This window comes from Humulus lupulus, chromosome 1 (assembly GCF_963169125.1).
Source record: "Humulus lupulus chromosome 1, drHumLupu1.1, whole genome shotgun sequence".
NCBI classification, from domain to species: domain Eukaryota; kingdom Viridiplantae; phylum Streptophyta; class Magnoliopsida; order Rosales; family Cannabaceae; genus Humulus; species Humulus lupulus.
In genome coordinates, this window is record NC_084793.1 from 84,532,478 (window position 1) to 84,604,058 (window position 71,581).

The 71,581-nt window shown below is 39.8% G+C and overlaps 4 protein-coding genes and 1 non-coding gene across 8 annotated transcripts; 3 read left to right on the forward strand and 2 right to left on the reverse strand.

Moving 5' to 3' along the window:
* The first annotated feature begins 9,401 nt into the window (after nucleotides 1-9,401).
* On the forward strand, nucleotides 9,402-13,146 carry LOC133813393 (L10-interacting MYB domain-containing protein-like). The gene is made up of 3 exons (XM_062246867.1): nucleotides 9,402-9,662; nucleotides 12,043-12,339; nucleotides 12,426-13,146. The coding sequence occupies exons 2-3, from the start codon at nucleotides 12,088-12,090 to the stop codon at nucleotides 12,945-12,947; spliced, it is 774 nt and encodes a 257-aa protein (XP_062102851.1). The 5' UTR covers nucleotides 9,402-9,662; nucleotides 12,043-12,087; the 3' UTR covers nucleotides 12,948-13,146.
* A 2,129-nt stretch (nucleotides 13,147-15,275) lies between these two features.
* On the forward strand, nucleotides 15,276-15,683 carry LOC133817608 (peroxisomal and mitochondrial division factor 2-like). The gene has a single exon (XM_062250177.1). It carries the CDS (start codon nucleotides 15,276-15,278, stop codon nucleotides 15,681-15,683), a length of 408 nt encoding a protein of 135 aa, XP_062106161.1.
* A 710-nt stretch (nucleotides 15,684-16,393) lies between these two features.
* Nucleotides 16,394-21,762, forward strand: LOC133795394 (magnesium/proton exchanger). Of its 4 annotated transcripts, none has more exons than XM_062232845.1 (9): nucleotides 16,394-16,639; nucleotides 17,061-17,485; nucleotides 17,584-17,759; nucleotides 18,193-18,311; nucleotides 19,087-19,247; nucleotides 19,786-19,928; nucleotides 20,284-20,500; nucleotides 20,706-20,835; nucleotides 21,264-21,762. In XM_062232845.1, exons 2-9 carry the CDS (start codon nucleotides 17,125-17,127, stop codon nucleotides 21,559-21,561), a joined length of 1,605 nt encoding a protein of 534 aa, XP_062088829.1. In that variant the 5' UTR covers nucleotides 16,394-16,639; nucleotides 17,061-17,124; the 3' UTR covers nucleotides 21,562-21,762. The 4 variants fall into 4 exon arrangements, with proteins under 4 accessions (XP_062088829.1, XP_062088839.1, XP_062088838.1 ...); XM_062232855.1 differs by having other exon boundaries at nucleotides 19,801-19,928; XM_062232854.1 differs by having other exon boundaries at nucleotides 17,096-17,485.
* Nucleotides 21,763-21,884: 122 nt separating this feature from the next.
* On the reverse strand, nucleotides 21,885-25,068 carry LOC133795412 (blue-light photoreceptor PHR2). The gene is made up of 4 exons (XM_062232863.1): nucleotides 23,916-25,068; nucleotides 22,599-22,828; nucleotides 22,412-22,498; nucleotides 21,885-22,134 (listed from the first exon to the last, which is right to left on the reverse strand). The coding sequence occupies exons 1-4, from the start codon at nucleotides 24,903-24,905 to the stop codon at nucleotides 22,053-22,055; spliced, it is 1,389 nt and encodes a 462-aa protein (XP_062088847.1). The 5' UTR covers nucleotides 24,906-25,068; the 3' UTR covers nucleotides 21,885-22,052.
* Nucleotides 25,069-51,110: 26,042 nt separating this feature from the next.
* LOC133813552 (small nucleolar RNA R71) lies at nucleotides 51,111-51,217 on the reverse strand. Its single transcript, XR_009884562.1, has one exon. It is a non-coding gene; the product is annotated as a small nucleolar RNA R71 (small nucleolar RNA).
* Nucleotides 51,218-71,581: the final 20,364 nt, after the last annotated feature.

Below are 71,581 nucleotides of genomic sequence, written 5' to 3' on the forward strand. Positions count from 1 at the left end.
CCCTCTTATTGAAATACCGGGTAGCTCGCTGCTGGTATACATCATTTTTTAGCTGAGCCTCGTCCCTTCTTTCTTCAATCAGGTCCAGACTTACTTCAAGTTGGGATTTGTTCGAGGCTTGATCATAAGCATGGGTTTGAATGGTGGGTATTTCGACCTAGATTGGCAGCATAGCCTCGCATCCATATGCCAGAGAAAAAGGGGTATGTCCCGTTGAAGTACGGGCTGTGGTTCGATATGCCCACAAAACTTAGGGCAACTCTTTGGGCCATTTCCCTTTAGCTTCTTCCAACTTTTTCTTCAGAGAACTCTTCAGGGTTTTATTTACAGCCTCGACTTGGCCATTCGCTTGGGGATGGGCCATGGAGGAGAAGCTTTTTATTATCCCATTTTTCTCGCAAAAGTTGGTAAACAAGTCGCTATCGAATTGAGTACTGTTATCAAACACTATCTTCCTTGGCATCCCATATCAGCAGATGATGTTCTTTACCTCGAAGTCCAAGACTTTTTCGAGGTAATTGCCGCCAGAGGCTCAGCCTCGGCCCACTTTGTAAAGTAATCTACTGCGACTACTGCGTACTTGACTCCGCCTTTGCCAATTGGCAACGAGCCTATGAGATCGATTCCCCAAACTACAAATGGCCATGGGGAGGTCATCATAGTTAGCTCGGAAGGTGGATCTCGAGGGATTGTGGCAAACCATTGACACTTATTGCATTTCTTAACGTAATCAAATGAATCTGCTTTGATGGTAGGCCAGAAGTACCATTGGCGTATGATTTTCTTGGATAGGCTATGCCCCCCAGTGTGGTCTCCACAGAATCCTTCATGAATCTCTTCTATGACCTTCTTAGCCTCGGGTGGAATCACATATCGGAGTAATGGCATAGAGTATCCTCTTCTATATAGGCTTCCATCCACAATGGTGTACCTAGGAATCTGATACATCAGTTTTCGAGCCTTGGTCCGTTCTTCTGGGAGAATGTCGGTTTCAAGGTACTCAATTATCAGTGTCATTCAAGTTGGCTCAGATTTAATCATGCAAGCATCTTCCTATTCAGGCTCGCTTATACTGGGTGTTGATAGATGTTCGATTGGCACGATATTCAGCTCGTCAACCTCAGTGGATGTGGCAAGCCTGGCTAAGGCGTCTGCATTTGAATTTTGCTCTTGGGGAACCTGTTCTATCGTGTAAAATTTGAAATGCTCGAGTGCTGCGTTTGCTTTTTCTAAATATGCGGCCATTCTCGTCCCACAAGCCTGGTATTCCCCTAAGATTTGGTTAACCACCAATTGGGAGTCACTGTAGCAATGTATTGCCTTAGCCTTGAGTTCCTTGGCTATTTGAAGTCCTTCCAGTAGAGCTTCGTATTCATCCTCATTATTTGACGCTTCGAAGTCAAATCTCAAAGTGGAGTGAAACTGACTTCCTGTTGGGGTGATCAGTATTATTCCTGCCCCCGACCCATTTTCATTGGAAGACCCATCAACATAAAGTTTCCACAGCTCGCGGGCTGGGGTTATAACTTCATCGTTAGTCATTCCAGTGCATTCCACTATGAAGTCTGCTAGGGCCTGTCCTCTTATGGTTGTCCTCAGATGGTAGGTAATCTCGAATTTTCCGAGTTCAACGGCCCATTTTAGTAATCGGCTTGAGGCTTCTGGCTTGGATAAGACTTGTCTTAGTTGTTGATCAGTTAGCACATGGATGGGGTGCGCCTGGAAGTAAGGTCGGAGCTTTCGAGATGAGTGGATTAGGCTGAGAGCCAACTTCTCCATTAGGGGGTATCTCGATTCTGCCCCCAGTAACCTTTTGCTAACATAGTATACTGGTTTTTTCACCTTCTATTCTTCTCTAACGAGCACGACACTAATGGCGCTCGGTCGTAGTGAGATATATGTACAAAACTTCACCCATGATAGGTTTCGACAAGATAGGAGACTCCGTGAGGTGCTTCTCGAGCTCCTGAAAAGCTAGCTTGCATTCTTCTGTCCACTCGAATTTTTTGCCTCCCATCAAAAGGTTGAAAAATGGAAGACAGCGATCTGTAGATTTCGAGATAAACCTACTCAGTGCCGCCATCCGCCCAGTCAAACTTTGGACGTCCTTATGCTTTCGAGGTGAGGGCATATCAATTAAAGCTTGGATCTTGTCTGGATTAGCTTCTATTCCCCGGGCGTTCACAATGAAGCCTAGGAACTTTCCTGACGGCACTCCAAAAGAGCACTTCTGGGGGTTGAGCTTCATGTCGTACCTCCGTAACACGGCAAAGCACTCTTCAAGGTCGTCCACATGCTTACTGTTATGTTTAGATTTAACTAACACATCATCAACCTAAACTTCCATGTTATTACCTATTTGTTCAGAGAACATCATGTTTACAAGTCGTTGGTATGTGCTCCAGCATTTTTGAGTCCGATCGGCATGAAATTGTAGCAATATAGTCATTTGTCTGTCACAAAACTCGTATGCTCTTAGTCTGGGGCGTGCATGGAAATCTGGTTATATCCAGAATAGGCATCTATAAATGACATAAGTCCATGCCCAGTTGTGGCATCTACGAGCTGGTCGATCCGAGGTAGGGGAAGAAGTCCTTAGGACAAACTTTATTGAGGCCTAAATAATCAATATAGGTTCGCCATGTCCCGTTAGGTTTCAGAACTAGTACCGGGTTGGCGACCCAATCGGGGTAGAAGGCATCTCATCTGAATCGGTTTGCCTTTAACCGGTCGACCTCTTCCTTTAGGGCCGTCTTCCTGTCGTCGTCCAGGAGTCTTCGCTTTTGCTACTTCGGGGGGAAGCTTTTGTCAATATTTAGAGCATGGCTTACCACATTCGGATTTATTCCTACCATGTCTGAATGTGACCATGCGAAAACATCCTGGTTCTTTTTCAAAAAGCAAATTAATTGGTATTTCATTTATTCTGGAAGGTTTTTCCCTACCTTCACTATCTTCGGGGGGTCTACTTCTTTGAGCTTGACCTCTTCGAGCTCTTCTAATGGCTCGAGGTCAACTATTTCCTCTATTCTCGGATCAATTTCTTCGTCTATCTCGAAGACTGTCCCATCCTTATTCTGAATTATGACAAGTGTTTGTGCACTTGTCTGTTTCTTTCCTCTAATGGAAATGCTATAGCATTCCCTTCCTATGAACTGGTCTCCTTTCAGTGTCTCGATGCCACTAGAATTCGGGAACTTGATGCTCAAGTGCCTTACAGACGAAACTGCCCCCAGCCCTACTAGGGCGGGTCTACCGAGCAGTACGTTGTAGGCCGATGGTAGACCCACTACTACGAATTCCATCATCTTGGTTGTCGAGACCGGGTAGTCTCCCAAGGTTGCAGGGAGTTCGATGGATCCCATACAGGTAATCCCTTCTCCTGAAAAGTCGTACAATGTCGTTGCACAAGCCTTTAGGTCACGAAGCGTGAGTCCCATATTTTCTAAGGTGGCCTTATAGAGGATATTCACTGAGCTCCCGTTATCAACCAGGACTCGGTGAACCCTCTTGTTCGCGAGCTGAAGGGTGATGACCAGCGGGTCGTTGTGAGAAAACTGCACATGAGATGTGTCATCCTCAGTAAAATTTATAGGTTGAGATTCAACCCTCTGGTGTTTCGGAGCCCTGGGTTCCAGTTCGTAGGGGACCCGTCACCAGTTTTTAGCTCATTCACGTATCGTTTTTGGGCGTTCCTGCCCGATCCTGCAATATGAGGTCCCCCCGAGATGGTTACGACATCTTCTCCATCAATCGGAGGGGGCCGCTCATCCTCCCTTGTTTGGGAGTTACTGTTTTGGGCAGACGGTGCTGCAACTACCCTCTGGCTGGTAGAAGTCTGATTGGGGTTTTGGTTCCTTACATATTGCCTGAAATACCCTCACGAGATCAGGCCTTCAATCTCGTCCTTCAGTTGCCTGCATTCATCGGTTGTATGTCCGATGTCTCTATGGAATCTGCAGTATTTGCTGGAGTCTCTCTTCGCTTTCTGGTTCCTCATGGGGTCCGGACGCCTGAAAGGGACCTGGTTTTCATTAGCTAGGTAGATATTCTCCCGAGACTCATTGAGTTCGGTATACACTTTGTACACAGAGAAATATCTTTCCCCTTTCTTCTTCTTTCCCCCTTCCTCCTCGGGATTATTCCCTTCATTCTTCTTTCTTTTAGAAGGGTTATCCACAGGAGGTTTTGAGGCCGTAGGATCCACCGAGGTTGAGGCAGAGTTTACGTTTGTTGTTGTAGTTACGGGCTGAGAGGCCATATTCAATGTTGACCTCGCCTCTTCTACATTAACAAACCTCTGAGCTTGTTGATTGAACTCGGTTAAGGACCTCACGGGTTTCCTCTACATATCTTCCCAGAGAGGGCTTCCAGGCATTACTCCAGCTCAGACAACCATTAAATGGCCACTGTCATCTACGTCACGAGCTCGGGCGACTTCCAAATTGAACCTTGTAAGGTAACTTTTTAATGTTTCATTCGGCTGTTGTTGGACATTGGTTAAGGCAGACACCTCAAGCCTTATTCCAATCATGGCCCTGAATTGCTTCTTGAAATCTCTAGAAAATTGATCCCAAGAAGCAATCGAATGCCTCTTATATTTTTCAAACCAGTTTTTTGCTGGTCTTGTGAGCGAGGCTGGAAACAGCATGCATCTGAGCTCGTAGCCCACATTACTCGCTCTCATAATTGTATTGAACGTACTCAAATGACTATACGGATCGGAATTCCCATAAAATGGTGGGACATGAGGAATTCGGAATCCTTGAGGAAATAGGGTGTTGGAAATATGGGGGGCGAAGGGATCGAGTTCCTCGTCGAGCTCTTCGTCTTGATCCCGACCTCGTTCATTTTGTAAGAGCCTAAATGCTCTTTCCAGTTGTTTGATCCTTTCTTGGACTGGATCCACGAGGGGACTGACTTGAAACTGGTTATCGTTGATCACAATTCCAGCTTCGTGCCTCTGCATAGGGTTCTTGCATCCATTGAGGTGATTTCTCAGGTCTGGGTTCGAGGGGTTATCATAACCCTGATTTTGGTTCAAGCGTTCTCGTAAATCTGGGTGATCCCTTCGATTCCCAGTATTTCTGCGTCCTTGGTCATACATATTGATCGATCTCCTGTCTTCCGAGCCTTCACTGACATGGCTCAGTGCGCGATTGTTTCGAGATGGGTTCCTTTCTGGTTGCCTTGTCTCGATAGTATGAGACTGAGACATTTGGCTTCTCATGGGTTGGGTGCCTCTATGCTCCCTAGCAGTCTCCCCATTCCCATGTTTGTGCCTAGCTCTCCTTTCCCTATCACCCCGAGCCGGTTGCGTGTTTCTCCGAGTTGGTGAGGGATACCTTATCAGCGATGGTGGGTGCCTTATGGGTGATGGTGGCCGCCATCCATTACAGGGCCTAGAAGGTCCCGAATTTTCCTGAGCTGGTTCAGGAACGTTCTGCGTGTTATCAGGATTTTGGGTCCGAGCCTCCGTGGGGGCTTGGTTATTCCCTATCTCGGTCGGTACCTCTGCAGTTGAGTTGGCAGGAGCTCCAGCCCGAGTACTTCTCTGGGGCCTTGAGGGAGCATGTTGTTCCACAGGTGGCGGAGGTTGCTCTGTTCTTTGGGTGGAAGCATTTTTGCGAGGTCGCCCACGAGGCCTGCGTGGTGGAGCATGAACATCTCGTGGAGGCGGAGCTTGGGCCTCTGGCAGAGGTGGGGACTGAGCCGCCTGTGCATCGGCAGCCAATCTGACCAGCTCCTCGTTATGTTTCTTGGCCTCCGCCAACTACTTTCGCAGTTGACGATTTTCAAGCTCCACAATAGGGACATACCATTCTGGATTATAATACATGTCCTCGTCGTCCCTGGGGCTGGTGGTCCTCGAGAGTCAGAGGACCCACTCCTCTTATCAGGGTTCGAATTCATCATGGGCTGCTTTCCAGCACGTCGAGGGTAGTCAGCTTCCTCTAAGATTTCCTCCTCAGGAACATTGGGATCATTCGCGGCCATAGTTGATTCAGGGAGGCTTCTTCGACTGAATAGACTTACACACGTACTGTTTAATGCTCTCAATGAAAGCACCAAACTGTTGACGTCGTTTTTCGTCAACTTAAATCGTAGAGCAATTAAACAATGTAAACTATGAAGCGAATGAATAATGAAGAAAAACAAGAAGGTTTTTATGTGGTTCAGCAGTTAATTCTTCCTAGTCCACGAGTTTATATTATTAAGACTTAGAGTTTTCTAGAAATTCTTCAGAGATGAATTACCCAGAGCTTTCTCTCAGGCCATAAGAAATCGATCCCTTACAAGTGGTTATTCCTCCTTTATTTATAGGGAAGGTTACAAAGTTCATTCCCACATATTTCGGGAAGATATTCTGTACATCAATTCAAATAATGACATCAAATGCAATATCTTCTACATACATGGAAATGTCCCCTAAGGATCAGGAATAGATAACAGATTAAATGGTATCCCTTAAATATTGGGATTACACAACAATAAATATGTTCACACGTAACGGGCTATCCCATGTGACTCATCAGGTCTTCGAGATCAGCAATCGGCATTGTGACTGTCAAGACTTATGGAACTATTACGAACTTGCCACCCAACTTCAGAACATGCTCGGAGTAGATAGATACTATCAAAGCTATCACACTCGAGGTTGCACTTCCCAAGCTCAGACTGTTTTATCTGAAGACAAACGGTAACAGATGTATCCCAGTGTCGTGCCATTCGAACTCAGAAAATATCCCGAGGTTACACATCTTCGAGGTCGTAGTTTTACTTCATAGATTTTACAGCTGGACCAAAAGATGTTTTCATATGTTTCGAGCTCACACCTGACAAGCCCAGTTTTCGGGGCCATAACCTCTTGTCTCGGAATCTGGGTGTAACAGAAACATATATATATATTGGTTATTACAAAACAAAAATATGTATACAATTCAATTATTACAAAACAAATAAATACTTTTTTAAATAACCTTGTAACTTCGGTTATTACATAAAAGTCGAAGTCTATTCACACTTTTAACTTCGGTTTTTATGTAATAACCGAAGTTAAAGGGTTTAAATATTCACGCTGGAACCCTTTAATTTCGATTATTACATAAAAACTGAAATTAAATGTATGAATAGACTTCAGTTTTTATGTAATAATCGAAGTCTATTCTTAATTTTTAACTTCAATTATTGTAAGGCTTTTAACTTCGCATGGATAGACTTCGGTTCCTATTTCAGCGAGAATTGAAGTCTATTAGCCTAAAAAATCGAAGTTAAAGGTTATTATTGTAGTAGTGATTTTACACAAATTTATCTAAATTTTAATTAATTAATAAAAACTTAAAAAAATGTGTTTCTAACATTGAAAAATGAATTAAAATCTGTTTTAAAAATTAAAAAAAATTAAAAATTTCTAACATGAAAAATTTATTTAATTTTTAATAAAACTAAGTTTTAGAAAATTATAAAACTTAGTATTATTAAAATACAATAATTCTTTCCTGTTAAAATTTTTCAATTATATCTTACTTCAAAAACAGATTTTAAATCATTTTTTTAATATTAGAAACACATATTTTTAAGTTTTTATTAATTAATTAAAATTGAGACAAAATTTGTGTAAAATGTGACTTTTACAATAAAAAATTACTTAGCGAATTAAGTATAACATTTTAGACTACTTACTGATGTTTACCATTAAAAACTACTTAGTGACTTAAGTACAATCATTTAGACTCTTTATTAATTTTTGTCGCCAAAAAAATTACTAGTGATTTAAGTATAATTTTTTAGACTGCTTACTAAATTTCACTACAAATTTTTCTTAGTTTTATTAGTTTAACATAGTCTTTGTTATGTTATATGCTAAAGATTTTTGTTTAACTAATATTTGCAATTATTTATTATATTGAAGTGGTGTAAGTTGCGTCACCTTTTAAAACAGTGAAAATAAGCTGACTCAGGCATCTAAATTATGTCATATATTTTTTCGTAAATTGGAAAAGGTGTTAGAGGTGTTCAAAATCTATCTAATTAATCCCAATCAATTTGTATGATTCAATCTAATCTGCAAAATGCTCACAATCTTCTTAGATGGAGCTTTGAGAGTGAGTGTGCTTTGGGAACTTGGACCTACGCTTGGTCCCTCTTCTGTTTTATTTTGTAATAACATTATTACAATTAAATTATTTACATAAATAAAAAAATCTTAATCAATCTAAAATTTAATTTTACATCCAAAGTTAAAAAAAATAAAACAAATTTAGAAACAATGTTATATTTTATTTTATTGTGTAGAGTGGTTAATTGATTTTCACACCGAAATAAATTATAAATTTTACTAATTAGATTAAAAATAAAAGTTTTTTTAAAATTTGAAATTGATTAAAAATCTAAAATAATATATTATATTAGGGCGGAATGAATCTCATTTAATATATGAAACAGTAACACCGACTCCATTGAATTGAATGACCTAAAAAAAAGAGTTATATATAGTATAATACTTTTAATTATGTTTTAATGTGTATTAGTATTTTAAGATGCAAATTGATATAATAAATTAAATATTTTAAAAATTAATTAATGGTAATATTATTAATTAAAACTGTGTATTAGAATTTTTCATCGATGTTTAAAAGCAAAAATGATTATTTATTGCTTATCTAAATTTAGATGATGATGTATTTTATATATTCTTATTCAAATCAACTTTTAGTATGTACGAGAAAACATTCAACTTACTATTGGGAAAATTTTCTTTAAGATGTGTTATATTTTAGCACTGAATGTGTGAATTGAATTGATTTTGTGTTAAATTATTGATACTCAATAATTAAAACGACAACAGTGCCAGCGTTGCAGTTGAACGCGAGCAAACATAAGCACAAAAATTTAATTGTCTTTAGGGAAATTTGTGACAATAATACTTATTTAGTTAGATTTGTTGCACTTAAATGCTTATGTAAAAAAATTTGGCTGGAATAATGCATGCCGTTATGAATTTTGTGCAGATGTTGATCCCTGGCTCTTAAGTCTAACCAGAAACCTATGTGGTTATCACGTGGCCGCACTTAATTGGCCCAAATAATTTTTAATTTATTAAATATTTTTAAATGATTTAAAATATATTTTAAAAATGATAAGAATTTTTAAAACTTAAAATTAAATAAAATGTTAAACTAAAACTCAAATTTCAAATAACAAAGGGCCTGTTCGGTAACTATGAAAAAAGTAATTTTATATTTTTTTAAATAAAAAAATGGAAATATAATGCAAAACACGTTTGGTAAGTTCAATTTGGTTTCTTATTTTTTAAAACTTTAATAAAATTTTGAAAATAACTTTTTTATACTTTCATATTTTTTTTAAACAGTTTTCTTCTCCAACCTTCGCATCGGAGACTCTAGTTTTCCGGTTCTCCTCAGAGACTCCATTGTTATCTACTCTACTATCACTTGCTATTAGCTTTCATGGCTACTTCAAGTACCATTTTATCCCCATTTTATCCTCTCCATCATATGAACGACCTATTTTTTTCTCAATAAGAATCTTCTCTCTAATATTTTTGATATCTTATATTTGCATTGTAAAGGTTCTTGGATCCATATAAAAATGGCGTACTGACTAAATCAGATTCTTAGGGGTTGGATTTTTCAAGTAAGGTATGAATTTATTTATTATTTTTTAGGGATTAGGTTTTGTGCTACATATTAAGTGTTATTCTCATACTTGTATTTGCATCATATGCATGCTTTACTCACAGAACTTACAGAGTAGCGACTGTTTGCCTCATTTTTATTCCCTAAGAAACCCTGATAATGATTCTCGAATCCTCAATAGTTTTGTAATGCTTTTTGATGGATCGAGAAATGGGATTGTGCTTTTACATGACTTGTTGCTTCTAGGGCGATGATTCGTATGCGGGTCTCTGTAACTTGTTGTTTCGTGTCAATCGGTGTTGTGTCGTTTGTATATGCATTCACAATTCAAGAGTTATGGATATTTTGAAAGTGTACGATCACTAGTTTTTAATGTTTAGAAATTTTGTGGATGATATTGCAAACTGAACTCAGATGTTGAAGTAAGTGATAAACTCTACTGTTTTTAATATATTCCTACTAAACTCAGAAGTGCTTCAAGAATGGTTTATTTTTATTTCTAGATATGTTGATTATCTTATGACTAATGGTTAATACTTTCAATGTCCCACATACATTACTGATCACTCGATTATTATTATTATTATTTTCTGCTATTTTTGTTTAATTTGTTGGTTTTTCTGATATGGGTTTTGATTGTTTTGCCTCATGATCATGACTTGCCAGTCATATATATATAAATATATATATATATATATACTCATATACTCTTATACTCTGCCATTGATTCATTTCCGTGACTCAAAAACCACTACTTGAATAACTCTCTCTCTCTCATTTTCTTGTGTCTTTTGCTTTAGTTTCATCATTCATATTATTTGCCATGGTTCCTTAATGTGATGACTTTAATTAATAACCATGGCAAGAATAACTCTCTAAATTTCACTATGTTCTTAATTTTCTCATCACTCCTATTCTGATTCCATTATCCAACCCAGCAACCATGCCTGGAATAACTGTCTCAGTAATTACAAGAAGTTTGTTTGTTATATTATATATCAAACTTGTTAACCATCTTCTGTTATATCAACTTGCAGAAGTTAATTGTTGCAGTATTACTCTACTGAGTATAAATACGTGTTTTATACACTTGTCTTTCTACACTTTACATTTCAATAGTAAAGAGTCACTCATTTTCTCAATTCTTAGTTTTTGCTTCTAGCTAATAATATCTTGTAAATTTGATGATGATGATAGTGAAGGCTGCCAATTTCCAATTTTGAATGAACCATGCACAACTGGTTGTGTAGTTTTTATGCTTGGTATTATCTATTAATTAATTGGTTTCTTAGTTGTGCTAATTTTGTTGTTGCTGCTCTAAATTGCTCTATCCTAGTCGAAACTGGGATAGGTTTATCTCTTCTGGTTTGCCACTGAAAACAGGAGCAAGCTTAGGTTGAAACCATCTTTTTAATATTATTCCATTAATTCTGATTTTTCCGTGTGATTCATATGTTAAAACATTTTAGAAAATTTCTTTCTTGCTGCTTCTAATCCTGGTATGAAAATTCAGGAGTCTTTCCTTGCTAAAATCCTTATCATGATTTGGCTAATTTAGATGATCTATTTTCTTTTTGAGAACCTCTAAATAGAAATCGCATGTTCCTAAAAGAAATTAAGGTTTTTGTTATCTGGTTTATCTTAGAAAGATTAATACTTTTGAATTGGTTCAAAGGAAAAGACTTCACCTTACTCTATTTCCCTTGCGGTATGTGATGTGCAAGAAAGTAGTGAGACATTGGATAATTAGTTCTGCATTGTAAAGTGGCCAGAAATTTATGGTTTAATAAATGAAGCAGAGTTTGCTTGGTTTTTTTATTTTTATTTTTCAAATATGTGGGGTGTTAATGATTGAGAAGACTATTGTGTTTGGAAAGTCTAAGGTGACATATGTCACATGGAGCTGTGTGGTGATATCAACTTTGTTTAACTGTAATTAATATCTTTTTTGCTCGTTTAGCTGTAGTTTGTAATTCTGCTACTCTTGAGGATAACTTAATCATACTCTTTCTTGTATTTTTTCCGTTTTTTTAATTTATTACTAAAAGTTCTTTTAGTTATATATATATATATATATATATGTATGTATGTATACACACATTAAGTATGATGCTATATAGTAACTTTTTCGAGTTATTTGTACAATAAATGTCTTGAACTTTTATTTGTGTTCAGTGAAACTCTTTCCACACATGATTTGATTGTATCTAATATTTACTTGGTAATTATAACTAAATCAGCTTTTCAATTCTTGTTGTTCTTGAAATTGTTGTTTCTTTAGGAATAGTTTTGTATTTCCATTTAGAATTCTTATTAAATCCTTAGGTCTTACCTAGATGGCATGTATTGATAATGAAGTTCTTATTATTGAGAACAATGATAGGCTTCTGTTTGGACTCAAAGGCATGAAAAAATTTTCATCGAACTTATGGATGAAGAAGTTTTAAAGGGAAATAAGAATACCACAATATTTACAAAGCAATCATGGAAATATATAAAGGAGGAGTTTTGTGCACGAGCAAAAAGAAATAATAGTGATATGCAACTAAGGAACAAATACAATCAATTAAAGCAAAAGCATAAGGATTTTAAGTCTTTACTAAAAGAGACTGGTATGGGATGCAATGCAGTGACTGGAGAAGTTAGTGCGACTGATGAAGTTTGGGATAGACTTATTCGGGTAAAAATTATTTAAAATGGATTTTATGCTTATTTTATTTTAATAGGTATTGGTATATTTTATCAATATAATTTCATTTCATGTAGGTTAACAAGTCTGCTAAAAGATTTAGAAAGAAAGGTTGTAAGTTTTATGAGAAATTATGCACTATCTTTGGTGATACTACTGCAACTGGTTCCAATGCTCATCCTTCAACTCGAAGTCCTTCTAATGACAATGACGGAGATACTAATGATGATGATGCAACATCGATAAGTCCTTCTACTAGGAATGAAGAAAGTGGTTTTTATGAAGACGGTAGTAAATCAATAGCCACTTCGAATTCTCGATCAGTAAAAAGAGCAAAGTTCTTATCAGCTTTGGCAGATGCACTGGCAACATATAATGAAACTGCAAAGCAAAAGACAGAATTGATAGAGAGATCAATGGCAACATCTGTATCACATTACTTATTGGATGAGAGTGTTGAAGCTCTTAATCCAATTGATGGAATTAGTGGAGAAGTATACGCAAAAGCTATTGAGAAGTTTGAGAACGAGGTGTTCAGAACATTGTTTCTAAAGATGCCAGAGCATAGAATAATAGATTGGTTGCTGAATTTGAAGTGAAAAGTTTAGACTTTGTTTAGCTATGAACAAGATGACTTTGTTTAGCTATTAAATTTAGTAATGTTTAGCTATTAAATGGATGGGTTTGTTAAGCTATTGACTGGATGACCTTGTTAGTTATTGACTGTATGAATTTGTTTAGTTATTGACTAGATGACTTTGTTTAGCTATTGACTGGATGACTTGTTAGCTATTGACTGGATGACTTGTTAGCTATTGACTGTATGACTTTGTTTAGCTATTGACTCGATGACTTTGTTTAGCTATTGACTCGATGACTTGTTTTGCTTATTTTGTTTTATGGTTTGACTTTGACTTTGAGTGTTTATATATTTTTATATATTGAATGTAAAATTTAAAAGTTTTTTCTACTATCAGGATAAAATGTCTTTAAACATTGCTCAGTTCAACAAGGATAATTTACTAGACGAATCAGATGATGAGTTTAAAGAGATTTTGTTATATTTTGCTTGCGAGGAATATAATCAATTATATCTATCTAAGCAACTTTGTAGAAATTCAGCTCTTTCAGGCAATGAATACGTTATGGAAGTATTGCACGACCATTGGAGTAGGTGTTATGATTTGTTCAGAATGAACAAAGATGTCTTCAAACTATTTTGTGGTGTTCTAAAGGAAAAAAAATTATTGAAGAACTCACTATATATGTCTGTTGAAGAACAAGTGGATGTTCTTATTTGTGATTGGCCATAATGAACGGCATTGTGTGGTTGTTGAACGATTTCAGCACTCCACCTCAACCACATCTCATTATTTTATGAAGGTTTTGAAGGCAATATGTCGTCTATCCAAAGAACTAATTACTCCACCTTCATTTGATGTAACTCCTCTACAAATTCGATTCGATCCAAGATACTATCCATTTTTTAAGGTACAAAAATTGAATTATTTTTTTTCCTTTATTTCAATATTCAATAAAAAAAAATCTAATAATCTATTTTGTATTTTAGAATTGTGTTAGAGCTATAGATGGGACTCATATTTCTGCGCATGTTCCAATTGATTAACAAATACCATATCGAGGTCGGAAAGTAAATACAACTCAGAACGTTATGTGTGTATGTTCATTTGACATGAAGTTCACATATGTTGTCCCAGGATGGGAAGAATCAGCTAATGATGCACGAATTCTTCTAGAATGTGCCAAAAACCCAGATTATAGATTTCCAATGCCGCCCCAAGGTAAGTATTTATGAAACTTATTAGGTTGATTGATATTATTTTATATTAAATATCTATAAGTAAAAACTAACATGAATTATCGTTGGATCAAAAAAATATTATCTTGTTGATTCTGACTATACAAACATGTCTGGTTTTCTTTCGCCATATCGAGGGGAAATGTATCATTTGGGCCAGTACACAGATCTTAATCCCATATGAAAAAAAGAGATTTTCAATTATCGACACTCTTCCTTGAGAAATGGCATTGAGCGGTGTTTCGGCGTGTTGAAGGCTCGCTTTCCAATCCTAAAGCAAATGCATTCATATGATCTAAGAATACAAAAGTACATTGTCATTGCTTGCTGTGGGATTCACAGTTTTATAAGGACAAATGCAGAAGCATGTGTATATTTTGATGGAGGTGAAGGAAATTCTGAAGTACAGGCCACTACTTTACAAAGCACGGATGAAACTTTGACTGATAGTGTAGAATTCAGTATTTCTAGAACTCATTTACGTGAAATGGCTCATGTTCGTGATGAAATTACTGATCATATATGGAGAGCTAGTCGACGATAGTGAGATTGAGTAAATACATTAGTTGATTGTTATGACTCGTTTAATACTTTACTTTAAGTTTAAACAATTATTAGTTCATACGTTTTTATTTTACTATGTAGACTTTATTGATTTTGTATTATCTCATGGATAGATATTAAGTCATGGATAAATATTAAGTTTTGAAATTTAAGATTATTTGGATATTATTAATATGATCTATTTTTACTATAATTTTCTTATTTTTTATTTTAATATAATAAAATATGGTCACAAAAAATATTTTTAATTTTTAGTTTACAAAATGAAAATAAAATATAAAATTTCAAAAAAAAAATATTTACCAAATATATTTTTTATTTTTTTAAACAAAAAATTATCAAACACATTTTTATTTTTATTTTTAAAAAAACAAAAACAAAATGATTACCAAAAGTATTTTTATTTTATAAAAATCAAAAATCAAATAACATAAAACAAAAATATATTTTTATTTTTGAGTTTAAAATTTAAAACCAAAAATTTTACCCAACGCAGCCAAAATGTTAACTTAATAATCGTTTTTTTAGGATAAGGCTTTGAGGAATGGCGGAAGAGACGGCAATGAATGGCGTCGACGATCAAGTGACGGAGAATTTCTACAATTCCGATCAGACGGTGGAGCTGAGCCGAAAGGTTGAGATTCTGGAACAAGAGAAGCTGAAATTGGCTGGTGAGAATGAAGAAACGAAAGAGAAGATTAATAAATTGATGATTGAGATCGAGAAGGAGAGGAGCGATGAATCAGAGCTCAAAGAGAGGTTGAGAGAGATGGCGAAGGAGATCGAGAGTTTCGAAGAGGACAAGGAGGCATTGGGAGCGATCGCGACGGATTTGGAGACTGAAGTCTCGAGGCTCCAACACGATCTGATCACTGCCATGTCCGACGGCGGGGCGGCGTCGGCAGAGGTTGGAGCTTCAGAGGGTTTTAAGAGAGAAAGAAGTGAAGATTGAGAGCATTGAGAGTGAGGTGGAGAACTTGAAGACGACGAAAGCGGAGAGCGAGAAGAGGGTGAGGGAATTGGAGAGGAAATTTGGGGTTTTGGAGATGAAGGAAATTAAGGAGAAGAGCAAGAGAGTTAGAGCTGAGGGAACAAATGGAGGAACAAGAGAGGCAAATAGTTGAGCTGAAGAAAGTAGCTGTGGAGTGGGAATCTCTTGTTTCTGATAGTGGGGTTGAAGCCGAGAAGTGGGTGATGGAGAGAGTGACTATTGAGGTTGCGCTTAAAGAATCATAGGAGAAAGCTAAGGCTATGGAGTTTTAGGTGCATTACTTGCAAAAGAAAGTGGAAAAGGCTGAGACGGTCGTGAGAGAAGTGAAGGACAAGACTTTAAAGGTCGTTAATGGTGTTGTGGATGATCTGTATAATGGGAGAGAAGAGAAAGGGTTGATAATGATTTATTTAATACTCATTATTTGACATTTTATTTAATTTTAAGTTTTGATTATTCTTATCTTTTTTAAATTATTTTTAAAATATTTAATAAATTAAATTATTTGGGCCAATTAAATGCAGCGCATGGCAGCCACACAAGTCTCTCTCGTTAGACTTAGACCAATGTTTGCATCAAATTCACAACAGCCAAGATTATTGTCGCTAAAAAATTTACATAAGCATTTATTTAATTACGAGAAATGTAACTAGATAGTTATTATTGCGCAAATTTGCCTTGTTTTTAAATTCATAAACAAAAATATAGTTAATTTGAGGGATAAGAAAGTGTAAAAAAAGTCTATCATAGTCCTAGATACAGAACACAGCACAGAAACCATGCACGTTTTTTTCGATCGCTGAGAGTGATAATAACGTGCGTTCATCCAATCCCCAAATCTCACTCCATTCTTTCACCATAGTTGGCTGGGCAAGCGGCGGGTTACGCCGGAGCGCCGGCGGTGGATTCCCGCGCTGGTAATTTTCCAGCTATCCTTCTCCTCTTATGGCCCGTCTTTCTGATCTCTGCTTCTGGTATCGCGTCTCATTCATTGATGAAGATCGAGTTTTGTTATATTTATGGGAATTTTGGGTTTGTTTTCTTGTCGATGATTGCAATTTGGATCTGAACTCTTGTTACCATATGTTTGTATAAATTTTTACTCTTTTCATTCATTGATCGTTTGGATTTCTCTCAATTCAACATATAACAGCTTCTCCTACATCTTTGGACTTTGGGATTGTTTTATTGTTACCATTATAAATGGTGTTGCGTGTTTGTGCTAGATTCCTTTTATCTATTTCCTTATTGAACTTACTTCTATTATGCATTCAGTTGTGCATTAGTACTTAATTTAAGATAGATCAATAAACTTCTGATTAACATTTTCTTCTTCAGCTCTGTCACTGACTGCTACTGCTATACAAAAGTAGGTTAATTGCATAACTCAACTGCAGTAAGCATGGTTGGACTTGCGAGTATTCTTGGACAAGAAACGTGTGAAAGCTACTTGATTTTTCATGCTGAAACTAAACTGGGAAATGGGTTTAGGACATTCTTGTATTTTCTTGGTCTTGCTTACTGTTTCCTTGGACTATCAGCAATAACTGCTCGTTTTTTCCGGTCTATGGAAAGTGTTGTGAAGCACACACGTGAGGTGGTAGTGACTGACCCTTCTACTGGGGCAGAAACCATTAGGCATGAAAAAGTGTGGAATTTCACTATTGCAGACATTACCCTGCTGGCCTTTGGGACTAGTTTTCCTCAAATATCCCTAGCTACTATTGATGCCATAAGGAATTTGGGGAGCCTCTATGCTGGAGGTTTGTTTGTTTTGCAAAATCTTCGTTTTTTTTTTCAATAAACAAAATTTTAGAATTTAATATGGAGTTTTTTTGGGTCTACTTTGTGAGATATATAGGTTTGGGCCCTGGAACCCTTGTTGGTTCTGCTGCATTCGACCTCTTTCCTATCCATGCTGTTTGTGTTGTAGTTCCAAGAGCTGGAGAGTTGAAAAAGATATCTGACATAGGAGTTTGGCTAGTGGAGCTTTTGTGGTCTTTTTGGGCTTATATTTGGTTGTATATAATTCTAGAGGTAATTATAGAAATTTGAGTAAATCTTCATTTTTTTTATGGTACAGATATTATTCCTTGCTTGGTTGGACTTATTTTTATTTCCTCTTTTTCATCACTTAATCAACAAAATTTGCAATATCTTGTTTACGTCTTGATGTTTTGTTATATTGCTGTTTCTTCTCTTCACTGTAAACACACTTAAAAGTGTGACACTAATTAGTTGTAGTTTCAAACGTCATACCAGCATAGGCTGATTTCATATTCTGGACGCTTCTAACAAAATAATAGTTTGATAGATATTATGTCAGCAATTATTTGAGATGATCATTTTTTTACCTCGTTGACCTTTCTGCTTATATTCTTCTTGATGGTTCATTTATCAAAGGAATACATTTAATTACTGCTGACATATATGAATCTAGTAATGAAGTAGTTTTGCTCTATGCTTGCAGGTTTGGACCCCAAATGTGATTACGCTATGGGAAGCCTTATTAACAGTACTTCAGTATGGATTGCTGCTAACACATGCATATGCTCAAGACAAGCGCTGGCCTTACTTATCTCTTCCTCTGTAAGCAATTTGTTGAATTAAATTAAGAAACGAAGTGACAATTTTTTTTTTTTTTTTTGATCAAGAAGAAAATGAACTTCATTGAACAAATGAACAAAACAATTGAGAGCCAAAGACTCAAAAACAAGCAAGCTATACAGCCGGCTACAAACCAGCACAGCCACTCAACTAATTACATTGGAGGTTCCGAATGTACAATTGTTCTTGGACAGAAATCTGCCTAGTGTTAACTAAGTAAAGCCTATATTTAATTATGTACTTAACTTCCTTAACTAGGCTCAATGCAGTCAAGGAATAACCATCATAAAAACACCTGTTTCTGTTCCTCCAGATGCTGTAAATAACAGCTGCCAGAACCATATTCAAGATAGCAGCCATTACGCCATTCCGATCTCTAGCCAACCAAACAATCCAGCCATGAATTTCAATAGGCCAAGCTTTGAATCCCAGCCAGTCAAAGATGATATTAATAAACTGTCTAGAGAGGAAGCAATCAAAAAAGAGATGAGGATGGCTCTCTTGATGGCTCTCGCAGACAGGACAGACCAAAGTGGTCACTGGAACATGCATTCGGCTAAGATTATCTCTAGTTAAGAGCTGAGAATTGACCACCTGCCATAGCAAAAATCTGCAATTTTTTGTCCTGTTTTCATTTTTATAATTTCTGATTTTTTGTTTAATAATAGCTGCAATGATGAAAACCTTATTGCAACACTAGCACATTTGATGTTTATATATCTACTTTATTCTTTTTGGCGGATCTTTCATTCTCAAGGAAAAAAGGTGGAAGACCAGAGGAGTGGGTGCCAGCTGAGGCAGATTCACGCAAGCATGATACTGGTGTTGGCAATGGCTACTCTGAAATACTTCCAGTCAGTGAAAATGCAGACAGAAATGTTGTTGATATTTTCTCCATTCATTCAAGAGATGAAACAGGTACTTGTTTGAAATTCCAATTATGGTGTCTTTTAGTCTTATTTAAAGTGTAAGTTAAGTTCATTAGAGATAAATTATGTTCTAAGTATTATCAAAGAGAACCAATGCAACAATTCCCAGCCAAGTAACTAAGCCATCCAAATTGACAGAAAAGGCACCAAAAATTTCACAACAAGCATTCAATAAGAGGCATAAAACCATCAAAATCATCCACGATTGTCAACACAATGAGTTGACACGGGTCAGCACAAAATTATACAATTTGGCCCCAGGAATTATAAGAAACACTTTCAACATCAGCAACTAGATTAATGGGATCTGACTAGAATTTGAAGGAATGTGTATTATTTTGGGAACCATGAAGTGATATTAGGTCTATCATACCAGAAGATAATAGCTTGAGCTTGTTCCACGGATTTGAGTAGCTAATAATTGCATATGAAAAGAACAAGGAGATATATTAGTTTTACATTGCACTCTGCAATGCCTTATAACATCATTTGTTCACACTAAAATTTAAATTCACAATGAATGTCAGCGTTTCCGGGTCCAGGGTATCAAAAGGTGCCTGAATTCGATGATGCAGTTGAATCGTCAAACAAAATTTTGAAAGAGGAGACAACTTTAGAAGATTCTGATGTTCTTGCACTTTGGAGACAGCAATTTGCGGATGCACTCATGGTATTGCACTTTTGCTGAGTATAAGTAATTACTTTGCCACATCTTTTTTATTTAATCTTGTCCAAAATGCAAATCAATAAATTTTCAGGAATTCAACTTTGATTCTTATGCAATAACATCATCCTTTTTAATTTCTGATTTTAACAAGTTACACTTGATCTAGATTATCTGAATGTTGAGATTTTTTTTTAACTCAGTATTTTTCTGTTATGTGGTGTGTCAAGGATGTCTTTCTTAAAAATACTTCAAACTGCTAGCTTCTGTATGTGCGTGTTTGGCAAGCATAAAGAAAGTGTTGTCTTTGATTAGTATTCATATTCCTTTCCTAGTGAATAATTTCGTTCTCCCTGCACAGTTGGAAAGCGGAGAATCAAGAAAATTGAATAATGTATATCTGCGGCTTGCAAGAATTTCCTGGCAATTACTTTTGGCTCCATGGAGACTTATGTTTGCTTTTGTTCCTCCATATAATATTGCCCATGGTTGGGTTGCCTTCATATCTTCTCTCATTTTCATCAGTGGTATCGCTTACATAGTGACAGAACTTACAGATCTGATAAGCTGTGTCACAGGTAGTTTGCGTCATTTGAAACAAATTTTCCAGATCCTTCAATATTAATGACTCTAAAACCAAGTTGGTCCACCCAATATTACCCCCCTGAAACAAATTTTCCAGATCCTTCAATATTAATGACTCTAAAACCAAGTTGGTCCACCCAATATTACCCCCCCCCCCCTTTCGATATTTTAGATTCACATATCTTTAATTCTTTGCAGGAATAAATCCATATGTTATAGCATTTACTGCATTAGCAAGTGGTACTTCATGGCCAGACTTAGTTGCGAGTAAGATTGCTGCTGAACGTCAGACAACGGCTGACTCTGCTATTGCAAACATTACTTGCAGGTTTAGTCATTTGACTTCCATTTCAATTTATAGCTTCTTGTTTAATGTGAATGGAGAGAAAGAATTGTTATCACTTATCAACATGTACTTTGATTCTGAGTTTAAAATTGAACTTGTGTTGTGACCCCACAAGAGGCATGCTACCAACCTAGGCAAAATTGCAATAATATAATTAGAATTCTTTCAACAAAACTAAACTGCCTGAGAAGGAAAATAGCCGTTAGAAGTATATTTAAAAAAAAAAGGATAAAAATCTCTACATTAACACATCATAGTGCCTGATACTTGAGCTTGACTTTTGGCTGATAATTTTAGCAAACTATCGCCTCTTTTGCGAACCATTTAGCAAAGTAGGTTCGATAAGCCATTTACTAATACTGTTACTTATATAAGTAGTGTGTAAACCATTTAGTTTTGCAATGTTACAGCAATTCAGTGAATATATATGTTGGCATTGGTGTTCCATGGCTGATTGACACTGCATACAACTTCATTGCATATGGAGAGCCTCTGCGAGTTGAGAATGCCGCAGGACTGAGCTTCTCATTACTTGTATTTTTCTCTACTTCTGTGGGATGTATTGCTGTTCTGGTATTTAGGCGTCTAACGTTGGGCGCAGAACTCGGAGGGCCAAAGCTCTGGGCCTGGCTTACCTCTGCCTACTTCATGTTACTTTGGCTAATTTTTGTTGTGCTATCTTCTCTCAGAGTTTCTGGCATCATATGATACGAGTGGTTTTTCTTCTCATTTTTTTTGTTCGATATAGCATTTTTGCTTCCTTCCCCTGTTATAGTAACATATCATAATTATGTAATTGAATGTATCAATAGGTTGAAAAAAAATATTCTTTTTCTTTTATATTAACAACATTGTCATTCATTTTTGTAACCGTTTGAAAATAATTGAAGTTGTATGAAAAGTTGAATACGGATGATTCCTTTAGTGTCAATTACTAACGAATATGTAATTGACCCAGCAAACAATCCCACTCCTCTTTTAAAAAAAAAAAATCATATATAAATGTTCAATGGACTATAAAACCAGAAATCTTTAAACAAAATTTGACTACTTTATTTAGAACCCGGAACAGAATTCAACAATGAAAAATGTTACGCTCTCCTACTCCAGCTCTAATAGCTACATTATGGGGGACAGTGAACAAACGAAATCAGCAATCCAAAGTAAATTTTCTCTTCACATGGAATACGCATTCTAACTTAAGCAAAGGCACCAGTACAAGCTGTTGCTGGGGCATTGTCAAGCTGTTTCTTTGCTGAACTGTATTTCTTGGTAATGAATCTGCATTTTCAACAACAAAACATTAGTAATCAGATTTTTAAGAGAATAAAGAAGTATGTCAAATTGTCAATAATTGTCAACATTCAATGCAGCCCACTTGACTTCCTAAAATAACAGTGGTCACAATTGAAGTTCTATGAAATCAAGTAAATCATAGAAAGGGGGAGATAATAAGTGATGCAAAGTGGAAAACCCAGTGATGATATTTTCATTCATGGAAAAGAAAGTATTGATTTTCTAGCATTAGCTAAAGAAGTCCTCCAAAATATAGGTTTACCTGAAGAAATCCCTCCACAATAACTCGAACAGTAACCAGTTCATTCCACTGCCACTGTCATTCTTATTTGAGGAAGCAGAAATTGTCCTGATAACCATACAGTTTTCAATTTTAATGTCAGAACCTATGTTGAAAATCTTCCAAAAATAATATCAAGGCTGAAAAGATGGGGAAGTTTGAATTGCACCTGGAAGTTGTTTTCTTTAGTTCATCAAACATTGAGCGGGGAGAAAGGCATCCCATAGCCAGCCATGGAGAGATTTTGCAGGAAAAGTTTGCTCCATATATACTGTCATGACTGCCATCCTTGCTCCCTTTGTGAGGTTGTGCTTGGCACTCAGCTGCAAACTTTTTAAGCCTTTCTAGTGCTTCTGTTTCTCCCCCAACCAAGGAAGCATTGGCAGCCGGCTTTCCATCCTACAACACATCAGTTATTACCAATTTATTGAAGAGAGAACTGAAGAAAAGTTTGTTTATGAATTGATGATTAGTAAATGGATACAACATGAGAGATATACCAACCAATGTTAATGTCTGTAGTTAAACTTTCCAAAGTTCATGGAAACAGAAGACAATATTAGATTCGGGAAAACTGACTAGCTAAATTAGTCTTGCAAAGGAAGATAAATATTAGACTCAGTAAAACTGGCTAGCCATATCAGTCTTGAAAAGGAAGAGCACTAGTTCAGCTAATCTATACTGTACCTTAGCATAAAAAGTACTTTCCTACCCTTAATCATCTATGTAAAGCCCAGAGATAGTTACTTAGTCCTAACAGAGAGTATACAATTTCAGTGGAGAAGTACATAGATAACAGTGGTAAAATGTACTCTAACCACATCCACTAGAGTCGAGCACAACAGTCACACAACAACACTAGTATTTTAATCAAGTGCCCCTTAATTAATGTCCTCAATCAGATCAAAAGAATTTAGTTTGCAATCAAAGTGAAACAAACTTAGGCTGGTCGATTTCCTAGGAATATGACTCCAACCACCGTTCCCTTCAAGCCTACTGAACAAATATATCCCTAACAATTACTTCAGTATGTTTCATGATCAGCCATCCAGGTATTCATGCCTCAGAAAATTTAATACCCTTCTTTTGCTTGTTTTGATTTCAATTTAATAACTTTCTTTTGTTTGTTTTGATTTCTCTGCTATGAATATATTTTTCTTTAGCTACACCATAAAACATATACTTTGAATCCTTTGAAAGCATTTTGACTAGTTAAGTCGTACTCCCGAGTCCCGACTAAACTCCCAAGTTCTCTATTGCACATGGTAAACTTTAGAGCACTCCAGACTAAAAAAACACTGCTAGTAGGGAGTCCACTACAAATTCCTCGTTTTCTTGTGATACATAGAAGGGCTATAACACATTCGAAACCATATAACTAGTCATTTTCTTGAAGCAAACTATACTTGTTCATTTTGAATATTTAACAATATAACGTGATTAAGACAAACAATAACTAGAGAGGAAACATAACCAAGAAGCCTACCTGAGTCATTGTCGCAGGTTGGTTAACACCCAAATCCATCAACGAAGGAATATCTCCAGTTTCAACGTCACCACGAGAAGGCAACCCCTTCATTTGTTCAAGAGCCTCAATGGTCTGCCTCACCTCCAAACCCTGCACTTTCTCTCTAAATCCACCATAGTTGGAAGGCATGTCTTCCAGCTTAAACGGCAAATCATCAGCGTGATACAATGTACTTCCCCAAAAGTACTTCATCTCAACATTCTCATCTTTCATGGCTGCCTCAATCCGCTCCTCGGCCTTAACCTCATCATGCGAAACCTCTCTGTGCGCGTAAATTGCGTCCGCACCAATCGCCTTGGCCAACTCCACCAAAACAGTCTCAGGCTTCCCAATTCTGACCACAAGATCGGACCCTCGAGCTTGGAGGTTCTTCCTGAGGTCCGTAACGGACTCAACCAGAAACGTGGCCCGGTAAGGACCAGTTTTATCGAACCCAGAAGACGATTTGCCGTAATCTCTAGGATCGAAGCAGTAGACAGGCAAAATAGACATGGACTCGTTGTGAGCCGTGTTGAGGCACTCGTTGTCGTGGACCCTCAAATCGTTGCGGAACCAAACGATGGAAGCTCGGCGAACGGCGGCCCCATTGGAGGGATCCATGGGGCGGCGCGGGCCCAAAGAGAGAGGGTTCTGAAGAGGATTAGCTGAAATGGTGGACTTGAATGAAAGCTTCGGCGGCTGAGACACAGAGGCGGCGGAGAGAGAAAGATGAGTAAGGGAAGATGCTTGTGTGGGGACTTTAGCCTTGTTAAGCTGAGAAAACAAGGTGGAAATTTTGGATTGTTGGAAGAAATGGGTTGGGATGATTGTTGAGAGAGAAAGAGAAAGTGAAGCAGTGGCAAAGGGGGGTAGCCTGGTCTCTCCAGAAGAGGGTACAACAACGGCCATTGAACTTTGCTCCTCTGAGGATTGGATTTCTGGGTTCTCCATTTTTGAATCTGGGTCCATTTTTTTTGGGAGATTGGTTCTAAAGATTAGAGGCGAACTTTGATATGAAAAAAGAAATGAAAGAAGATAAGCTGTTCCTGGTTTTCTACCTCTGGTTTGTTCTCTCACCACCTCTGCTCAAATAAAAGAGCTTTTCTTTTTTGTCTCTAATCTATCTATTGAATTTTGTAAGTAAAATTTATGGGGCTTTTATTTAAAAGGCTTTTATATTAATTTTTCAATTTGTTCTTAATAATCCTCTGCCCTTCCATATCTGACTGCCTGGCCACACCTAACATTTCCCACTAACTTTCAAATTTCGACCTTTGATATTTTTAAGAGAAAAATACAGTACACCATTGGGGGTTGGTAGAACTATTATTCAATTTATAAGTCTTTATTATTTCACTTATTTTTCTTTTAAGAAATTATATACTTTTAATTAGAAATTAAAGAAAATTGTAGTTTGGTAAGCTAAGCGTTATTTTTTGTTTATATATTTATGGGATCAATTATTGGTTAAGTACTCACAAGTTATTTTACATTTCGGTGTGATTTTTCATCAACTATTTTTGTAATAAATCATTTTGATGTCTGGGTTAAGCTTTATATGGCCAATGACTTTTGGTAAAATGTCAACGTTAGTTGGAAAAGACTGGTGCAGTACTTGGGTTTTGCTCTTACTTTATTCATTTTGAATGTTGAAACACAAACGTGTGAAGTGTTGTTTTTATCTTTGTCATAAAAAAAGATTGTTCATTTAGAAGATTTAAACTACAATCACTTTAAACAATAAAAACAAGAGAGAGAAAAACACTAGAGTTATATTCATTCAGATTCTGTAAATATACTTTCTTTTTCTGATCTTGTATTGGCTTAAGATATCTTAACAAATAGTTATATCTTTGGCCCTTTAAGTCCCCAATCTCTATATTTTTGCAATTACATCAACAAAGTTAAATTTGATTTTTGATGCATAAAAGGGTCTTATGTCAAAATAATGTCAAGCTAAAATAACATCACATTTTTATCTTAATATTCCCTTTCACTCTCAAAATGTCATGACATAAGTTTCCCTCTTTTTTCTACTATTGTCTTCTCCATCTCTATCTCTCACATTTTCCTTTTCTATCTCTCTAAGCTCTCATACACAAAGGCAGTCAATATTATCTTAATCTATACTAATTTTCGAGCTCATTTTGGATTCTCTTTCGGATCTAGGGGCAAAAATCGTATGAGTAAGTATATATTTATTATATGTAGTGAAGAAGCTTGTTTATCTACATTGCTTGTGCTATTTCGAATAGATATGTGTATGCCTTCATGTTTTATTGTAATTTTTCACTGTTAGAATTGATTTTCATTCCAATCTGGATTTTTCATCTGCCTCGATGAAACTCGATAGGCCTCAATGGATTGCATGAATAGATCCTCGATGGACCTCAATGTGCCTCGATAGTGTTAGGATTTTAACACCTCGATGAGGCTCGGTGGTCCTCGATAAAACCCTTATACGTTTATGCCCATTGGCTACCTCGATATGCCTTGATAGTCCTCGATGGGCCTCGATGGGTTCATAAGAATTTTTTTGGGTAGTCTACCTCGATGTGTCTCGACTGTCCTCGATAGGTCATAAGAATTACATTGGATTGTCTGCCTTGATTGTACTAGATAGAAATCAATTTTTTTGTTGTTTTATGTTATAGTTTTAATTTTTTACCTTTTTTTTTTATACAGATTCGAATTGTTTCCATATTTGTTGCATTCAATGGTGTTTGAGAACTGGAAAATAGGGATTGGATTTTCAGGGATGCTTAAAATAAAGTTCTGCCTTTAGAGAAGGGTGTGACGTATGAGCAACCGCTTGACATTCTGTACGATGAGCTTGAAGTGGATAAATGTGTGTGTGACTTGAAACTTGAGGTCCCATACACATGTCTCTCACAATCCGTCAAACCTACTGTTATAAAAAATGATAGGCATGTGCGTGCATTCATTGGGTTAGCTTTGAAATCTGTAGAGAAGTTGATTCCTCTATGTGTAACATTGGTTAAGAAGGGAGGTATAATAAATGCATCGGCTCTCGGCGTTAATAAAGAAGTTCATTTCTCCCCTGTGTCATGGTTTCAAAGAAACTCAAAGTGAGGTTGGGACATTTGTTCCCAAGACAAATCCAGACGTTATAGTCCATGAAGATATCCCTGTTAGAGATACATCATATTTTCATGACACATCAGAGTACGATCCCTATGGCTATGATCCTTATGTCAAGGACGATCCTATTGCTAATGCAACAGATGTTGGTGGGCCAAATATTAGGGCAGATTTGCCAACGCAGAGTTCAAATGTTATGGTAGTTGAGGAGCGCAAAATAGAAGATCGGCAAACACCTGAGACTAGCAGTAGTCGTCTAGGTCCAAGTAGAACCGATGATAGTTTTAGATAAAGTTCTCCATTGGACTTAGGTGAAGATCGGAGAACATGGAATGCTCCCATGTTCACCAAAGAGGATATATAGGCCTCACATCAACATCATTCCTCAACCAGCAAAGTTTCAGGAGAATTTCACCTTGGCAAGTTCTTTCAGAACAGGCTTGAATTGAAAACCAAAGCAGGCATATTTGCGATGAAGAATAATTTTGAGTTTATGGTTAAGAAATCAGGTACTGATGTGTGGTACATTACCTGCGAGGATCCTGATTGTGGTTGGAGATTGAGGGGAAAGAAAAAAAATGTGTTCTGAAATGTTCGAGATTACTGTATACAACGAAGTACACACTTGCTCACAAGAAATTCGAGATAAGGACCACCGTCAAGCATCATCGTTGGTTGTTGGCCACCTAATCAAGAGGAAATTTTCTACCGATGGTACTCGGTACATGGAAAACAACATAAGGGAGGACATGAAGCACCATTTTGGGGTCGAAATAAGCTATGAGAAGGCATGGAGATGCAGAGAAAAGGCTCTTATGTATGTTAGAAGCACACCTGAGGAATCATACTCCAAGTTACATGGATAACTGTGTCAGTTGGACCATAAGAACCTAGGTACAATTACTGATTTTGTAGCAATAGATGGTCGTTTCTTGTATTGCTTCTTTTCCCTCGGTGTTTCTAAGCGTGGATTCCAGTACTGTCGTCCTGTCATTTGTGTGGACGACACATTCTTGAAGAACAAGTATGGTGGCCACATGCTCTGTGTTGTCATGTTGGATGCAAACAACCAATTATTTCCAATTGCGTTTGCATTGGTGGACAGTGAGAACCATAACTCTTGGACTTATTTCATGAGAAAATTGAAGGAAACCATAGGGGACGTTGACAACCTAGCTTTTGTATCGGACAGGCATAAAAGCATTACTCATGCTTTGGAGCTTGTGTCCCCAGATGCCTATCATGGTGCTTGTTACCACCACATCTGTATGAATGTGGTGGCAAAATTCAAAACTGACCACTGTTAAGACATCATGGGGTGTGCAGCGTACGCGTTTCGAATAACAGAATTTCACAAGTTCTTTGACAAGATTAAGATAATTGATCCGCCCATTGCTCAATGTCTTGAGGGAATTGGTTTAGAAAGGTGGAGTAGCACTTATTTTCCTAAAAACCAATATAATATCATGATGAGTAACTACGCAGAAAGCTTCAACAATAAAACCAAGGAGGCATTGAGCTTTTTAGTTGCCACTTTCCTTGAATTCATAAGATTCACTCTTCAATCTTGGTTTGCCGATAGACGTGAAAGAGTTGTAAAAGCAACAACTGTGTTATCACCTGAGATGGAAAAAGATGTGAAGCAATTTTCCTAGATGTCCAAGTCCTTGGTCATCATGAATTTCTTGTGGTTGATGGTAATGGTGATAGTGAGGTGAACTTGGCCACAAAATGATGCTCTTGTTGGATGTTCCAAACCATTAGGATACCGTGTGTCCATGCTTTTGCTGCAGCCAGAAAAAGAAGCATAAGCATTTACTCATTGTGTTCCCCTTACTATAGAATCGAGGCATTGAGGGACACTTATAAGGAAATTATTTACCCTGTTGAGAACGAGGATGAATGGGTAATCCCTAATCACATCAGAGATATGGTTGTCGGCGTCCCCGTTGAGAAAACCCCTGTAGAAAGGCCCAAGAAGCAGAAAGTGGGTAGGCAAAAGACAAACCGCTATGCTTCACGCGGGGAAAATATCTTCAAGCCACGTAAGTGTAGCAGATGTGGTGGTAGTGGGCACAATAGGAAGTCATGTAAGGATAGGCTTTAAAAAAATTTGTTTTCTGTAATAATTCAATTGATTTTGCTGCGTTTAATTCATTCAGGTACCTCTCTTATTATTTTATTGGTTTTGATCTAAAGAAATAACACTTTACAAATTTTTTCTTGTCTGCCTCGATAGGCCTCGATATACCTCGACACTGAATTTTGTCAATCATGCCCATCGAGGCCAGTCGAGGCCTATCGAGCCAGACTTTGTAATGTATTTATTTGGCCTCGATACCTATTGAGGCCTATCGAGGTAGGCTTGGTAATGTATTTATTTAACCCTGTCAAGGTCAATTCGAGGCCTATCGAGACCTATCGAGGCAGGCTTGGTAATGTATTTATTTAAACATACCGAGGCCAATCGAGGCAGAAACATTTTAATCGTTTATTTGATGGTGTAGTCAAGGTTCAACGAGGCAGTTGGTTTGACCCACTGAGTTTTGTCGAGGCAGACAAATTTTGTGAATTTAGTAGTTTTTTTTAATAACTTTTGAAATATTTAGACGGTCCTAATCAAATTCTACCGAGGCATATCAATGTCGAAAATGAAAGACATGTTTGGTCAAGTAGCATTGAAGTTCGTAAAAAGAAAATAATGTCTGTAACTAAACCATATAAAAAACTAACTATATATTAGTCTATACAATAGGTGTATCAAGAAAATGTAAACAGCATCACGGTGACAAATTCTGATATAATAGGTCAACACACCACTTGGTCATGAAATGTTGCATGTTCTCATCGATAACGGTAACGAGTGGTAGCCTAGAAATCAAATGCTCGATATGTTTGATGGCAAACATACCACAATCTCCACTGCACATAATCGATTTTGTGTCAATTCAAGATAAAAATAACTTCAATATTCAGATTTCAAAAACACTAATTAAATAGGGGAATACCTTGTCTTAGTCTGAGGACACTCCTCAAGAGAAATACAACAATACGAAAAAAATTGCTTTCTGCTCAAGAGACGACTAGAGGTCCTCATGGTCGTCAACCATGTCAGAATACCACAAAAATGAAGGCAACAATAAGCACCAATGCTTAATCACTTCCGCCAACAGATTCGGACTAAGAACGCTATGGTTGGAATCATAAATTTTGATGCACCACAATGGAATGGACACTTCAATGGCGATCCAATGCTTAGCTTGATCGACATGCAAGGAAAAATATACTTCACTCACATTTTTCCAGGATACGAGGAATTGATTTTCGTCGCCCTTCAGCAATTTCAGCACGTCGTTGTCCCATGTATACTTAGTGTCTATCTCCTTGAAATGATTCCAATGACCTAGGCACACTTGGGGGAAGGTGATGTTCATGATAGTAGCATCCTGCCGAAATGCGGCGTGATAAAAGTGGCATCGATGACGTAGCATGTGTAGAGCGGCATCAATATGCTGCAAAAACATAAAAATTCGTTACCATCAATATATTTTATGATTGAATTGAAAACATAATTTTAATTTACATACCGAATCCCAAAGCCAAGTCTGAATGGTGTGCACCTGCAAGAACCATGCCACACTGTGCATCCCAGTAAATGTTTCGATCCCTGTTATTGTCAATCTTCCTGATCATCCACTTGTGGAAGCTCTTCTCTTGCTGCGGGTCACACTTCCTCAAAGGTTCAGTAACTAGCCCATGTTTATATACTCTTAACCTCTTCGTAGGGTCGGTGAAGTCATCAAAACACTTGCCCTGCGTTTCTTCCTGATAACTTCAAGGCCAGCTGCCTCCTCAGCCTATAGTACTCGTACACTGGGACTGTTGGCATCACTAGCAACAACAGATGTTTGGGCCTATGGAGTGGAAGGTGGATCACCAGGCTCATAGTCATGAGGCAAGATATTAGACTTTGTATCTGTTAGGAGTGTGTCCTAAAAGCAAGTAAAGACATTTGTTTTTTCTGTGAATAAATAAATACAATGGTTTATTATTATTGTCATATTTAGATTGTTAAGTTATTGTTTGAATAATTGTGTAAATATCATAAAAATTCCATATTCATTATTAAGGGTGTGATCTTGTATTAGTACGAGAGAATTAAGATCACATGAATGAATAAAAATAGTCAACAACAACAAATTAAAGTTATGAAATTCTTTAATTGGAGTTGTAAGTACGGTTTACTGAGTATCATAATGATACAAATAATCTAGATTCAGATTATTGATGTGGAAAGACATCTCGGTAAAGGTGCTTTATATAATATGATTATATATGACATGGACCGATATGAATTAAAGTCTTTATCCAAAAACCATTTAACAATAAAGACTTGTAATTCATATCATAACTGATGATCATTTATAGATCAACCTAAATCCTGAGTGTTCATGAACTCCTGTTCATATTTATTAAATCTTTTGATTCACTCGTTAAGGTCTCTTCAAAGAATGAGGCTAATGGCTTTTGTTTTGGAGATTTAATATCATGGATGGCTGGGAACATGTATCAACAATACGGAATCTAATATTCCCTAACGGATCGTATATTAGTTCCCTTAAGGGTTAATTCTGGAACTGAATGATTTTGAGCTCAAATCTATAATTAGATTATAGATTAATTATTCACTAGTGAATTAATGGTACTTAAGGAATAAGAAGTAAATTAGAAAGGTTAAACGGTAATTCTTCCATTCTAATTTATGAACTAATTAATTAGAGGGTTGAACTATTGTAAGATGGTTATATCAATGGACGACTTAAGAAAAAGATTTCTGTAAAAGTATATCTATAACATAAAGAGTGCAGTTCTGAATTTATAGTGGAGTAATATCAGAATTAATAAATTAACTATTATAATTAAAGAGTTTAATTATTTAGTTTCAATTTATTGGAGCTTAATGTTATAGGTCCATGGTCCCCAAAATGGCTCAAACAATCACAGTCAAAGGCAAATACAAAAATTGGGCAAAAAGGACTTATGTGATAAGTAAAATATTTTTCTATGTATCAAACATAATTATTGTTTAATTATGTGTAATTAATTAATTATTTGATTTAACAAAAAAAATATAATTAATTTTGAATTAATTTATTTTTGGGATTTTTGGTATTTAAATAATAATAAAATTTGGAAAAATCACATGTCTGCACATGTATGTGGTACACGTGTGGCACAGTGCACAGGCACTGTGCTACACGCATAAGAGATAGACTTGGTCTCTTGATTCCACAATTTTAGTTATTTAAATATTAAATAAATAATGAGATATTTTAATATGATTAAAATATTATTATTTAAACAAAAATCTGATAACTGATCAGTTATTTTGAATTTGTTTAAAATAACAAATATTTTAATATATTGGATATTATTAAATGTGGGATATCAGTTTTCACAGAACGTAAGTTTTCAGGGATAGAAAAATATCTACGATTCTCTCAGAGAAAGAGAACAGTGACAAAAACAAAGGTCGTTGTTCTTCACAAAACCTAGGTCCAAACTTTATCAGATCTCATGTGTTGAGAACGTCTGATAAATAGTTATTGCCTGTTATTTGTATAGCGAGCCCACACTCGTTCTTTGTGTGACTGAGAACATTTTAGAAGATCTTGGTGTGAGATCTCAAGGATTCAGCCATACGAAAAGATAGCAGCAAGGAAGGACCTGAGGTAATTTTTTCTATTCTTGTCATTGATTCAATATATATATGAGTGTGAAGAAGTAGATCTAGAAATCTTATGGGATTATTCTGACAATTTGATTGTTGTTCCGCTGCGCATAATCTCTGATTTGATCAATAAAAACCAACATTTGATTGTAAGTGGGTGGGTTGGCTCTGTTCTGTGGAGACCACTGAAATCAGCTGCGCCAACTGAGCCATGATCGTAGTCTGATTCTGAAGTAAGGTCACCTGGCCCTCCTCAATCCTCTTGAGCCTTTGCATCAACTGCTCATAATCAAGCTAGACAACCTGACTAGAAGAAGGTGCACAGACCTGTGAAGTGCCCTCCTCAACCCTCGGGACATCCTCGTAAAAAATAGAAGCTTCCTTTGCAATCTCTGCCAGCTTCTCTGCCTCCTTCTAGGGCTCTACTTCCTCCACTGCAGTCCCAACCTCCACTACAATTGATTCCAACTCAGGGAATAACCTGGTGTTGATGTCTGGGAGGCTATTGTAGTAGACTACCTCACCAGGACGTAGCTTCAACATAGAAAATACTACCAACTGCATGGTCAAATAACATATGTCAGAAAAACTTTAATAAAATAAACCGTTAATAAATTAATTTGTCACATTTAACTCGATAAAGTAGAACTTACTTGACGCTTGCCAAAAATAGGAACCAACTCAGTTGTTGAAAGAGTGATATCGGTCTTCTTAGCCTAACTAAGCATCCTGGAAATTTGGTTCCCACTATTCTCACCGAACTTACTCCCAATAGTTGGCATGGCCTCAAAAGCCCAATACAGAAGTGTGGAGGCATAGCCATAGAAAATGTACTTTGACTCCTTCTGTTTTTTGCTTGAACCCTCTTTCTTCTTCTCCTCGTAATGTATCAATTGCTTCTACATGTCCTTCTGAACTCCACTAATAACCTTCCTAAAGGACAACTTCCCCCACGAATACTTAAAAAAGTAATCAAGATCCTCAACCATCTTCAGTGAATCTGTAGAGTCCAAGAACTTTACTTAGCTAGTTAGATAGTAGTAGCAATAGTAATAGTTGTAGTATTTTTGTGACTGTGGATTTTGGTTCAGACCGGGATTTAGTTGGACACTCGTAGTAACACTTGTAGATTTTCTAAGTTTAACCTATAGTTTAAGAATATTAATTTTAACCTAAGGTTTGATTAATATGACTGATATTGATGGTGATATTTATTATATTATAAGGTTTAGATAGACCCAATAAGATAGTAACACTTGTCTTGTGTATGTTTAATGATAATTAAGTATTTTTGAGGAATAAACTTATTAAGAGTAATATTTGAATATCCTAGGGTCTGTCAGCAGCTTTGAAATCGTTAGAGGATTTAGTCAAGGATGTTTACTCAATTCAAATTAGGCTGAAAAAGTGTAATTACGTGTTTAATATTTCAACGTATGCCGATATATCGCAGCTATAGGGGGCGATATATCGCCATACGGGGATACGAAAAACACGTAACTTCGCACGACCACCTCGATGAGCCTCGGGCATATTAGCCCAGGCGATATATCGCCTACTAGGGGTGATATATCGGCTCATTTGAAGGATTTTTGAATGTTTTTAAAACCGAGCTCATTTTAATCTTTAACCTCTTGATAAGTCCAACATCTTTCTGACCGAGTCTTCAGCCTCTGCTGAACGATAATTCAAATATTTTTCAATTAAAAAGATATTATTTTATTCAAGTTAAATGAAGATCTTTTCATTCTTGAACTCTATAAATAGGACCTAGTACCCAGCCATTTATTCATTCATCATGCTAAGTTCAGAGTCTGCAAGCTGCTAGGGTATTTTTGAGTGCTTAAACACTTGGGTTGGGAGTATAAGCTTTAACTTTATAAGCTTAATAAACACTCGGGAAGTAAGGTTCATAGTATTTTTCTATTCGAGGTGTAGTTCGGTTATAGAAGCATTCGAGGTATTCATTATTCTAGTTCAATTCTGTGTTATTCTTATAGTTTTCTACTCAAAATCCTAACTCTATTCTCTATTCTTGGTTAGGAAATCTAAGATCTTGAACGTAAGATTTTTTGTAAGTATCTTTTCGATGGTATAGTTCTTTCATTCTTTTCATCCCTTTTTCTTTAGTATACTCACCTTTTTTTGATGATTTTTAGGAGTGTTCCAAAGTCCCAATCCTGTTCTCATATCCCGGTATTTTTGGTAAGGAAAATAGGATAGGATTTTATATGTTATGTTATATGTTATCTTATGATTTTATGTGTTATGTTATATGTTATATTATGTATGTTTGTAGACTTGGGCATATGACTTGTATAACTAACAAGCCCCAATAAATTTATGGGCATATGACTTGCTTAGCTAGCAAGCCTCACAAATCTAATGGGCATATGAATTATTTAGTTTACGAGCCCCAAGTAGTAATGGCCATTATAGTATATGTGACATATGTTTATGATATGTTTTAGTATATGTTGCGATATGAATTTTATGTATATGATTTATGTGTTAGATTTTCCTTGCTGGGCATTAGGCTCATTCCTTTATGTTTATATGTGCAGGAAATTAGCTATGGCGACGGAAAGGTTCTTGGCAGCTTGGGGGTTGTGTATTGAGGCAGGATGGAATCGGTGGATTGAGCGTTCGATTCGAGGATGAAGTCGCTTCCTAGTCTTTTAAAAATTATGCTTTATACGTATTTTCCGCACTTTATTTTGTAATCCATTTATTTAAAGTTATGTTATGTTTTTATTTTAAAAACAATGGGATCCCATATCCTACTTTAAATTTTATGTAGTTTAACATTTGTTTTACAAGTTTTAATGAAGTTATGATTATTTCACTTGTGAGTTTTATTAAAGATTAGTGTCTATGTATAGTAGTCATTAATGGTCCAAAGTCTAGAGTAGTTGGGTCATTATAGAATCACCCCATATGCATGTTGTCTTCTCTGGGGCATTCAATACCCCCTCTATGAAATAGCATAAAACCAACTTAAATGCATCTTCTAGGTTTGTTGAGGCCTTCAAAGCATCTTCCAACTGACCAAAACTAACCTTCGAATCACCATTAAAATATTCATGGATGATCCGATCACTTGAAAGATGCTTTCTCAACTCATATGGAGACAGTGTGTTCCCAAAATTCAACCCGGTAACTAGGGAAAACTCTATAATCCCAAATCTACAAACAATGTTGCCCACGTAGAGCAGGCTCTCTTTAGGCTTCTTGCTTTCCACCTTACGCAACATCAGCTGAAGCAGTAGAACCCTAGAAAAACTAAAGGGCTTCGCCTTAAATAACTATCCCAACGAGCATACCTCTGCCCGTTCAATAAGCCCATGCCTATTAAATTGCTCTATAAGGGTATCCAAGTAAGCACTACCCCTATGAGTGACTTTCCAGGAAAGTGCTTCTCCAACGGTACAATAAGGCCAGACATCTGAAAAAAAGAAAAACAAAAAAAAACTGTTAGTAATATATTTTTAAGAAATCTTGCTAAACTGTTAAAAATACAATTTTAAACAATCTGGTAAACATTGAGGACCATCGAGGCATGTCGAGGCCCATCGAGGTAAAAAAAAATCAAAAGGCAAATAAACTATCGAGACCTATCGAGGTCTGATAACTCTACAAAATAGAGTTATTTTACCACATTTTTTATGCTAATTGTTGCTTAGTCTTTGAGTTTTTAAGTAACTTATTAAGTTTTTTTAAGTAATTTTGAATTTATTAGTCTTATTGTAATTTTTTTAGATTTTTATATGTTTTTATAGATATTTTATTATAATATGTTGTAGTTTAATTATTTGAAATTAATGTTTTTAGATTAAAAGTTACAAATGTGATTTTATTGAGTTTAAAAATGTCAAAGTAAATTAAGTTTTAATTAGTATGTTCATGAAACTTATGTTGAATATTTTATTATTGGAAATATTTAGTTTAATTTAAATTGTATTTATTTTGTAGGAAATGTGATGCATTTTTGGGTTGACAAATAAGAGAAAAAAGAATGTAATCTGAAGAAAAAAAATGGCATTATTAAAAAGGCTTGGAAAAGCCCCAGCTGCCCAACCGCCCCAGGCTCATTCCTCCCAAGCTCCCCCAGGCCCGCGCCAGCTGCCTCCCTCCAGCCCAATCCCGCCCGCATCAACCAGCCTCCCAACCACCGTGGGCCTGCCACTCTAGCCTTTAGCCAGCCACGAACCAGCTGCCCCATTCGGCCCACCAGCTGCTCCACACCCAGGCCTGCCTGTCACCAGTAGCCTCCAACCACTTTCCCATTCTCTTGAGCCCAAAAAATTGTCCCTTTGTCCAAAAATGTCACATTTTTACCAAACTTTTCTACATATTTCACCAGAAAATCATCATTACACCCTACAATTTACCCCTACTTGTCATTTTATTATTAAATTGATTAATCTAATCAATTTAATTAATTTAAATTGATTATTTTAATAATATCATTTTGGCTATAAATATGTAATTTCAAGACCATTTTAGGGGGCTTAATTTTTAGCTACCATCTTCTTTTCTACCATTCTCAATTCCATTTTAGTATTTTTCAATAGCATTTTTCAAGTATGTCTTCTCTTTATTTTGTAATTTTTATTCTAGTTATGAGTTTCTAATATTTTTAAGATTATTAAGATGATGATGAAACAATATGTAACTAAATAGTATTTATTTTGTATGTTGATTTCCCATTTGTGCAAATATCTTCTTTCATCTTAAATATCATGTATTTTTTATTGTTAGCACATATTTACACTTTGTTCTTCATTAGTGCAAAATATAATATTATTTGATTAAGGTGTGTCATTAAATTGCGCACATCAAATGCTTAGAGCAAAAATATTATGTTTTGCCTTATAAATGATATTCATTGATTTATTTGTTGTTTCTTTGAATTGATTCACACTAAATATTTTGAAATTATATCTTAAAAAGTGAAGATAAATCTTGTTTACCCAAAAAAGATTTACCTGATGATGTGGCAGAATTAACAAGCACATAGGATACACGTGACCGTTTAAGTGAGTACGATCTATACGACCATCGACCAGAAGAGAGTTCACTCAGCAAACAGCATATTTCATGGGCGACCAGTCTGGTCGTAGTATTTCAGATATGTAATTTCGCATTTATGTAATAAATGTGATTTCCATTATTATTTAGATACGCCTATATTAAATGTAATTAAGGCCCATCGGCCCCAAAGGGCTCAAGAGATGGGACTTTTTCTTTTGGAGAATTTTAAGAGAGAATTATAGTGTGTTTATCTGCCAAATTTGTATTCATCTCTAAGCTTGTGAAACTCGTGAACCCTAGTTCATTGATCACAGTTTTTGGGATTCTACATCAATAAGAACACTAAGTGGACTAGGTTATTACCATCACTTGGGCCGAACCACTATAAATCTTTGGTGTCATTTATCTTTTGATCTTGAATTCATCTTGTTTTTTGTCGTTCAACGTTTTGGTGCTTTCATTAAGAGACTGAACTCAAGACCTCCAAGAATATCAAATGGCGAAAACAGCTAGAAAGACTGAACAAACCTCTAGTACTGCACCAACCCAGACTCCTCCGCAAAATGTGGTTGAAGATGAGCCACAAGTGGGTTTGGAGGAGGAGGAGGAAATGGATTCTGAGACCTTGAGGATGACTATGATTGTGTTGCATGAGGAATTAGCTAGTCTGAGGGCTAATCAAGAAAATGTGGTTGAAACGATGGCGTTGCAGCAGAGAGAGATTGATAGGCAACGCCAAGAATTGAATGAACGACAAGTCGATATGGACTGCTGGTAGAGGGACACCACTACCGCTCTAGGGGCAGCCATTCAGTTGGCCCAAGGACAGCCTGCACAGGCTTCCTGACCAGATCATCCACCTAGTACACCACCACATCAAGGTCCACATTCAGATCATCCTCAACATCACCACACTTCGCTTCAATCGAAAAACCCTTAGAGACCGGAGCAACCCCTTGTTGCTCAACAGGATAGGCCATTTTAGGATCCTGAGCAACAACCACCTTCTCTCCTTGGTCAAGATAATCCCCAGCAGCGAAGGCAGAATAGGGTTGGGCAGCCTCTCCGAAGTCCTAGACGCCAAATTGCTGAGGATCCAAACCAACTGAGCAGAGGACAGCGTCCTTCTGCAAGCAGAAGGCATGTTTATTCAAGCTCTGTGGTCAGGGGTCCCCCATGACATAATAATGCCCAGATACCTATCGACCAACGCAGGCCTCCACCCGTCGGTCGGGACATGCCATCAAGAGAAGGAGGAAACAGTGCGATCAGCAGGTCGCACCATAACCGGTCACACTTTAAGGATGGCCATGACTATAATGAGGCAGATTTTGGCAGAGGAAACGCTGGTCGGCGGCAAGGAGAGAGGGGTGGAGAACAGTACCCTCCACCAAGAGATAACCGGTCGACGAGCCAGAATGCTGGGGGGCAGCCGAGACAGCCCAACGTCTTTGATCGACTTGGCGCGAACGAATAAAGGCATAGGGATAAGGACTTGAGGGATGTTCTTAATGATAGAAGAGAGAGACACAACGAGTATGCACATCCAGCACTAGTCGCTCCAATAGTACCAGACTCTTTACAAGCCCAGCTTGATGCTTTGAACCAGGCCATCCAACAATTAGTGGGGAGCCGGACATCCCACATCGAATTTGATCGGAGAAGAGGCACTCCGTTTGTGCAAAGAATAGCAATGGCCGAGACCCTGAGCAAATTTAAGATGTCGGTTTTACCCAACTTCACTGGATTGGAAGACACTGTATCTCACGTGAATAAATTCGAGATACAAATGGATATCCAAAAGGTGTCAGATGATGCTCGGTGTAGGATCTTTCCAGCTACCCTGTCCGAGACTGCTCAGGAGTGGTTTTTCAAATTCCCTCCAGCGAGCATAATGTCTTGGGAAATGTTCGTGAAAGAATTTTACGGACAATTTTATGCTGGTCGAGTTTATCCGACTGAGGCCAATCAGCTGGTCGAGATACGGCAGAAGGAGGGAGAAACCCTGAAGGGGCGTGTTCAACATTTCATGCGAGCAGCAGTCGGGGCTAAGACAGTTGGCGATGAAGGAAAGATGATGGATCTTACTGCTGGAGTACGACGCCATTCATCCCTTTGGAACAGTTTGAGGAAGAATAGGGTCAAGAGCACCCAAGAATTTTTGGACCGAGCAGACAGGTACATCAAGCTCGAGGACGCCATTGCCAACGAAGGGAAGTCGCTTGCAGACGACCAGGGTCCCAAAGAAGACCCCACCAAAGTCGCCACTGGGTCTGAGAAACCCAATGGCAACGACAAAAATAATGGGAAACATGGAGGTAAAAGGGCGAACCACGAATCATCAACATCTGAGAACAAGCACCCTAAAAGTAACATATATGAGTTGAGGTTCACCAATTATACGATCCTAGTCGATAGCAGAGCAGAAGTCTATCATACAACTCACACAACTGTTCCCTTCAGGCGACCAGCCCCTATCAGGAAAGACATCTCCAAGCGAGATACAACCAAGTTTTGTCGTTTTCATAACGACTACAGTCATGATACCAACGAGTGTAACCACCTCAAGGATGAGATTGAGTTCCTTATTAGGCAAGGACACCTGAGGAGGTATGTGTGAGCAACTGGAGGTTCTCAGTGAGAGGCTCAAGGAGGCAACGAGAAGGCACCTGCACGCCAATCTCACCCCATTTACAGCCAGCTCCAGTCGCCGAAACATTGCTGACCATCTGCGCTGGCCCACACCAAGCGAGTGATAGTGGGAAGGCAAGGGAGAGTTATGCCCAAACCTTACGTCACGACCATGACATTGAAATGTTGAACGTAGAGGAGCGAACTCCCAAAAAATCTCGAATAGAGGAAGAACCGATAACTTTCTCTGAGCATGACTCTCAACATGTTTGATTTCCCCATTCAGATCCTCTGGTCGTGGATGTCCAGATCGCTAATATGATGGTCAAGCGGGTATTGGTGGATACAGGAAGCTCAGTCAACATTTTGTGCAAATCTTCACTGGAGAGGATGAAGTTGTCAGTGCAAGATTTGGAGCCATGCAACCAAACCATTTATGGTTTCTTCAGCGAAGGGCTCGCCCCAACTGGGTCGATCAGGCTTCCAGTCACAGCAGGAACTGCACCTACGAACAGGACATTACTCACTACTTTTATAGTAGTTGATTGTCCTTCTGCATATAATGCTATGATTGGAAGGCCTATCCTAGTCGACCTGCGAGTTGTGACCTCGATCTGGCACCTGGCCATGAAATTTCCAACCAACGGAGGGGTAGGATGCATGTTGGGAAACCAGCAAGAAGCGCGAGAATGTTATAATTCCTTGATTACCAAGGCAAAAAGGGACGAATCAGGGGAAAAATTAAAAAAAAGGTTGTTGTTAGCAAATGAGGTACATGCCCAATCAGGTGAACATGTCACCAAATAGGGTGTTGCCCAAATTGAGGATAGAGACTTAGATCCTCGCTTTAGGGATTTTGAAGAAAATGTGGGACCCGTGGAGGACCTCGAGGAGGTCCAACTAGAAGAGGCAGATCCGACCAGGGTTGTGAAAGTCGGTAAAAACTTATAGACAACAACTAAGAAAAAATTGGTGGAATTTTTGAAGGAGAACCAGGAGGTGTTTTCCTGGTCGCATAAAGATATGGTTGGGATTGACCCAGCATGTATCAGCCATGTCTTAAATATAGACAAAAAATTTCCACCAGTGCAATAAAAAATGAGGCTGCTCGACAAAGACAGATCGAAGGCGTTAAAAGATGCAACCGAGAAGCTAAAGGAGAACAGATTCATTAAGATAGCATTTTATCCATCTTGGGTCTTTAATCCTGTACCAGTTCCTAAGCTGAATGCCAAGTGGAGGACATGCGTGGATTTTACAGACCTCAATAAAGCCTTCCCGAAAGATTGTTTCCCACTCCCTAGGATCGACCAGCTGGTCGATGCTACATCAGGGCATGAGATTTTATCATTCATGGACGCATACTCTGGGTACAATCAAATCAATATGCATCCACCTGATGAGGATCACACTAGCTTTCGAACAGATACAGGGCTTTACTATTACAAAGTAATGCCTTTCAGTTTGAAAAATGCTGGTGCGACTTACCAGCGATTGGTCAACCATATGTTGAAAGAATTGATTGACGTTAACATGGAAGTATATGTCGATGACATGCTGGTCAAGTTGAAGAAGGCAGAAGAGCACATTGGGGACCTGCAAGAATGCTTTAACATCTGGAACAAATATCAGATGAAGCTAAATCCCCTCAAGTGTTCATTTGGTGTTGGATCAGGAAATTTGTTGGGATTCATAGGATACTCGCGAGAAATCGAAGCTAATCTCGAAAAGATCAAGGCCCTGATCGAGATTCAGTCACCCACCAAGATTAAAGATGTTCAAAGTCTAACCGGGAGGATTGCCACTTTGAGTAGATTCATATCTAAGTCAACGGACAAGTGCGTTCCATTCTTTAATTTACTCAGGGGAAACAAGAAGTTTGAGTGGGTTGAAGAGTGCGAGCGGGCTTTTTAGGCGCTAAAGTCTCATATGTCACAACCACCGATCTTGTCCAAACCGATCGAAAAAGAAACTTTGTTAATCTACTTGGTAGTCACAGAATATGCTGCTAGCATAATTTTGATCAGAGAGGAGGACCATGTCCAAAAAGTTGTGTATTATATAGGCAGGAGCAGAGTTGCAGTATCTGCCCATTGAGAAATTAGCCTATTGCTTGATTCTAGCCTCCAGAAAGCTGCGACCGTACTTTCAAGCTCACCCCATTGTGGTACTCACCGACTAGCCATTACGACAAGTCCTGCAGAAACCAGAAGCTGCCGGTCGATTATTAAAAAGGGCAGTTCAATATTTCCTATTCGTCACGAGCAGTTGTGAAGGGACAGGCTCTAGCAGACTTTGCCGCAGAATTCACTGGAATCCAGGATATCGAACCAATGGAGGATGTTGGACTCCAAAGTCAAACTCCTGCGTGGAAATTTTTTGTAGATGGCTCTTCCAACGAGCACAATGCTCGAGCAGGTTTGATCTTAGTCACGCCTGAAGGGCATCGATTCCATTGTGCAATCAGATTTGACTTTATAGTGTCCAATAACAAAGCCGAATACAAAGCTCTACTTGCAGGATTAAGATTAGCCAAGGACATGGATATAAAGTCACTTGAGATCTACAGTGACTCCCAGCTGGTGGTTAATCAAATTATAGGAGAATGTCAAGCCCGAGGTCTCTATATGGTTGCTTATTTGAACAAAGCAAATGACTTATTGGCACAATTCAAAAAGTATACCCTCCAGCAAGTACCTCGCGATCATAACTCAAATGTTGATGCTTTGGCAAAGTTAGCAAGTGCGAAGGACACTGACACCTTAAACATAGACCCAGATGAGCATTTGTTAGCACCAAGCATTCAAGCAGAAGAGTCTTCAATGGTGATCCAAGCGGCAGACAGATGGATGACACCCTTCATTAGATACCTTGAGCAAGGAGTGTTGCCAGTAGAAAGAAATAAAGCAAGGACCCTCAAGAGGCAGTCGACTTGATTCATTCTAGTTGACAGAGTTCTATACAAAAGAGGGTACTCGATGCCACTGTTAAGGTGTGTTTAAAAGGAAAAAGGCCAAGGAAATAATGCAAGAAGTCCATGAGGGTTTCTGCGGAGATCATGCCAGGGGGCAGAGTTTGTCAAAAAAGATCCTGAGGCAAGGATACTTCTGGGCTACCATGAATGAGGACTCTATGGACTTTGTTCGAAAATGTGATAAGTGTCAAAGATTCTCTAAAATACCTCGAGCAGCCCCAAATGAGCTCAAACAGATGCAAAGCCTGTGGCCATTCGCAGTGTGGGAGATTGATATGATCGGGTCTTTACCCACGGGAAAAGGAAATGTCAAGTATGTAGTGGTTGCTGTTGACTATTTTATGAAGTGGGCTGAGGCTGAGCCACTTGCGAAAATAACGACCAAGAAGGTTTTAGACTTTGTAATCAAGAAAATTGTGTGTCGATATGGGTTACCAAGAAAAATTGTCTCAGTTAATGGCACACAATTCAATAGTGATCTTTTTACTGATTTTTGTGAGAGGCATGGGATTATCAAAAGTTTTTCATCGGTAGCTCATTCGCAAGCAAACAGACAGGTTGAAGCTGTCAACAAGACCCTGAAGGACACCCTGAAGAAAAGTCTTGAAGAAGCAAATGGGGCATGGCCAGAACAATTACCAGACGTCCTTTGGTCATATAGAACATCCCATCGATCCGCAACAGGCCATACTCCATTCTCTCTAGCCTATGGATATGAAGCCATGTTGCCTGTTGAATTAGACCCACCATCACATAAAAGGTTGGCATACGATCAGAGTACTAACGATCAATTATTGATGGAATCCTTGGATTTGGTCGATGAAAGGCGCAAGCAAGCTCAACTTCGAGTGGCAGCTTATTAGCAAAAGGTGGCTCGATACTTTAACTCTAGAGTACGAGAAAGAAAATTCAATGTGGGAGATTTAGTACTTAGAAGATTTTTTCTTAACATACGCGATCAAGCTGTCAGAGTGCTTGGACCTAACTGGGAGGGTCCGTATCAGATTGAAGAAGTCCTCCAACCAGGCACATATAAACTTGCTCACTTGAATGGAGATCTCATTCCTCGCTATTGGAATGGAGAACACCTACGCAAGTATTTCAATAAACAATTATTTTTAAAGAATTGGCTTGTATTAATTTCACTTTTTACAAGTTTATGAATAAGGGCTGGTTCATTATATGAATGGTCGCTTACAAGTGTAAGATCAATTTTTGATCACTCGTACAGACACAATTTTGTCCATTTATTACGAGAAATAAAAGGAACTGTGCACAGCCAGTTATTCTTGCCAATCATTGTATTTATTACAAGTATTTGCTCATTACGTGTGTTGTTTTGCTATATTATCATTTTTTATATATGTTCGTGAGCAGTATTGTTCGAATAGGTCTTGGTCATGGCAAGTGACCGAGGACCTTAAGCTCCTCAATCACTTTGGGGGCATATAAGGTACTAAGCAAGCAAAGCATATGTAAACACACGGGCAAAATAAGGGAAATCATACTACGACACTCAGAGTATTTTAAAAAAAAAATAGATTTTGTAAAATGGAAACAAAGTGCTATGCTAAGTTCGGTCATGCAAGCAGATGTTATAATAAATAGCAAATATTATAATATCAAAGTGAAATGTTTTACACCACGAGCAGTTACTGCGCGGATGTAATTTGTAATTAAAAGAAAGCTGCCCTATGCAACAAAAAATTGTCTTGATATCACGAACCGTAGTTTGTGTGTCCCAGTTACAAATAAAAATAAATAAATAAAATTATGGAGCAGTATGAGTAGCTTGAGGATCTTGCTGGGATTGCTGGTCAACTGTGGTCCCAGCATCCTCTTCAGCGCCTTTAATGCCTGTCACCAAAGAAATCTCAGGAGACTCCTGAGCTTTCTTCTCTTCTTCCAGGCGAGCAGCACACTTGGCCAATTCAGCTTGCTTCATATGCTATGGGAGGTAGTCAAAGTTAGCCCATGGGTTGCTATTCTAGAACAGGTAGAAGCATTTGAACGCTGCTCCCTTATATTTCTCCAAGTTGCGAGCATTGGCTTCCTCGAGCCGGTTAGCACGCTCCTCCTGCTCGGCGGTTTCTTTCCTGCTAATCACCAGGTCATCCTGAAGTTTGGAGGCCTCTTTAAAATTCAGCACCGAAGCCTCCTTATACTTCTCCTTGGCCTTAGTAATTTTAACCAATGCCTCCTGGTGGTTCTTCAGCTCCTCGCCTAGTTTAGCATTTTTCTCCTCGACCACTTTCAGCCGCTCGACATATTTCTCCTTGACCGCTTTCAGCTACTCGGCACTTTTCTCCTCGGGCGCTTTCAGCTGCTGGGCATATCTGGCCTCGACCGCCTTAACCTCCTCAGCAAATTTAGCCTCGAACTCCTCAGTTCGGCGGTAGCCATGCCCCATTGTGAGGATACCCTGCAAACAGAAAAAGAACAGTAAACCAGTCAGGGGCAATGAAAGAAAATGTTGTTCAATTAAAGAAAGGAGGAAAAATTACGCTGAGAGTGCGGCAGTGGAGGAAGGTGCGAGAAGGCCTCTTGGCTACGACGGTGCCGTGAAAGCTTTTGTATCCTCTCCTGAGTGGTGTTGGCAACACTCAGCAGGCCATTTGTTGAAGGTTTCCTTGCCTATTCAGGAGGAAGGCTATTGCGAGGAGGGGGAGGAGGCATCGTATTCCTAGAAGGAGTGGGCATAGCAGGGGGTGCTGGAGGATCCTCTGCTCGAGCTTTTTTCCTGGCAGGATCGCTGCTGCCCTCCCTAGGATGCCTTCTGCTCGCTCTCTTTTTGCTCGGAGGAGCATCATCATCAACGTACAGATCAAAGGCTTCTCCGGAAGGCATGACTGCAGGATGGAAACAAACGATTAGAAAATATAATTTAGGTTATTTAAAAGAGCAAGGGAATAAGGAGAAAGGAAATTCTAAGTAATATACCCGAGCTATAATTATTGGCCGATACATTATTTATAGAACTACTGCTATTGCTACATTCACTCTCTGCCTCGAAGAAGTCTGAATTTAAACTATTGATCGCAAATCTAAAGTTGTCGTCCCTATCAAATAAATGACAGGGGATGGACAAGTTATCTAAAAGTGAGAAGTCAGTACTGTTATCGTCGGAAGACTCGAGTACAAGCTCGATGTACTCTGGAAATTTTTGCTTGCCCTTCCCATGTTGGGCAGGGGCAGCAGTAGCCTGAGGGTTGCTAGATGGTTCTCGGATGGTCACTCCTGTTGCCTGCCATCTCGGGGGTTGTGACACATCCTATTGCTGCTTGGAGATGCCCTCTCTAGTCGCACTCCTTTCGGTGGACTCCCTCACTTCCTGGTGAGGTGCCAAGAGGCCGACCAGCCTCATATTGCTCTCTGTGACCAGCTCCTTGACCCTCTTCTCGATATTTGTAAAGCTAGCCAGGGTTGCGGCCCGTATCTCCATCTCTAGAGTGGGATCTGGTCAATACCATGGACCTAGACGTAACTTCAGGGTTCTAAGGACGGAGAAAAACAAACTAGCAGAAAATAAACGACCAAAAATTAAGAAATATACCTCCTCGAGTGAAGGCCACGTTATCGGCGACTAGGTCCGTCGTAAGGAAATACTTTTGGAAGTACTTCCCAACGTTGGATTTGTAGGTGATGTCGCTCAGAAAGGTACGAGCAGACTCTTGATGATAGAAATGGAAAAACCCCATGTTGTTGTGGTTGTGGTTGGACTTGAGATCGAACAAGTAGTTTATCTCGTGCGGTTTAGGCACAGGCCATTTTTTATGGTTGTAAAGGATATAGAGTGCTGATAGTACCCTATATCTGTTGAGGGTGATTTGAAAAGAGGCAACCTCGAAGTAATTGGCCACCCCTTGAAAAAATTCGTGCAAAGGCAAGATTGCCCTTGCCTCGATGTGGTACCTCGACCAGGCACTGAAGGTGCCTCCGGGCACGTTTGCCCTCTGGTCGGGTGAAGGTTTGACTAGGGTGATCCTTGGAAGACCGTACTTCTTGAGATAATTATTCACCATCCTGGCCTATATGATACTAGGAGGCGCAACGTACCAGTCAACGTCTGACCTAAGACCGTTGCGAGGTCAGGCTTTAGGTTGGATTTCTAGTGGTACGGTATTTATAGGCTGAGGGTTAGTAGATGGGTCCTCGGTGCGAGGGACAGGCTAGTTAGAAGGAGAGCTGTTTTTTTTTCTATGGGCAGTGTATTTCACGCGACCCATGTTTGGTTGACTAGTCGGAGGGCTGGTCGCTGGGTTTTGTTGTGAAAATGGGACTTCCGAAAATGACAGTGACTGTTGTTCTTGATCCTCGAAAAGCAACGCGAGAAGATCGTCATCGATTGGCCTCTCACCTCCCCAAGGATCGTGCATGAATATCTGAGAAAAGGGAATAAGAGAATCTATGGCCAACAGATAGAAGAAGAGGAAACGTTGGGATAACGTTGCTCGTGTATAAAAGTTAAGCTTTTATACGACCAGCAGCATTTTAACGAAAACACTAAAAGCATGCGAGCAGTTTGGAAAAATAGATCAAAAAGTGGAAGTGAAAAGATTTTCAGAAAAACTTTTTGACTCCGAAAACAGGTGGGAAAAGGCCAGTTTTTTCCGAAAGCATAAAAATCGAATTTTTACTTCAATTTTGGGCCCTAAAACAGTATTCTTAATTCTCGCATTGATTTCTAAGCTTGACTTAATGTTTTTACAACTTAAAACTCCTATCCGATCATGTTTCTGCCTACGAACCCAATTACCCCGAAATTTTTTCTCACAGAACATTAAAAAACTCATACCCGAATACCAGAAAACTCATCAAATTTATTTTGCATGGTATAACAGAGATCGAGGGATCAAGAAACTTACTTGGATTGCAGATTATGTAGAAGTCACGGGTGTTGCTGGTCAAGAATGGTCGGACACGCCTCGGATCACCGAAATTTTCTAGGCTTCTCTTGAGGATTTTTCTTTTGAGTTCTTGAGAGAGGAAGGTTTGGTAAAAAGTAAAAAATGAGGCAAGTGATTTATTTATACTGATCGTGGCACAGTAATAGAGGTAATGATGGGGGTAAGTTTTCGATGTGTGGGAAATCGTGTTAGCCGTCAAAACGTCTTTGAGAAACTGCAATGGTCATGATTATTTACTTTTTTGAAAAGGTGCTGACAGACGTGACAGGTCAGACGGCTAGTTGGTCGATTAAGTTTATTATATGCTGGTCGCAGTAAAATAAACTTAGGGGGCAAATGTTTACCCAAAAAAGATTTATCTGATGACATGGCAGAATTAACAAGCACATAGGATACACATGACCATTTAAGTGAGTACGATCTGTTCGACCATCGACCAGAAGAGAGTTCACTCAGCAAACGACATATTTCATGGGCAACCAGTCTGGTCGCAGTATTTCAGATATGTAATTTCACATCTATGTAATAATTGTGATTTCTATTATTATTTAGATACGCCTATATTAAATGTAATTAAGGCCCATGACCCATGTAGAACTCCTTGAGCCTGTAAATAAGAATCAAAGGGCTCAAGAGAGGAGACTTTTTCTTTTGGAGAATTTTAAGAGAGAATTAAAGTGTTTTTATCCGCCAAATTTGTATTCATCTCTAAGCTTGTGAAACTCGTGAACCCTAGTTTATTGATCACAGTTTTTGGGATTCTACATCAATAAGAACACTAAATGGATGTAGGTTATTACCATCACTGGGGCCGAACCACTATAAATATTTAGTGTCATTTATCTTTTGATCTTGAATTCATCTTGTTTTTTGTCGTTTTACTTGACTCTGTGTCATTGACCAAATCAAGGGTCAACAAATCCTATATTTTTATAAAAACTTGTGCTTAAATATAATATCTAATTTGAATAAGTGATGGTTTGATTAATTTCTACTATTACTAAAACTTGGGAATAATGTACTTATAAATATTATTGAACTTATATTTTGTGGATCCTATTATCTTAATAATCTTTCTTCTGCCATCTTGTTTGCAATTATTATTTTAGTTATATATATTGTCTTTAATATCTTTATTATTATCTTTTATTTTATTTACTTGATACAAAAATCTCATCAATCTTTAGAGCTAGGTTAGAATTTATTAATTTTGGTTTAAAATAGTTTTCTTTTTTATGTTAGACAACTCATTTGGGTTCGACATCCTTGCTTACACGATCACTATTCTATATGAAGGATTCGTGCGCTTGTGATATAAATATTTAAAACATACCAATTTTAGGTCCATGAAGTTTTTGACGCCGTTGCCAAGGAGTTGCAAGAAAAGAAACGAACTTTTTCTCAAGGTTAGTGAATTATTATACTAGTTATTTTAATTTTTGCACTTAAAAAAAATATATTTAAAGCTAAAAAAAAAAGATAAAAATAAAATTTGGGACGGTTCTACCACCCATAAAAAACAACTTATTTATAATTATATTTATTAGTTTTTTTAGTTGACGACAATTGTGCCTCCTTTCTATCTTTTTAATTTTTATAGTTGATGACACTTGTGCCTCATAATTTTGTTGTAATTTTGTTGTAGCTTTTATTCCTTGTATATCTTTGTTAGTTGACGACACTTGTGCCTCCTAACATTTGTTTTAATTTTCTTTATTTATCTTGTTGTTATATATATATATATTTTTTGCAATTTACTAGTTAATGGCAATTTTGCCTCCTAGCTAGTTGATGACAATTTTGCCTCCTAGTCTTTTATCTTTTGTTTTAGTTGACGGCACTTATGCCTCCTAATTTTTACCTTATTTTTGTTATGGTTGATGGCATGCTATGCCTCCCTACTCTTACCGAATTTTTTATAGTCTTATTTAATTTTAACTTATTTTTTCTTTGTCTCTTATCATATTATTGTGTAATTGTGAAAAAATACGTGAAAAGAAAAAAAAAATAAAACCTAACTCTTGTCATTTCACCATAAGCAATCTTTGCTTAAAGGAAATTTGAACAAAATTCTCAATCCGCCTCTACTAATTAACCTCGGGGAGTTGTTAGTAGTGTGCGAGTAAGTGGAATCAAATAGGCATGGGGGCAAGTAAACCATAAAATTATATTGTTGTGAAATCTCTAAAAATTCTAAGTATGCTTTGTGGTTGCGGTTTTAACTGATCTTCCACATCAGAAAATTGTTTGTTTGAGATTATCTTTGTTGCCTTGCTTGTGAAAATTGTATGCATCATTGGGAACGTAACTCTAAAAATCGATTAGTAAAAATACGTTTATCTTTGTTTGAAATTGAAAGTGTTAGTAAAAATTTGAGCATCATGGAACCAATTGCTAATATCACTAGAAATCCTGTTGATGAAAATATTGTGCTTGAAAAAACTTTGCTTGAATATTTCGCACCTATTTCATCTAATGCTCCTTCATGTATTGTTTTTCCTACCACTTCTGCTACCCATTTTGAGCTTAAACCATCAATCATTCAATTGTTGCCATATTTATATGAGTTAGATAGAGAGGATCCTTACATGCATGTAAAAGATTTCTTAGAAATTCGCTCAACATTTAAATTTCAAAAAATTTTTGACGAGTCGGTCAAAGTAAGATTATTCCCTTTTTCATTAAAAGAACAATCAAAAGCTTGGTTAAATTCCCATCCCACGGGGTCTATAACTACATGGGATCAAATTTATAATAAATTCTTGCTGAAATTTTCTCCTATGTCTAAAATCGATAGTCTAAGGAGAGAAATCTCCGAGTTTTTTCAAAAAGATAATGAAGAGTTTTATGAATGTTGGGAAATATTTAAAGATTTATTATTAAAATGTCCTCATCATGGTTTTGAAAAATGGAGACTTGTAAAATATTTTTATGATGGTTTGACTCCCTCTAATCGTCAAATGATTCAATCTATGAATGTTGTAAATTTTTTAAAATTTCAAGGACAAGAGGCTTGGGACGCCCTTGAAGATTTATCTGTCAATTCACAACAATGGAATTATTTTGATCCTAGGTCTAGGTCAACTAATTCACCAAAAAGAGGAGGAAGGTATGAAGTAAAAGATGAATTAAACTTAAGAGCATCCTTAGACAAATTAGCGAGACAAGTAGAAGCTTTAGCCATAAGCCAAACTATAAATTCTCCAATACAACCAAGAAAAGATGTTTGTTCTACATGTTCTAGTCCTTGCCATAATGCCCAATCATGTCCTTCCTACCAAGAAGACTTTTCTGAGGAGGCCAGTGCTCTTCATGCTTATGAGAAACCAAATGATAGCCCATTTTCATCCACTTATAATCCAAATTGGAGATTCCATCCAAACTTTTCATGGAGACAAAACTAGCCTCCAATGAATCAAGGGCACCAATACAACACACAAAACCAAACTCATGCCCCACAAAATCAACCATATTCTCAACAAAGGAAACATTCCTTAGAAGATACTTGACAAAAATTTATGCAATCCACTCAAAAAATCCTACAAAATCAGTTTCAATCAATTACCAAGCTCGAGACACAAGTAAGACAACTCGCTACTGCTTTAGCAGATAGAGAAAAAGGAACATTCCCTAGTCAACCTATCCCAAATCCAAAAGGTCAATATGAGATAGGAAAGTCTAGTCATAATGGAGAAATCAAATCAATTTCAACTCTTAGGCCCGGAAAGAACATTGTCAAACCCGATTAGATACCCGAGGTTGAAAAAGAAAAAGAAAAGAGTCAACCTTCTAGTTCTAATGCCAATGACTCTTCAAATGAGAATACTCCAATCCATCCTTTCATTCCAAAAGCTCCATTCCCACAAAGATTACTTCCAATTAAAAAAGACAGCCAATATAATGACATCTTAGAAGTTTTTAAACAAGTTAGTATCAATATCCCCTTCTTAGATGTCATTAAACAAATTCCTGCCTACTCTAACTTTTTTGAAGGATCTTTGTATTGTAAAAAAAACACTAATGTTCCTAAAAATGCATTGTTAACTGAACAAGCTAGTTCCATTATTCAATATAAGAGTCTTGTTAAAAATAAAGATCCTGGGTGTCCCACAATTTCATGCATTATTGGTGATCATTTTATTAACAAGGCTTTACTTGATTTGGGTGTGTTGATGGTGAGAACTCGTCAACTAAGTTGAGTTGGAAAAAATTATCAAGTAAGGATAGTCAATAAAATGGCTGTAGAAATTTAAGTAATAACTCAAGAACAATGACAGAATAACAATGGAGAAATCAATCTTTCATTCACTCTCAAGCATTTACTACAGTAAATTTTCCAACCCCCTCCCATGTGGGAGAGGGGTCCTTCTTATAGTAGGCTCTGATGGCCTGGGATACATGGTGGTCCAGGAGACCAAGTGGTACACAAGTACTCTTCAGGAGAGTGGTATCAGGCGTAGTGGTGTCGGCTCTGGTACACCGTTAGGGTCCATGGGAGCACCTCAGCTTTTCTACCCAGACCTGACTCCACTACTTGTCTCGTACGGGTGTCAGAGACGTGGTGGTGGTGTAGCCACTCCTTGTACTATTCCCAACCGCCACTACTTGTCGGGTACTGGTGTCAGGCCTGTCCCATGATCCTTGCAGGCATGTATGTACCCCTTTAGAGGTACCTCGTTCGTACTCTTTTTGTCTCTTGTGGGCCACCTTGAACACTGGAATCATGCACGTGTGCCCCTTGGGTGAGGCCCTTTGGGGCGAGGCCACTAGGAACGCATGGCCCTTGGGATGAGGTCTTTTGGGGCGAGGCCACTGGGTGTGCTTAGTCCATGGGCGAGGCCACTAGGCATGTGTGGCCCTTGGGACGAGGCCCTCTGGGGTGAGGCCACTAGGCACGCATGGCCCTTGGGACGAGGCCCTTTGGGGCGAGGCCACTGGGCGTGCTTAGTCCTTGGGCGAGGCCACTAGGCACGCATGGCCCTTGGGACGAGGCCACTAGGCACGCGTGGCCCTTGGGACGAAGCCCTTTGGGGTGAGGCCCTTTGGGGTGAGGCCACTGGGCGTGCTTAGTCCTTGGGCGAGGCCACCCTATGCTTGCATGTTACTTGGGTGTGGCCCTTGAGGGCGAGGTCACCCCGCGCGCGGATCCTGGTGGTGTCGCGCGGAGCAGGGGCGTCGCGCGGTGCGTGTGCGCGGAGCAGGGACGTCGCGTGGTGCGCGCGCGCGGAGCAGGGGCATCGCGAGGTGCGCACGCGCGGAGCAGGGGAATCGCGAGGTGCGCGCGCGGAGCAGGGGCGTCGCGTGGTGCGCGCGCGCGGAGCAGGGGTGTCGCGCGGTCAGCGTGCGCGGGTCCTTGGCTGCACGTGAGGGGCTTTTGGCACTTGTTTTGGGTCTCCTACAAGTACCATATTTTTAGCATTCACACTCCCCCCCCCCCCCCCCCCCCCAAGTCTAGGAGAGTACCTTTAGGTGCTCTTGTAGACTATTCTCATCAATTCTTATAAATAGGCCCTCATGCAAGGCTCATTATGTACACCTCACTTCCTTAGCTTAGTGGTATCTAGACCCATACTCCCTTCAAGAGGTAAGGGGTTCAATCCCCCATCACCTCACTTTTTCCATAGTTTTTTTTTTTTTAAGTATGGGCTAATTTCTTGGGGTATCTATTTGGAGACTAACACATCCTTTTGGTCTATTTTTGCAGGCCTATACTCTGGCTCTACGGTTTGCCGACTCGTCTAGCAACCTCTCCGCGTCTACTGCTGAGAGGGACTGCCTTACAGCCCGGGTCCAGGAGCTCGAGAAAGAGCTTGAGAAAACCCAGTCTGAGCTAAAGAAGGTTCGGGCCGAACTTGCCACCTCGTCGAGGAGGAAGCTGAAGGCGGTTGCCAAGGCCAAGGAGCTGAAGGACCAAGTTGCCAGCCTGAAGAGCAAACTCCAGGCGACCAAGGATATCGTGACGGTGTCGCAGGAGAGGGTTACTTATTTAGAGGTCGAAGTCGAGTCTATCAGGGTCAAACTCCAGACTGCAAGGGCCGAAGTCGAGGCTACCAGGACTGAACTCCAGGCTGCTAGGACCAATGTCGCTACGTTGCAAGAGAGAAATGCTTCCTTGGAGGCAGAGAAGACTGTCATTGAGTACAGGTCCATAGACCGCGCCCTTTACAACGTATGGAGGCAGGATCCCAATTTTGATTTCTCTTCTTTTGGTGAGCATGCTGTCGCTCGAGCGCCCATGGTAGGAGGCCCTGAAGTAGTCATTTCATAATTTTTGTTAGCTAGCCCACCATGGGTGTGCGCTCTTTTTATTTTTTTATTTTTTGACTCTGTAATATCATTATCACTACTACTTTTCTTTTGTAACTCTTGTACTATCTTCAAAACTTTCTTTTTCAATGTATATATACATGTGTTGATATTTATCTCTTATTATACTGCATTCGAGGCCCTTTTGAGCCTGTATGATTGGGTTTGGTTGGTTCCCCTCTTTTATTTACCAGGCTGGAGGTCCTTGGGAGCCCATGTGAAAGGGTTCACTGGGACCTCTTTTGGTGCCTCTTGATTACTCTTATAAGGATATTTTGACCCCTTGGGTCCTAGCTATCCTTTTATATATTCTTGCGCGCGCTTATTATTTTTTGCGAGAAGCGTCCCTCTCGTCATTATGCATAGTACTATTTTTGCAAGGGTCTCTTTTAGGACCTTTTTTGGCTAGACGGCTTGGTGGCCGCTCTAGACTTATTAGTGTTGTCACTATATATTTTTCTTTCGTAAGACCTTTTGGCCTCCTTGATGTTCACAAGGGTAGCTAATCCTTGTAAACCCAAGGGATGCCTTGCAAGGTCCTCTCCCTATTTTCTGTATTTAAGGACTTCGCCTAAGGCCCCGATATAAGGGGTCCTTCTAGGACCTCCCATTAAAGGGTCCTTTTTAGGGCCATGGTCCCTTTTGGGTCCTCCTAATGGAGGGCCCTTTTTAGGATCCTCCTGGTGCATAGGATCCTTTTTAGGATCCTGGTGCAAGGGGTCCTTCTTTGGAATCTCCTGCTTGTTGCTTGCTTTGTCTTCACGGGCCACTTCCTCCTAATGGAGGGCCCTTTTTAGGATCCTCCTGATAGGGGGTCGTTTTTAGGTTCTTCCTAATTGAGGGCCCTTTTTAAGATCCCCTGTTAGAGGGTCCTTTTTAGGAGCCTCTTTTTTAGGAGGGCAAGGGGTCCTCTCTAGGATCCTCCGTTAGAGGGTCCTTTTTAGGAGCCCTTTTTAGGTTCTCCTTGCTAGCTGCATGTTTTTGCCTCCTGTCCTACCCCCAAGTGTTTGGTGAAATTTATTTCGGCAGGCACTTTGGATGATGCCCGCATAGCGAAGAAAAGTAACACATGAAGTTGCAAACAATTTCATTCATAGCATGCGGTTTACAACCAATCTTGTAAATAAAAAGGGTTCCATCTAACTAGGAGGTTACCTAGGTAGCCTCTTTGATTCTTACTTAATTAAGCTAAAACAACAAGGAGCAAATTAAACACAGGTTCTTTTTGCACAGAGTGTCGAAGCCTCACTGGTAGCACTTCTCGAGATGATCCGTAACTCGTGCGTCCAACTTGTGTGGGTCTAATTTGTGTGGGTCGCTCCTTCATACTCAACCATTGCCATTGGTAGGGACGGTTCGGTGGCTGTGCGGAGGGACATGTTATAGCATTGCCTCGCCTCCTTCTGCTCCCCTTTCACGCATGCTACTCCCCCGGGGGTTGGGAATTTCATAGCCAGGTGATACACAGAAGTTATCGCCTTCAATTCTCTCAGAGAGGGTCTCCCCAATATCGTATTGAAGGCTGAGGTGCAATCCACCACGACAAAATTAGCCATTACGGTGGCTTGCCTGGGTTGCTCCCCTATGGTGAGGGCTAATTCGATTGCCCCCAGGGGCTGCATCGAATCTCCCGTAAACCCATACAAAGACGTAGTGCAAGGCTTTAGGTGGCGGAGGCTCAATCCCATCTTTTCCAGTGCAAGTCGATACAATATGTCCACAGAGCTCACGTTATCCACCAGGACCTGATGTACCCTCATGTTAGCAAGCTGGGCAGTTAGCACCAAGGGGTCATTATGTGGGAAATGCACCCCCTGCGCATCTTCTTCAGTGAAAGTTATCGAGTCATTCTCACCCTTGAAGCTCTTCGGGGGGCGTTGCTCCAAACATAACACGCGAGGAGGTGGACTTCGTCTGGCCTCCTTGGCGTACTTGTCTCGCCCCTTCCTTGAATCGCCTCCGAATCCTGGTCCCCCAAATATAGTCCTAACCTCTAGCTGTATTTCTGGGGCCACCTTTCGCGCCCACGGCAGGGACGCTCCTTCGTCTGGCTTCTGGATTTCTTTGCGCACGTACCTGCCCAAATGTCCCCGGCGAATGAGCTCCTCAATTTCCACCTTCAAATGGTTGCATTTCGCGGTGGTGTGGCCGACGTCCTTGTGATACTGGCAATACCTGCTGGGGTCTCTTTTGGACCTGTCTTTTTTCATTGGCGGGGGCCTTTTGAAAGGGACTTGGTTTTCGTTCGCAACGAAAATATGCTCCCTCGCATGGGTGAGGTCAGTGTAAGAGGTGTAGGGGCCCTGTAGGCGCTCCTCAGAGCGTTGGTGCTTCCGGGGTCGATCGTCTCTCGTTCCCTCATAAACCCCCTTCTTCCTTGCACCGCTTTGGCTATCCCGGACTGAAGGTTTTGGGGGTGATGGGCCTTTTTCAGCTTTGAGGTTCTCGTGACCGTCCTCCACGCGAATGTACTTTTGTGCCCGCTCGTAGAAATCATCCAAGTTTGTGACCTCTCTCTTGAGCATGCTATCCCATAACTTGCTCCCCGAGCGTACTCCTGCCGTGATGGCCATTTTCAGCTCTCGGCGGGTTAGGCTCCCTACCTTAGCTGCCTCCATGTTGAACCTGTGGAGGTAGCTCTTCAGACTCTCATTTTCTCCCTGCTTCACGTTGACGAGGCTAGTGCCTGGCATCGTGTAGTCTCGCACAGCGTGGTGCTGCTGGAGGAATTCATCTGAAAGTTGTTGCCAAGATCGAATGGACCCCGGTCTAAGCCTCTTGAACCATTTGTATGCAGGTCCTTTTAATGTGACAACGAAGCAATGACATCTCGCCCCGCTGCCGATTCCCCTCAGCTTCATCAAGTCGTTAAATGTATCCAGATGATATTTTGGATTTGTGCTTCCTTCGTAGTGGGTCATGTGGGGCTCTTTAAAGTTGGCAGGGAGCCTGATGGCCTGGATCTCTTTGATGAAGGGTGACTCAGGGTCGAACTCCTCCTAAAAAATTGGTCCTCCCGAGGCGACGACGATCTTGCTTCGCAGGCTCCTTATTTCTGTGTCCAAGTCCTTCCTTCTCTTGCTTAGGGTGTCCTTTAAAGCGGATGGGTTAGGATCACCCTCTCCTTTGCCCCCCCGAGGCGCCATAGGGGGCGTGGTCCCTTTACCAGCCCTCTTTTTATTGAGCTCCTCCCGTAAATCAGAGGGTGCTCTCCTAGAGGTGACCTCGTCCTTGTTGCGAGGGGCAGCGTTGGTCCTTGGCTCTGGCTTCTGGGCCTGCTTCGGTGGTTTAGGATGTTCGCGTTGCTTCGCTCGGGGGGTGTTGCTGGTGGAGTGTCGGGTTCTCCCATCATCTACTGGTACGGTGGTCTCCACCCTCTCCCGGCCTTTCTCCTTCCTCTTAGGCAAGGTCACGCTCGATTTACCCTGCAACAGGCCATTCAGGACCTCTTTCATGTTCTCCAAGATGGTCTCCAACCTTTGGTTCTTACAGTGGAGCTCACGTATTTACTCTTCATAGAATCGAGATTTCGAACTCGAGCTCACGGAATGGACCCGGGGATGCTTATCATGCCTACGGGTAGAGGGGCCCGGGTCCTGCCGGCCAGAGTTCGGTACCTGCGGTGGTTTTGGGAGGGGGAACTCATTAGCATTTCCCGATGGTGCTCTTGGAGGACTTTCTCTAGGTGGAGCGGTCGGTGACGAGGCCACTCTATCACCTCCATGAACCTCAGGGTCCTTCGGGGGCTCCACATCTTTGGGTGGAGGAGGGTCCTTCATGGAGGCCTTCAACTGGACTCCGCTCAGGTGGACCTCTACCTCCCGTGGCTCCCTGAGTCGCTTTGAACGTCTTGGCATTTCTTCTTGCTGGAAATAATGGTAGAACAGTAGCTTGGAACTAACGTTCCCACAGACGACGCCAAACTGTTGATGGTGAGAACTCGTCAACTAAGTTGAGTTGGAAAAAATTATCAAGTAAGGATAGTCAATAAAAAAGTTAACTCAAGAACAATGACAGAATAACAATGGAGAAATCAATCTTTCATTCACTCTCAAGCATTTGCTACAGTAAATTTTCCAACCCCCTCCCATGTGGGAGAGGGGTCCTTCTTATAGTAGGCTCTGATGGCCTGGGATACATGGTGGTCTAGGAGACCAAGTGGTACACAGGTACTCTGTCAGGAGAGTGGTATCAGGCGTAGTGGTGTCGGCTCTGGTACACCGTTAGGGTCCATGGGAGCACCTCAGCTTTTGTACCCGGACCTGACTCCACTACTTGTCTCGTACGGGTGTCAGAGACGTGGTGGTGGTGTAGCCACTCCTTGTACTATTCCCAACCGCCACTACTTGTCGGGTACTGGTGTCAGGCCTGTCCCATGATCCTTGCAGGCATGTACGTACCCCTTTAGAGGTACCTCCTTCGTACTCTTTTTGTCTCTTGTGGGCCACCTTGAACACTGGCATCATGCACGCGTGGCCCTTGGGAGAGGCCCTTTGGGGAGAGGCCACTAGGAACGTGTGGCCCTTGGGACGAGGCCCTTTGGGGCGAGGCCACTGGGTGTGCTTAGTCCTTGGGCGAGGCCACTAGGCATGCGTGGCCCTTGGGACGAGGCCCTCTGGGGTGAGGCCACTAAGCACGCGTGGCCCTTGGGACGAGGCCCTTTGGGGCGAGGCCACTGGGCGCGCTTAGTCCTTGGGCGAGGCCACTTGGCACGCGTGGCCCTTGGGACGAGGCCACTAGGCACGCGTGGCCCTTGGGACGAGGCCCTTTGGGGTGAGGCCACTGGGCGTGCTTAGTCCTTGGGCGAGGCCACCCTATGCTTGCATGTTACTTGGGTGTGGCCCTTGAGGGCGAGGTCACCCCGCGCGCGGATCCTGGTGGCGTCGCGCGGAGCAGGGGCGTCGCGCGGTCAGCGTGCGCGGGTCCTTGGCTGCACGTGAGGGGCTTTTGGCACTTGTTTTGGGTCTCCTACAAGTACCAGATTTTTAGCACTCATAGGGTGCTAGTGTGAATTTATTGCCTTATTCTATTTATAAGCAACTTGATCTTGGTGAACTAAAACCTACTTCTATAACTCTCCGATTAGCCAATCGTTCTGTGAAAATTTCTAGAGGCATTATAGATGATGTTTTGATAAAAGTTGATAAATTTTACTTTCCTGTTGACTTCATTGTTCTTAATACTCAACCTGTGGAAAATGTGCATGCTTAAATTCCTATCATTTTAGGTAGACCATTCTTAGCTACATCTAACACAATCATTAATTGTTGTAATGGTGTTTTGAAATTATCTTTTGGAAATATGACTGTTGAATTGAATGTGTTTAATGTTGCTAAATCAATTGAGTGTGAGGAAGTGCATGAAGTTAACATGATAGATAGTATTTGTGAAGATGATGGAAATGACTTACTTGACTTTTGTGAAAAATACTTTGGTATGAACTTGCATGTTGATGATTCTAATGATGAACATTTTTCACCCTTAAATCATGTTCAATCAATTTCTGAGTCTCCAAAGTTAGACCTTAAACCTTTGCCAGAAAATTTAAAATATGATTTTCTAGGAGAGTCTGAAACCTTACCTGTTATCATAGCATCCGCCTTAAATAAAGAACAAGAAGATAAATTGTTAGATGTCCTTAGAAAACATAAAGAAGCCATAGGTTGGACCATTGGAGACATTAAAGGAATTAGCCCATCCATATGTATACATAGAATCCATCTAGAAGAGAGTGTTAAAACCTCTAGGGAATAATAAAGAAGGCTAAATCCAAATATGAAAGAAGTAGTTAGAGAAGAGGTCAGTAAATTATTAGATGTGGGTATCATTTACCCTATTTCTAATAGTCAATGGGTTATTCCAGTTCAAGTTGTGCCGAAGAAGTCTGGGATCACAGTTATTGAAAATGAGAAAAATGAATTAATCCCTACTAAAGTACAAACGGGGTGGAGAGTGTGCATAGACTATAGAAAGCTAAATAATGTTACTAGAAAAGACCATTTCGCATTACCCTTTATTGATCAAATGCTTGAACGTTTAGCTTTCCATGCATATTATTGCTTTCTTGATGGGTATTCAGGATATAACCAAATCCCAATTGCCCCAGAAGATCAAGAAAAGACTACATTTACATGCCCTTTCGAGACTTTTGCCTATAGTCGCATGCCTTTTAGATTATGCAATGCACCTGCGACTTTTCAAAGGTGTATGATTTCAATTTTCTCTGACATAGTTGAAAGATTTCTTGAAATGTTTATGGATGACTTTTCTGTATTTGGTTCCTCCTTTGATGAATGTTTGCACCATCTTTCACTTGTTTTAATTCGTTGCAAAGAGAAAAACCTTGTGCTTAATTGGGAAAAATGTCATTTTATGGTTAAAAAAGGAATTGTTTTAGGTCATGTAATCTCAGCTGAGGGAATAGAATTTGATAAGGCAAAAGTTGATCTTATTTCAAAACTTCCCCCACCTAAAATTGTGAAAGAAATTAGATCATTCTTAGGCCATGTTGGTTTCTATAGAAGATTTATAAAAGACTTTAGCAAAATTTCTCGGACTTTATGCCATTTACTTGGAAAAGAAAATGCTTTTGTCTTTGATAATAATTGCCCTGTTGTCTTTGAGAAATTAAAAAATGTGTTGACTACTACACCCATTATTCGACCTCCTGATTGGAAAATACATTTTGAAATAATGTGTGATGCTTCTGATTATGCTATAGGTGCTATCTTAGGACAAAGACTTGAAAAAAAATACCTCATGTAATTTAGTATGCTGGCAAAACCTTGAATGATGCGCAATTAAATTATTCTACAACCGAAAAAGAATTGCTTGTTGTTGTTTTTGCATTGGAGAAATTTAGATCTTATTTGTTAGGGTCTAAAATTATTGTTTATTCTAATCATGTTGCATTAAAATATCTCTTATCGAAAAAAGATGCTAAGTCTCGTTTGATCTGTTCGATCCTGCTTTTACAAGAATTTGACTTAGAAATACGTGATAAAAAAGGATCTGAAAATGTTGTTGCTGATCATTTATCTGTACTAGTTGTTGAAACTATACATGATTCCACTCCTATCACTGAAACTTTTCCTGATGAACAATTGATGCATGTTTCTTCTTTGCCTTGGTATGCTGATATTGTGAATTATTTGGTCACTAAAGAAATACCATCACATTGGTCTAAGCATGATAAATCTAAATTTTATTCTGAGGTGAAATTTTTTATTTGGGATGATCCTTACTTGTTTAAATACTACCCTGATCAAATAATTAGAAGATGCATTCCAAATTGTGACCAATCTAAGTCATGATCATGCATGCGGAGGACATTTTAGTGGTAAGAAAACAACTGCTGAAGTTTTACAATGTGGTTTTTATTAGCCTACTATCTTTTGTGATACATATGTGTATTGTAAAGCTTGTGAGCGTTGCCAAAAGTTAAGAAGTTTAACTAGACGAAACATGATGCCTTTGAATCCTATTCTTATAATTGACATATTTGATGTTTGGGGCATTGATTTTATGGGACTATTTCCTAACTCTTTTGGTAATCTTTATATTGTTGTTGGAGTTGATTATGTGTCTATATGGGTTGAAGCTATTGCATGGCACACTAGTGATCACAAAGTTGTGCTTCGGTTTTTGAAAGAAAATATATTTTCCCGTTTTGGTTCACCACGTGCTATCATTAGTGATAACAGTACACACTTTTTTAATAAGCCATTTGAACATTTGATGAAACAATATGACATTACACATAAAGTCTCAACACCATATCACCCACAAACTAGTGGTCAAGTTGAAGTGTCTAATAGGGAAGTAAAGCACATTTTAGAAAAAACTGTGAATCCAACTAGGAAAGATTGGTCCTTAAGACTCACTGATGCATTATGGGCGTATCACACCGCGTACAAAATGCCCATTGGCATGTCACCCTATAGACTTGTGTATGGGAAGGCGTGTCACTTACCTGTTGAGTTAGAACATAGAGCATTTTGTGCTATTAAGCAGTTAAATTTTTCTCTAGACAAGGCAGGTGAGAAAAGAAAACTTCAATTGAATGAGCTAGATGAAATTAGGAATGATGCATATGACTATTAAAAAAAGTATAAGAATCACATGAAATTTTACCATGACAAAAATATTTTGAGAAAAGATTTTTCTCCCGGTCAAAAAGTCTTTTTATGCAACTCTCGGTTGCATTTATTTCCAGGAAAATTACGTTCTAGGTGGACCAGTCCCTATATTGTTCGAGTCGTTTTTCCACATGGGGCTATCGAAATTGAAAATCCTAACAATGGTGATATTTTTAAAGTTAATGGACAAAAATTAAAACCATTTTAGAATTAAAAACCGATGAAGTGGATGAAAGCCTCATTGAGGATCCTATTTACCAAGTTATTTGATTGTTTGCAATTACTCTCGGTAACTTGTGTTTATGTGTTTTCTGTGTTTATTTTTGTGTGCTTATTTTCTTGTTTACTTTTGTGTGTTATACTTTTTGTTTGTTGTATCTTTTACTCTCTTGGTGTTGCACCACAATGAGGTACGGCCATTCTAAACTCTAACCTCTTGTCAATTTTAATTTATATTTATATTTTGACATATTGAGGACAATGCTTAAATTAAGTTTGGGGGCAGTGAGTTTAATGGCTGTTTACCATTCATTATGTTGAATATGAGGGTAGAATTGTGTTAAGTTTGTTTTGAAAAAAAATTGTTTTATTGTGTTTTGTATAGTGTTGTTTAAAAAAAAAATTGGTGATATTTTTCATTTTCAATGATAAAAATTTTGATTGAGTTTGAGTTTAATTATCTTAAAAATATAAATAATGTTTAAGCTTTGTTTTTAATTATAGGGTCAATTTTGCTTATAACAAAAAAATACATTTTTTTAATAACAAGAATACTTTTACTTCCTATAAGTTTAAGTGAAAAATAATTTTTGAAAACCTATTTTTTTAAAAAAAAAAAAAAGCAAAACTGATAATTTAATTAATTACATAAGCTTAACTTTTATTCATAATAATTTTTTAGAATTATTTTCATTATGCAATTTTTGAGAAAATCCTTTTTATATCACCAATAAAAAATTGTGTGTTTTAAATTTTCTTTTGCTTGAGGACTAGCAAAAATTTAAGTTTGAGGGTGTGATAACTCTATGAAATAGAGTTATTTTACCACATTTTTTTATGCTAATTGTTGCTTGGTCTTTGAGTTTTTAAGTAACTTATTAAGTTTTTTTAGTGATTTTGAATTTATTAGTCTTATTGTAATTTGTTAGATTTTTATATGTTTTTATAGATATTTTATTATAATATGTTGTAGTTTAATTATTTGAAATTAGTGTTTTTAGATTAAAATTTAGAAATGTGATTTTATTGAGTTTAAAAATGTCAAAGTAAATTAAGTTTTAATTAGTATTTTCATGAAACTTATTGTTATCCAATAAATTAGCATTTGTGACGTGGCGAATAATCTCTTGACACGTGCCTGACACCTGGAGCGTCTGCTAGAGTATCGACCATGAGACACACCAGAAGCAGGACATACCTGTTTTTACCACGACCAGACTGGTCGGTGGTTCCGCTGGCAAAACAACATTTATGGAAAGATCTTATGTATCCCGAATTTATTTCATGCAATCTTCTGAATATCCCATGATTCAAGGGATAATATCTGTAACAATATTGGGCAACCCCCCATGGGCCTATAAAAAGCAAGAGATGGCTCATGGGAAGGGACCTTTGGCAGCTAAAAAACCATAGGAATATAGAAATTATCTGTGAAAACGAGGATTGTTTATGAGGAGTGTTGAAACTCATTGAGCCCAAGCTCTCTGATCGCACTTTTGTTCCCATATCAATATCATTCTAAGTGGACGTAGGTCATTACCAGATTCTGGGGCCGAACCACTATAAATTACTGTGTTTTCTTTACTTTTGTCATTACGTTATTATCTATACATATTCGCCTATATCATTCATATTTTGACTTCGTGTCAGTTGGCTAAAACGAGGGTCAACATTCTGGTGCTTTCATTGAGAGGGCGACTCATCATTGTTGATAAAACTAATGGCGAAAGCAGGGAAGAAAGCTGCTCAGACTGCCGCTGCACCGTCGAACCCGCCACCTCCTCCTCCCCCAGCAAGCATGGCGGAAGATGAACCGCAACTAGATTTTGAAGAGGAGGAAATGGACGATGCGACTTTGAGGAGCACCTTGGGCACGTTGCAGGAAGAGCTGGCAAGTCTGAGAGCCAATCAAGAGACTGCCGCAGAAGCTATGGCGAGGCAACAGTAGGAACTTGATCGTCAGAGGGCGGAGTTGAGCGAGAGACAGGCGGAGGTGGATCGCCGCCAGACTGAGGCCATGGCAGCCCTTGAAGCGGCCTTGCTGTTGGCCAGAAATCAGGCCGCGCCTGCCTCGCAGCCTAATCAACCTGAAACTGGGCCACCCCAGGGAGGTCCCAATCCTAGCCCACCAGTCCATCCTTCAAGTCCGCAAAGGCCTGAACAGCCCCAGATGCCCCATGACGACGTCCCACTGGACCCCGAGGCAGATCCACCATCCCACGCTGCTCGAGGTAATCCCCCGCAGCAAAGGCAGAATAGGGCCGAGCGACAGCCTCGTAGTCCTAGACGCCGCGAGAATGATGGGCCACACCAAGCGAACAGGGGTCACTACCCTCCTGGTAACAGGAGAGACTCGGAGTTAGGCTCTGCGGTCTGTGGATCCCAGCAGCATGATAATGCACGGGGACATCGCGACCAGCGCAGGCCACCCCCTAACGCTCGAGGTGTTTCTGCCAGAGACGGGAATAGAGGGAACAACCAGTTTTACCATAGCCAGTCAAAGTTCAAAGATGGCCACGGCTACAATGAGGCTGACTCAGGCAAGAACAATGCTGATGGGAGGAACAGAAATAAAGGTAGGAACAGGAGCCAAATACCTCAAGATGATCAGGCAAATAGACAAGATGCTGGGGGGCAACCCCGGCAAAATAATGTCTTCAACCGGCTCGGAGGTAGCGAGCAACGGAGAAGAGAGGAAGATCTAAGAGACATACTCAATGATCGTCGAGAGAAGCATGGTGAGAACATCCCCCCAGCAGCGGAGAACGTAGCTATTCCTACTGCCTTGCAAGCCCAGATAGACGCACTAAATCAGGCTGTGCAACAATTGGTCGGAGGAAGAACCTCTTATATTGACCACGATAGAAGAAAGGGCACTCCATTTATCCAAAGAATAGCCAACGCAGAGACTCCCGGCAAGTTCAAGATGCCCACGCTCCCGAACTTTGATGGATACGGAGATCCCGTCTCGCATGTGAATAAGTCTGAAATCCAGATGGACATTCAGAAGGTATCCGAAGACGCTCGGTGCAGGATCTTTCCTGCAACACTTTCTGAAGCCGCGCAGGAATGGTTCTTTAAGTTCCCACCTGCAAGCATAGTTTCCTGGGAAATGTTCGTAAGGGAGTTCTACGGACAGTTCTACGCAGGTCGTGTCCACCCGACCGAAGCAAATCAACTGGTTGAGATCCGCCAGCAAGATGGAGAATCGCTAAAAGATTACATCCAGCGCTTTATGCGAGCGGCAGCCGGAGCAAAGACAGTCGGGGACGAAGGAAAGATGATGGCTATAACTGCGGGAGTGAGACGCCGCTCGCCCCTGTGGAAAAGTCTTCGTAAGGATGGGGTCAGAACCACCCAGGAATTCTTAGACCGAGCTGATCGATATATCAAACTCGAAGAAGCCATTGCCGATGATGGAAAATCCTCGAACAAGGGCAAGAAGGCTGCCGAACCCGCCAAAGCCGCCAATGGCACTAAACCAAATGGCAACGGCAAGGGCAATGGAAACGGCAACGGTAATGGCAAGAATGGTGGGAAACGGCAACACAATGAGCCTTCCACCTCCGACAATAAGCGAGCTAAGAGTAATCGTTATGAACCTAGGTTCACTAACTACACTGCCCTCGTTGAGTCTCGAGGAGAGGTATACCAGGCCACAAGCTCTAGCGTGCCCTTCAAGAAGCCTGGGCCCATTCGAAAAGACATTTCGAAAAGAGACACTACCAAATTCTGTCGTTATCATAACGACTATGGACATGACACTAATGAATGCAACCAGCTAAAAGATGAAATCGAGTTCCTCATTAGACAAGGACACTTGAGAAGGTACGTACGGGCCTCGGGAACTTCCCAACGAGAAGCTCCAGGTGGCAACGAGCAGACGTCCACACGCCAACGCTCGCCACCATTACAGCCTGCCCCCGTAGTCGGAACACTTTTAACCATCTGTGGAGGCCCACACCTCGCTGGAAATAGCGGAAAGGCTAGAGAACGATATGCTCGAACTCTGCGCCACGACCAGGACATCGAGATGATGACTGTGGAGGACCGAGCGCCGAAAAAGGCCCGCTCAGAGGAGTGTGGGATAACCTTTTCTGAAGGCGATGCCCAACACGTCCGGTTCCCACATTCCGATCCGCTGGTCGTAGATATCCAAATGGCCAATATGATGGTAAAAAGAATACTGGTCGATACAGGAAGTTCAGTAAACATCCTCTATAAATCAACGCTGGAACGCATGAAGCTGTCCGTGAAGGACTTGGAGCCCTGCAATCAAACCATATACGGCTTCTCTGGAGAAGGACTCGTTCCAGCCGGAATGATCAAACTCCCAGTGACAACGGGTACAGCGCCCGCTTCAAGGACATTACTCGCCACTTTTGTAGTGGTCGATTGTCCTTCAGCGTATAACGCCGTTATTGGAAGACCCATACTGGTTGAACTGAGGGCCGTCATCTCCATGTGGCACCTAGCCATGAAATTCCCAACGAACGCAGGGGTAGGATGCGTTTTGGGAAACCAAAGGGAAGCCAGGGAGTGCTATAATGCCTCGATCACAAAGGCAAAAAGTGGAACATCTAGGAGCACTACCCCAGAACGATTGCAGATGACGAAAGACAGCAAAACCCAATCAGGTGGAAAAGTCACCAAATAGGGTGTTGCCCAAAGTGAGGATATAGATTTGGATCCTCGCTTTGGGGATTTTGAAGAAAATGTTGGGCCTGTCGAGGACCTGGAGGAGGTCCATCTCGATGAAAGAGACCCGACTCGAATCGTAAAGATTGGGAAGAATTTAGAACCTACTGCGAAACAAGCGCTGGTGGAATTCTTGCAAGGGAACCAGGGGGTTTTCGCCTGGTCACATAAAGACATGGTCGGAATAGATCCTGCGGTGATCAGCCATGTCCTGAACATAGACAAAGTCTTTCCACCGGTGCAACAAAAAAGAAGGCTGCTCAATAAAGACAGGTCAAGAGCCTTGAAAGAAGAAGTCGAAAGACTTAAAGAAAATGGGTTCATCAGGGTGGCGTTTTATCCATCATGGGTCTCCAATCCGGTGTTGGTCCCCAAGCCTAATGGCAAATGGCGGACCTGTGTGGATTTTACAGACCTCAATAAGGCCTGCCCAAAAGACTGCTTCCCACTCCCGAGGATCGACCAGCTAGTCGATGCAACTGCTGGGCATGAGACCCTTTCGTTCATGGATGCGTATTCAGGCTACAATCAGATCAGCATGCATCCCCCTGATGAGGATCATACTAGCTTTCGGACCGATATGGGCTTATATTGTTACAAAGTAATGCCCTTTGGACTGAAGAACGCAGGTGCAACTTACCAGCGATTGGTCAACCACATGTTCAAGGAGCTGATCGGGGTAAGCATGGAAGTATACGTGGATGACATGCTGGTAAAGTCCAAGAAGGCTGAAGGACATGTGAAAGATTTGCAAAGGTGCTTTGATGTGTTAAATAAGTACCATATGAAGTTGAATCCCCTCAAATGTTCCTTCGGAGTCGGGTCAGGAAAGTTTTTGGGATTTATAGTGAATTCAAGGGGAATCGAGGCCAACCCCGACAAGATAAAAGCCCTGATCGATATGAAGTCGCCAGAAAAGATCAAGGATGTCCAAAGCCTGACCGGAAGGATAGCTGCCCTTAGTAGATTCATCTCAAAATCAACTGACAAGTGCGTTCCATTCTTCAATCTACTTAGGGGAAATAAAAAGTTTGAATGGACGGAAGACTGCGAGCAAGCATTCCAGACAGTAAAGGCTCACATGTCGCAACCTCCTGTCCTATCAAAACCAATGGAAGGAGAGACTTTGTACATTTATCTGGCAATTACCGAAGTTGCTGCTAGTGCGGTACTGATACGGGAAGAAGAAGGCGTGCAGAAAGCTGTTTACTACGTCAGCAAAAGGCTGATCGGTGCAGAATTAAAATACCCACCGATCGAAAGATTAGCGTATTGCCTAATTCTAGCTTCCCGAAAGTTGCGACCGTACTTCCAAGCCCATCCTATCACGGTTTTGACTGACCAGCCCCTTCAACAGGTCCTCCAAAAACCTGAGGCGGCTGGACGACTGTTAAAATGGGCGGTCGAATTAGGACAGTTCGACGTGACTTATTCACCGCGAGCAGCAATAAAAGGGCAAGCCTTAGCCGATTTTATTGCGGAGTTCACCGAACTCCCCAGCAACGAGTTGTGCGAGAAACCTGAGGCGCCCATGCCTCAAGACAAGACTCCTTCGTGGAAACTATTCACAGATGGATCATCTAATGAATCTCACGCTGGAGCAGGAGTGATATTGATAACGCCCGATGGGCATCGATTTCACTGCGCAATCAGGTTTGATTTCGCAGCGTCAAACAATGAAGCGGAATACGAAGCACTCCTCGCTGGACTGAAAATGGCCAGGGAGATGAACATAAAAGCGCTCGATATTTTCAGCGACTCTCAGCTGGTCGTAAACCAAGTCCTGGGAGAATATCAAGCACGAGGGTTAAAAATGATGGCCTACCTTAATAAAGAAAAAGATTTGCTAGCACAGTTTACAAAATACACCCTCCAGCAAATTCCGCGAGACCAAAATTCGAATGCCGACGCCTTGGCCAAACTTGCAAGTGCCAAAGACGCTGACACCTTGAACATAGTCCCAGTAGAGAAATTAAGTGAACCAAGCATTGATGCAGCCGAAGCCAGCATGGAAATTCGAGTAGAAGATACATGGATGGCACCTTACCTGGAGTATCTGACAAATGGGACATTGCCAGTAGATAGAAACAAAGCCAGAACTCTGCAAAGACAAGCTGCTAGGTACATACTGCTCGACGGTGTTATGTACCGAAGAGGATATTCAATGCCACTGCTCCGGTGCATTACATCAGAAAAAGCTAAGGAACTCATGAAAGAGGTGCATGAAGGCTTCTGCGGAGATCACGCTGGGGGGCAGAGTTTGGCGAAAAAAAATTCTTCGACAAGGCTATTTTTGGCCAACGATGAACAAGGATTCGATGGAGTACGTACGAAGGTGTGATAAATGTCAAAGGTTCTCCAAAATCCCACGAGCAGCTCCAAACGAGCTAAAGCAGATGCAAAGCCCGTGGCCTTTCGCAATATGGGGAATAGATTTAATTGGATCACTACCGACAGGAAAAGGGGGAGTAAAGTACGCAGTTGTGGCAGTCGATTACTTTACAAAATGGGTCGAAGCTGAACCACTCGCAACCATAACGACCAAGAAAGTTCTCGACTTTGTCATCAAGAACATTGTGTGCCGGTATGGATTGCCCAGAAAGATAGTTTCAGACAACGGAACCCAATTTGACAGCGACCTGTTCACCGATTTCTGCGAAAGGCATGGGGTAATCAAGAGCTTTTCTTCAGTCGCACACCCCCAAGCGAATGGGCAAGTCGAAGCTGTAAACAAAACCCTCAAGGACACCCTGAAGAAAAGACTTGAAGAAGCGAAAGGAGCATGGCCAGAACAATTACCGGAAGTCCTCTGGTCATATAGAACATCTCATCGAACAGCCACAGGGCGTACCCCATTTTCCTTAGCCTATGGGTATGAGGCAATGATACCCGTCGAGATAGATCCCCCCTCACATCGGCGTTTAACGTATGATCAAGAGAAAAACAGCCAGCTAATACTGGAGTCCTTAGACTCAATTGATGAGATACGAGAAAAGTCTCAACTCCGAGTTGCTGCTTATCAACAAAAAGTCGCCCGGTACTTTAACTCCAAAGTTAAAGAAAGAAGATTCAACGTCGGAGACTTGGTGTTACGACGAGTCTTCTTGAATACCCGCGACCCCACTGCCGGCGTGCTCGGACCTAACTGGGAAGGACCTTACCAGATTGAAGAAGTCCTTCACCCAGGCACCTACAAACTTGCACGCTTAAACGGAGATCTCGTTCCACGTTACTGGAATGGAGAACACCTGCGCAAGTATTATCAATAAACAGCCCTTCTTAAAGGGCTGGCTTGTTCAAATTTTTCCATTAATTTTTACAAGTTTTGCAAAGAGGGTTAGCTACAGTGTATGGCTAACTGCTCGTATATGTAAGATTCTGTTTCAGAATCATTCGTAAAGACATGATTAGTCCATTTTTAATACGAAATTATAAGGGACTGTGCTCAGCCAGTCGTTCTTGCCAAACTTTGTGAATTTACATTTACAAGTATTTGTTCATTACGTGTGTTGTTTTGCTGTATTACAAGTATCATTTTTCCGCGCGAACAGTAATGTTCGAACAGGCCATGGTCAAGGCAAGTGACCAAGGACCTAAGAGCTCCTCGATCACTTAGGGGGCATATAAGGCACATCGATAGCAAAGCATACTCTCAAGGTATGTAAACACATGAACAAAATGAGTGAAAGCATGCTTCAAGTACTTAGAGTATTTTTTCAAAATATATGATGCCAAAGTACTATGCTAAGTTCGGTCATACGGACAAATGTTATAATAAGTAAAAATATTATAACACCAAGAGTTAAGCTTTTACACCGCAAGCATTGCTGCTTGGATGTAATTGTTCAAACAAAAAGATTTACTGCCCGTGCAGCAAAGTTTAAAAAGAAATTATTGTCTTTACA

What these genes read in the sequence shown, in the direction of transcription:
- LOC133795412 (XM_062232863.1), bottom strand. Translation starts at nt 24,905, where the DNA reads ATGGACCCAGATTCAAAAATGGAGAACCCAGAAATCCAATCCTCAGAG. An exon ending in AACCTGCGACAATGACTCAG is followed by an intron (nt 22,829 to 23,915) that starts GTAGGCTTCTTG and finishes GATGTGTTGTAG; the next exon opens with GATGGAAAGCCGGCTGCCAA. An exon ending in CTAAAGAAAACAACTTCCAG is followed by an intron (nt 22,499 to 22,598) that starts GTGCAATTCAAA and finishes TATGGTTATCAG; the next exon opens with GACAATTTCTGCTTCCTCAA.
- LOC133813393 (XM_062246867.1), top strand. Translation starts at nt 12,088, where the DNA reads ATGGATGAAGAAGTTTTAAAGGGAAATAAGAATACCACAATATTTACA. An exon ending in TTTGGGATAGACTTATTCGG is followed by an intron (nt 12,340 to 12,425) that starts GTAAAAATTATT and finishes CATTTCATGTAG; the next exon opens with GTTAACAAGTCTGCTAAAAG.
- LOC133817608 (XM_062250177.1), top strand. Translation starts at nt 15,276, where the DNA reads ATGGCGGAAGAGACGGCAATGAATGGCGTCGACGATCAAGTGACGGAG.
- LOC133795394 (XM_062232845.1), top strand. Translation starts at nt 17,125, where the DNA reads ATGGTTGGACTTGCGAGTATTCTTGGACAAGAAACGTGTGAAAGCTAC. An exon ending in GGGGAGCCTCTATGCTGGAG is followed by an intron (nt 17,486 to 17,583) that starts GTTTGTTTGTTT and finishes TGAGATATATAG; the next exon opens with GTTTGGGCCCTGGAACCCTT. An exon ending in AATTTGCGGATGCACTCATG is followed by an intron (nt 19,929 to 20,283) that starts GTATTGCACTTT and finishes CTCCCTGCACAG; the next exon opens with TTGGAAAGCGGAGAATCAAG.